Below are 60,948 nucleotides of genomic sequence, written 5' to 3'. Positions count from 1 at the left end.
ACGGAATTGACCATCTGTCTATTGTATTCACAATGTGTAACATTGTTGTGGCAGACAATTGACATCTGTAATTACGCAAGTGTTTGGAATAGAGCATTGGATTCATTCCAGTATCAATCAAATGTATTTTTAAAGCCCCTGGGACAGAGTAGCACATCTGGAGAACAGGTCATGCATGTCGCTGGCTGTAGGATTGGGTCGAGACCTGCCACCGTCCGGTCATTAGTGGATAACTGCCTTTGCATGCCTTCTCAGAGAGCAGTAGTGTGGTTTCTGAGGTGAGATGCTGAGACTAGGGCAAGGCAGCCAGGTGGTCTCTCTCTCTGGTGAGGCCTGATTGACAGACTGAGGCTTGTTTAGGAAGTTAGCGCTAGAAGGGTAGGTGGAGTCTTAAAAGGACAGAAGGTCTCAGAGGCTGCCTTTATGTAGGACCATCACCCATCGACTCTGGTTTTCTATGAAGAGACTACAGAAGAACGGGGGGGAGGGGGCTCTAGAGAGCCATCGTGTCCAAAGAACTAGCTAAATCTGTCTATCCAGCAGTCCGGCTCAGATTAGCTGTCCTGTGGCCCCTAGTGGTGCACAGTTACCTCATCATGCTAGCCTACTGTCTACAAGACAGAGTATGCATCCCAAATAAACATTTATTGTAGAACTGGGATTCCTGGGAGGCATTCTGATGAAGATCATCAAAGGAAAGTGAATATTTACACTGCTATTTCTGACTTCTGTTGACTCCACAACATGGAGGATATCTGTAGCTATGGTCTGAGCACTGTACTCAGATTATTGCATGTGTGCTTTTTCGGGAAAAGCTTTTTTGAAATCTTGCATTAAGGAGAAGTGGATCTAAAATTCCATGCATAACACTTGTATCTTTTAGCAATGTTCATTATGAGTATTTCTGTAAATTGATGTGGCTCTCTGCAAAATCTCAGGAGGTTTTGGAACTACTGAAAGTAATTCCCCAATGTAAACTGAGATTTTTGGATATAAATATGAACTTTATCAAACAAAACATACATGTATTGTGTAACATGAAGTCCTATGAGTGTCATCTGATGAAGATCATCAAAGGTTAGGGATTAATTTTATCTCTATTTCTGCTTTTTGTGACTCCTCTCTTTGGCTGGAAAAATGGCTGTGTTTTTCTGTGACTAGGTACTGACCTAACAATCGTTGGTGTGCTTTCGTTGTTAAGCCTTTTTGAAATCGGACACTGTGGCTGGATTTACAACAAGTTCATCTTTAAAATAGTGTGAAATACTTGTATGTTTGCGGAATTTTAATTATGGGATTACTGTTGTTTTGAATTTGGCACCCTGCACTTTCACTGGCTGTTGTTGTGGTACGCTTACCGTCCCCACATATCCCAGAGAGGTTAATGAACACTTCCTTTCAGCAAGCGACCCCCACTGACCCACCATCTAATGAAATTAGTAGCATTCTTATACAGGCAATGACCTATAATCCTGCTTGGCCCCAGCAGGGACCCTGCTTTTGTCCAACACGTCATTGTGTTTTCATCTAAACATGGCAGTTAACAATTATTGCTCAAAATGAAGACTTTCACTCAGTCACTTGATGGAGTTTCTTTATTGTCATTACAAAGTAGATTTGATGTTAGCCCATTTAAAGTTAAACTATCTGTAAATTAAAACTTCAAACTGCTTTAACACGGTTCTCTATAAAACACATCTCCAGACTACCTGTTGACTATCTGGACCGGTCTATTGGAAGGACATTGATCTCTAGACCCTAAACCAATGCATTAGTAGTTGTAGGCTGGAAGGTGTAAGACAAGTTAAGCAGTATGGATGTCCTTGGTTCATTCTATGGAACCCTTGAACCCCGTAAAGCCCATCCATAGTGAACCAGTCGACGTATGGCCTTACCTTAACAGCACAACTTAGACCTTCAGACCGGCTACTGCATTTGACTATACGGCTTTTACTGAACTATAAGACAGAATTAAAGCCAACATAATTATATAGTATTAGAATAACAATATGGAAGAATTGATAAACACTAGTTTTTATACTGTAGTAGTGGGGACATTTTCTGACAGTGGCTAAATCAATGGGGTAGAGATTTGGATGGGGCGAAAAGGAAAAGGATAGCCCAACTCATTTGGGAGGTGTGGGGGGGTGACCGTTACCCTTCCAACAGCAGTAGGGGTGGAGGAGGGCTCTGTCCTATCTAAGAGGGCTCTGTCTGGGGCCCACATGCTGTGAGAGGCTGCACCAAAGACTCCAATTATCCAAAAACTACCAACTTAACCCAATTAAGTACATATGGTTAAGCACATATCCTATCAGACTTAGTGTTAACGACCCAAACTGAAAAACCTATTAACTGTACCCGTGTGAAAAACACACAATAACTTAAAAGGTCATATCTGGGATTCTCGCTCTACAATATTGTGATGGTGACAGAAGAGAGTTCTGTCCAGCCGTTGCTAGGTAGACTTTGGGGGCATCTTTAATCCAGGAATATACCACATTATAAATACATCACTGTAAATACATCATTATAAACATGCCATTAACAAATCAATGTTTACACCGTGAAAACAAACAGAAACTCAAATGGAAACCCTTACTGTGTGGGGAGAATGTTATTTCTGTTTCTTATGACAGAGTGAGTCAGGTCCATAGACTTTCATACAGCACAAACACAAAGGGGAATTGAGTTCTGCCTGTAAACAGAACAGGGGAGAGGTGCTGTTCTAATCCTCATATTACAAGTGGTCATTGTGTAAGCTTACTCAGTGTTCCTCACTGGAACACGGGCTTTTCCTTACAAACTAAGCAGCTACAACATGAGGAGCCAAAACTAAAACACTGCCAACGTGTTGACTTGTCTGTAGTGATAACACTATTGTTTAGCAGCTACATGAGGAGCCAAAACTAAAACACTGCCAACGTGTTGACTTGTCTGTAGTGATAACACTATTGTTTAGCAGCTACAACATGAGGAGCCAAAACTAAAACACTGCCAACGTGTTGACTTGTCTGTAGTGATAACACTATTGTTTAGCAGCTACAACATGAGGAGCCAAAACTAAAACACTGCCAACGTGTTGACTTGTCTGTAGTGATAACACTATTGTTTAGCAGCTACAACATGAGGAGCCAAAACTAAAACACTGCCAACGTGTTGACTTGTCTGTAGTGATAACACTATTGTTTAGCAGCTACAACATGAGCCAAAACTAAAACACTGCCAACATGTTGACTTGTCTGTAGTGATAACACTATTGTTTAGCAGCTACAAAACAAAACACTGAGGAGCCAAAACTAAAACACTGCCAACGTGTTGACTTGTCTGTAGTGATAACACTATTGTTTAGCAGCTACATGAGGAGCCAAAACTAAAACACTGCCAACGTGTTGACTTGTCTGTAGTGATAACACTATTGTTTAGCAGCTACATGAGGAGCCAAAACTAAAACACTGCCAACGTGTTGACTTGTCTGTAGTGATAACACTATTGTTTAGCAGCTGCAACATGAGGAGCCAAAACTAAAACACTGCCAACGTGTTGACTTGTCTGTAGTGATAACACTATTGTTTAGCAGCTACAACATGAGGAGCCAAAACTAAAACACTGCCAACGTGTTGACTTGTCTGTAGTGATAACACTATTGTTTAGCAGCTACAACATGAGGAGCCAAAACTAAAACACTGCCAACGTGTTGACTTGTCTGTAGTGATAACACTATTGTTTAGCAGCTACAACATGAGGAGCCAAAACTAAAACACTGCCAACATGTTGACTTGTCTGTAGTGATAACACTATTGTTTAGCAGCTACAACATGAGGAGCCAAAACTAAAACACTGCCAACATGTTGACTTGTCTGTAGTGATAACACTATTGTTTAGCAGCTACAACATGAGCCAAAACTAAAACACTGCCAACGTGTTGACTTGTCTGTCGTGATAACACTATTGTTTAGCAGCTACAACATGAGGAGCCAAAACTAAAACACTGCCAACATGTTGACTTGTCTGTAGTGATAACACTATTGTTTAGCAGCTGCAACATGAGCCAAAACTAAAACACTGCCAACGTGTTGACTTGTCTGTAGTGATAACACTATTGTTTAGCAGCTGCAACATGAGCCAAAACTAAAACACTGCCAACATGTTGACTTGTCTGTAGTGATAACACTATTGTTTAGCAGCTGCAACATGAGCCAAAACTAAAACACTGCCAACATGTTGACTTGTCTGTAGTGATAACACTATTGTTTAGCAGCTGCAACATGAGCCAAAACTAAAACACTGCCAACATGTTGACCTGTCTGTAGTGATAACACTATTGTTTAGCAGCTACAACATGAGGAGCCAAAACTAAAACACTGCCAACGTGTTGACTTGTCTGTAGTGATAACACTATTGTTTAGCAGCTGCAACATGAGGAGCCAAAACTAAAACACTGCCAACGTGTTGACTTGTCTGTAGTGATAACACTATTGTTTAGCAGCTGCAACATGAGGAGCCAAAACTAAAACACTGCCAACGTGTTGACTTGTCTGTAGTGATAACACTATTGTTTAGCAGCTGCAAACAATCATGTGCATATTGAGTCCTTTATGACTGATGGTCAGAAACAGCAGCCTGACACACTGAACAGGAATAACTGAGTAATATTGACTTTAATATTTATAGTGGTTTTATGTGTGAGTCATAAGGACATTTGAAAAAGAAACCTGTTCTGGGTACATGAGTTACACTTTTGCTCAGCAAACTAGATTTGAGCGCTCACTCATATCCTTGTGTATAATGTCCATTCCAAATGCCCTCTTCTATAACATAACATAAAAAATAAACATTACATGAACAATTTTATTCCATTTTACGATCCTATTATTTTGTACATTCACATTACATACAAGTGAGAAACAAACATCCTGTGACATTTTATTTAAAAAAAATAGTAATACAAAAATAGTATAAATATTCCATATATTGTACATTTAAAAAGTCAAAGTCCTTCACAGTTTAGGGGTATTGTAGTAGTAGTGCATTGCTGATCAGGTACCGTGGCTACCTGCAGCTGCTCCCGCCGTTGCCCCGGCAACCGTGCAGCTCCATCACCAGGCTCCGGATCTCCTCCCTCTTCCTCCACACCTGTTGCCGTGGAAACCAGCGCTCCAAACGCAGGGGGAGGTCAAAGTGCACCACTGGGTTCTGGAGAAAGTCAGTGAGCCAACCAGAGGTTTGGAATAAGGTGTGATGTCATGCATTGAACAGGCAGTTATCATTTCAGATCAAATGTTTTAGACAGTGTAGTAGAGACAGAAAAGTGCCCATGAAATGGATGGTTGATGTCAGCTCTTTGTTAAGCGTGGGAGGTTACAGGGGGAGGGCCGTACCTGCAGAAAGCTCTCCACGTACTGCAGGAGGTAGAGGCCACAGTCGCTGCTGTTGTCCTGTAGAGGGACTGTACAGTGGGAAGCCTTCATACTGTCTACAGTGAAGTCTCTGCGTGTTCCTCTACGCACCTCCCACTCTACATGTAGGTAACTGGAGAGGACAGACGGGAGAGATTGAAACTAGTGTATACACACATATATGAACCACACACACACAAAACAATGCAAGCGTGACAGACACACACACAGAGAGTACTCACTCCCGCAAGAGCTTATAGATGCTCTCATGGTAAGAGATCTTCAGGGAGTCCATGATGAGAATGCAGGGTCTACAGAGAGAAGACAACCCTGTGATATTACACACACTGTTATAGATGGAGGAAGTACAGCCAATTCATTCACAGTTAATGCACTCACTTCTTAATGATGGTCTCCCTCTGACAACCATCTTGGGTACACGCCTTCAACATTGGGATAATGTCATTTAGAATGTTGCACACATGCTCAAACATCTGATATTTTTTGTATTTTTGTATTGATTTACAAAAGAGGGTGATATTTACTGGTGGGTTGTGGGGCTTCAATGTAGGTTTCCCACTGGCTCCCCCTGAAGTACGTACACACACACACACACACACACACACACACACCCTTTTTAAATCAGCAGCAAATGTTTAATTACTTTGATTTTGTTCTGTGGTGTTATGGCCAAATGTGCATGCTCTGTTTCTCAGTGTTTCTTGGCTGGGTATGGAGGACACGCTAGACCTGAACTACAGCCACCAGGCCAACCAAATAATTCCATCTGCAGTTGGGATTCAATTACGCACATGCATGAACATGCACACATAACACACATCACATCCAGGTATAACTAGAACACCCCCTAACCGTCAGTTTTTTTTAGAGAGACCTCATTTTCAGAGGTCTTCAGTTGTATACAACATAAGCACTAACATAGGGTTTTAAAGGGTAGTTAGGGACTGACATCGTAGCTTAAAAAGCCCACTAGCTGCCTTCCAACAATATTGAGGAAAAATAAAAACAATCTAACCCAATGTTAATTTGATCATTAAAGTGAAACGAAGCGTGTGAACGCAACCCGGGTTGATTAGAAACACTATTACAGGGCCCTGGTGAGAGAAGTGACATTCTGCCAAGGTAAATATCACAAACACACAATGCATCGGCGCTGTCCAACGCACCTGCTCCGTTCTGCAGTTTGGGTTTGTTGGCCTCTGGAGAAGGCCCAGTTGAAGCCTGGGGCTGGCATTTCCTCTTCCCCCCGTTGGCCTCCACTCCAGCTAGGCCAGACCACTCCTCATGCTGGGCCTGCTCCAGGCCAGGGAAACAGATCACCACAAGGTACCAGTGGGCTCTGGGGAATCAGACACAAGGGAATGTGCAATGTATCATGTATGTGCCTATATGAGGAGTGTTCAATGTGTATGATAAAGGTAATGTATACATTATGTACAGTGTGTAACGTACAGTGTCTATTTTGTATACAGCAGTACTGTGTGTCTAAGACAATCTGGGACATTACAGTTCATCGTATCCTATCCTAGGAGAGAAAGTGTAATGGACTGGGGATACAGAGATCTGTGTTACCGCATCTACATTCTCATCTAGACATATAGATGGATTTGATCATGGAAATACAGAGCAACAGGCAGCATGTGTTGTTTCAATGTGTAAAGAGAGAAACCAGTCAGTCTAGTGGAGTAAATGGCATCACAAGACACTATAGGGAACTGCTGTGTCCCCTGTCCTAGCCTGGCTGTGGCCCCTGTCCTAGCCTGGCTGTGGCCCCTGTCCTAGCATGGCTATGGCCCCTGTCCTAGCCTGGCTATGGCCCCTGTCCTAGCCTGGCTATGGCCCCTGTCCTAGCCTGGCTATGGCCCCTGTCCTAGCCTGGCTGTGGCCCCTGTCCTAGCCTGGCTGTGGCCCCTGTCCTAGCCTGGCTGTGGCCCCTGTCCTAGCCTGGCTGTGGCCCCTGTCCTAGCCTGGCTGTGGCCCCTGTCCTAGCCTGGCTGTGTCCCCTGTCCTAGCCTGGCTGTGTCCCCTGTCCTAGCCTGGCTGTGTCCCCTGTCCTAGCCTGGCTGTGTCCCTGTCCTAGCCTGGCTGTGACCCCTGTCCTAGCCTGGCTGTGTCCCCTGTCCTAGCCTGGCTGTGTCCCCTGTCCTAGCCTGGCTGTGTCCCCTGTCCTAGCCTGGCTGTGTCCCCTGTCCTAGCCTGGCTATGGCCCCTGTCCTAGCCTGGCTGTGGCCCCTGTCCTAGCCTGGCTATGGCCCCTGTCCTAGCCTGGCTGTGTCCCCTGTCCTAGCCTGGCTGTGTCCCCTGTCCTAGCCTGGCTGTGTCCCCTGTCCTAGCCTGGCTGTGTCCCCTGTCCTAGCCTGGCCTGATTCTCTTGTATAGGAACAAACTGAAACATACCGTGTCAGAATATAAATCTGTATCTGGAGCGTAGCCCATTTTCCAGCTACACGTCAGTCGGGAGGTATTGTCACTGATGCTTTTTTATTGAAAACCCATTAAGATATGTAAAATAGGTCTGCAGTTGTATATAATAATATATGCCATTTAGCAGACACTGATATCCAAAGTGACTTAGTGTCATGCCTGCAGACATTTTCCCTATGGGTGGAATTGAACCTATAGCACTTGGCATTGCAAGAGTCACGCTCCACGGACTGAGCCAGGGTTCTAAATCCTTGTGCCGGGGACAGAAGACCGTGTTGACAAAGGTACAGTATGTAGACTAAAACCCTTCTACTGTGGTCCTAAAGTGAAGTGGGGAGTCAAGAGAACAGGGAACGCTGTGCAGCGCTCCATCCAGACCGCCATCATTCCACAGACATATGAATGAAGGTACACACATCCGGCCCCGTCAGGCGTGACAGGCTGTTTCAACACCAGTGCAGCCTTGAGACTAGTACACACACCCACAGACAGACAGACAGAGACTACAGCTCAGGCCACATCCATTCATCTCCACTATGCTGGAGCCCTGCCCTGCCTGGACACTGCCTCCGCTACAGTTTAATGTCCCTGTTTTCATGTCTCCTTGTCAGAGCCATGACAGCTAGAGGGAAGGATGAAGAAAAGAGCACTGTTTTCCCCAATCAATGGAGTGTGGTGTCATGTCGTGACATGTAGTGTACAGCAGAGTAGTGTAGTGTAGTATAGAGTAGTGTACAGTAGAGTAGAGCAGTGTAGAGTAGTGTAGAGTAATGTAGTGTACAGCATAGTGTTGAGTAGTGTAAAGTAGCATAGTATAGGGCAGTGTAGTATAGTGGAGGGTAAAGCAGTGTAGGGCAGTGCTGTGTAGGGCAGTGCTGTGTAGGGCAGTGCAGTGTAGGGCAGTGCAGTGTAGGGCAGTGCTGTGTAGGGCAGTGCAGTGTAGGGCAGTGCAGTGTAGAGCAGTGCAGTGTAGGGCAGTGCAGTGTAGAGCAGTGCAGTGTAGGGCAGTGCAGTGTAGGGCAGTGCAGTGTAGGGCAGTGCTGTGTAGGGCAGTGCTGTGTAGGGTAAGGCAGTGTAGTGCAGGGCAGGGCAGTGTAGTGCAGGGCAGGGCAGTGTAGTATAGTGTAGGGTAAAGCAGTGTAGGGCAGTGCTGTGTAGGGCTGTGCAGTGTAGGGCAGGGTAAGGCAGTGTAGTGCAGGGCAGGGCAGTGTAGTATAGTGTAGGGTAGAGTATTCTGTAGAGTAGAAGTATTCTGTTCTGCTTTGCGAGGTCGACAGAAATGGTGTCGTTCTTAGTCCAAGTCTTGGTTCTACCCTCTCTCTCTCTCTGTGTGTGTGTGTGTCTATGATTCTCACTCACTTGTGATTGACCGGCACAAACAGGTAGTCCTTGTTGAAGATGTCAACATGGCGGGTCCACGTCCTCACCCTCTGGTGTCTCCTGTCCCTGGCCCTGAGAGGAAGGAGAGGGGACAAACTTCACAGCAACGCATACTACTCCTTCCATCACAATCCAGGAAGAACATCTCTTAACACGAGTAAAATGCTCCTTAACTTCTGTCAATACCATCATTAACATCGTTAGCATGTGACTAAGCCACCAGCCTACGTAGAGCGCGCCACCAGGAGCCTAAGGCCAAACATGAGCCCCCCGCATGGCGCCATGTGACGCGCGGCCGAGCCGCCCAATAAGCCATTAAAAGACGCTGAGTGCTGATCTCCTTACGGGATGGCAGCCTCCTCCTCCAGGGATGTGTCCCGGCGGGTCAGCTGCTTGTAGAAGAAGCTGCTGAAGACATGACATCTCTCTGCCAGGGGCCCCGGGGCCCGCTCCAGGAGAAGATACCTGAGGGGACAGGAAGATGCTGAGGTTTTGCTGGACTGTCACATGCTGTGTGGCTGAGCTAAACTAAGGGGACATGGCTGATTTCCATATATGTTAAATGAAGCTAATGTTAGGGTTTGGTTATGATAATGGTCAGTATTAGGTTTTGGCTGGTCAGCCTGTCAAAGGGATGCTGGTCAGAAAAGTGCCCTTAGTCCTGCTTCATTGTACTTAGTTGTGGTTTGAACCAATCAGCATTCAGGATTAGATCCACGCGTTGTATGATCACAGGTTACACGACATGACAGGAGAAAAACATTGGTCCACAGGCAGATCACTAGAACTCACTTAAGGTAGAAGTCGATGATGACATCATTGAGGAACTGGCCACTGTCCAGACAGTCTAGGTCCTCTGTTGTCACGGTGATTCCTCCTTTAGAAGGGAGTGGTGGGTACTGGATCAACCTGATGATGAAGAGATCCAATAGTTAATGTGTAAACAACAACTAATACTAACAGGTAGTATATTATACATTGAAAACCATCCATAACAATAAACTGGTGAGCAGCAAGATATACTGCCTTCACCTGGTGGGCAGCAAGATATACTGCCTTCACCTGGTGGGCAGCAAGATATACTGCCTTCACCTGGTGGGCAGCAAGATATACTGCCCTCACCTGGTGGGCAGCAAGATATACTGCCTTCACCTGGTGGGCAGCAAGATATATTGCCCTCACCTGGTGGGCAGCAAGATATACTGCCTTCACCTGGTGGGCAGCAAGATATACTGCCTTCACCTGGTGGGCAGCAAGATATACTGCCCTCACCTGGTGGGCAGCAAGATATACTGCCCTCACCTGGTGGGCAGCAAGATATATTGCCCTCACCTGGTGGGCAGCAAGATATACTGCCCTCACCTGGTGGGCAGCAAGATATACTGCCCTCACCTGGTGGGCAGCAAGATATACTGCCCTCACCTGGTGGGCAGCAAGATATACTGCCCTCACCTGGTGGGCAGCAAGATATACTGCCCTCACCTGGTGGGCAGCAAGATATACTGCCCTCACCTGGTGGGCAGCAAGATATACTGCCTTCACCTGGTGGGCAGCAAGATATACTGCCCTCACCTGGTGGGCAGCAAGATATACTGCCCTCACCTGGTGGGCAGCAAGATATACTGCCCTCACCTGGTGGGCAGCAAGATATACTGCCTTCACCCGGTGGGCAGCAAGATATACTGCCTCACCCGGTGGGCAGCAAGATATACCCGGTGGGCAGCCCCCTCACCTGGTGGGCAGCAAGATATACTGCCCTCACCTGGTGGGCAGCAAGATATACTGCCCTCACCTGGTGGGCAGCAAGATACCCGGTGGGCACTATACTGCCCTCACCTGGTGGGCAGCAAGATATACTCCCTCACCTGGTGGGCAGCAAGATATACTGCCCTCACCTGGTGGGCAGCAAGATATACTGCCCTCACCTGGTGGGCAGCAAGATATACTGCCCTCACCTGGTGGGCAGCAAGATATACTGCCTTCACCTGGTGGGCAGCAAGATATACTGCCCTCACCTGGTGGGCAGCAAGATACTGCCCTCACCTGGTGGGCAGCAAGATATACTGCCCTCACCTGGTGGGCAGCAAGATATACTGCCCTCACCTGGTGGGCAGCAGGCCCTTGAGTCTGGAGTAAGGCTCTCTGCTTCTGTGGTTCCCTCTGGTCCAACTGGGGCTCCCCTGATCGGAACAAGAACAGAACAGAAAAACATTACAGAATCACCCGTCAGAAGTCATCACCCCAGTCAAACACCTCAGAATCTACAGATTCATCTGACTGCATGGGGGATTGTCCTCCAATGTATTTTGGACAAGGGGAACAGGTGATCAAATTCAACGTTTTGGTGAGTGATGAGAATGAGGGGGATCGAGATGATAAAGTCAAGGTCTGCTCTGATGATGAATAGCAGAGAGGAAGAGGATGACGCCACTCACTGTGTGCGTGTTGGCCAGACATGCTGCAGACCTGCCAACCCTGTCCAACTTGTTAGAGTACCAGACGCGCACGGCAAATTGGAGATTCAACTCGCGCGCATAGCACGCGCAGAATTGGGGTTTTCTTTCACCCACATTCACTCTGTGTGTGAGTCTGATCGCAATTATAGAATTGTACCAAATCAAGTCTATAAAAAGGTTGGTATACTTTCTTCACAGCATTCCATTTACACATATGGTAAAAGTCACTAACAATATCTAATTAGAAAGAAAAGGGCCTTTATTCTTGGAGTGTTTTTATTTTATTAAACAAATAATAACACGTTATTTGTTTAGGTACAAAATGTACAAATGTCCTATCAACGATAAAACATTTGTATCTATAACGTTTTTCTTAGCACATGCGCCCAAGTTTAGTCGCTATAGTATAGGAACGCTTGTCACCTCTTAAACTGGGCCAATCACTAGGGCCAGCTCACAAATAGTGGCTTTTTAGACACGGTTCCTAATCAACACTAAAAGCAAAATCATTTTGAAAACATAAAAACAAAAACAAATGATCCCACCCAGATCCCTTCTTACTGCCTGTGTAATTCCTCCATCCTTCTAGGACCTGTGAGGGAGTAGAGACCAAGCTCACTTCTGCTGCTGGTTGGGTGTGATCCCAACCCCACCTAACTCTATCCAACAAGCCATCTCCACCCCTCAGTCTCCCAATCTCTACATCTCTACCCCTCAGTCTCCCAATCTCTACCCCTCAGTCTCCCAATCTCTACCCCTCAGTCTCCCAATCTCTACCCCTCAGTCTCCCAATCTCTACCCCTCAGTCTCCCAATCTCTACCCCTCAGTCTCCCAATCTCTACCCCTCAGTCTCCCAATCTCTACCCCTCAGTCTCCCAATCTCTACATCTCCACCCCTCAGTCTCCCAATCCCTCCAATTTCCCCATCTCTCCCCTCGCTGGACACTGCCACTTCATCAAAACTGAGTCAGGGGCCACTCACTGTGTGTGTGTGTGCGTGCGTGCGTGTGCGCGTGCTGACAGGGCCACTTCTTCTAGCTGGCGCTGCTAACTGGCCTTCATAGTACCTGCTGTTATATTGAGCACCCAGACCTCACAGTGGATTGAATAACACAGACATTATTATAACAGGTTTATCAATTTATACCTCTGAGGCTGAGCCTGCATCTTAAGGCAGAGGGATGGAGAGTTGGGAGGGAACAGGGGACGAAAGAGCACAGAGGTATATACACACTGTCAAGCATATAGACACACAGACAGAGACACGGACACAGTTCTGAGCTCCTGAGTGACTATACTGACCTTTGCTGTCCCCAGGCCGGGGTCTGCCACCAGGCTCTGCCCCAGCAGGGTGAGGAGGTGGGCGTCCTGGGGACAGCTGTGTATCAGTGCCAGGCCGTCTGCCCAGGACAGGGGACTCTTCAGGTCGTAGGAGCGGCCCTGACGGAAAGCCTCTACATCCAGCATGGAGGCTAGCAGAGCAGCCTGCAGATCACCCAGCTGTTCTCTTAGGACCAGGAGGAGGAATGGACAGGCCTGACCTATATATCCACAATAGGAGAGAACACACACATTAACACACGGACAGATGCACACACAGAGACACACACTGTTCCACACGTTGGCAGGTGATGACTTTTTCCTCTAGAAAGTGTGGTTGAGTCATGACGGTGTGCTGCGTTGTGATCCGCCCACTAATACTCAGTAACTGGCCCACATTAAGGACAACGTACCACTTCTACACTTCCTTGTCTTTCTTTAGGTTTTGGAGGCAGAATCTTGAGAAGTTTGTTTTCCTGTTGACCTTCACAGCTTGAACCTTTAACTCAATTAATCCACCTCTGGATCGGAAGGAACACCAGTCCCAATTTATCCCGCCTCATGCATCAAATTCTCTGCATCTGGTGAAAATATGTTGACCCACTATTCAAATTACTATAGATTTATTTATCCTCCATTTAACCAGGGAATTCACATTGAGATTGACATCTCTTTTTCAAGGCTGCTCTTTTAAAGCTAACATGGACTCTCAAGTCTCAACTAACATTGTAATGAATTTCTCTGTCTTCGTTCTCCCAGTTGGTAGAGTAGTCTTACCAGGCAGTGTAACGGGGTGGAGGGCTGAGAGCTCCGTCTGTACCAGGTTGGCCTGGGCCTCAGACACCCAGAGGAAGAGCAGGGAGGGGGCCGCTCGGCCGGGACAACCGTGGAAGAGACTCCCGTCTTGGGCTAGACCCCCGTCCCACACCGCGTATCCTCTGAGCTGGGATGCCACCAGGCTCACCGACACCCCCTCCTCCTCGGATGACACCCTGGAATCTGTTGGAGAAGTAATATTCTGTTTTAATTCTGTTTTGATCATACTGGATATCTGATGACAGGGAAGTATTTTTTGTTGGATTATTTCTATCATTTATTTAAAGGTCTTTTGGAGAAGGCAGAAAGACTGTCTAATACACTGACTATCGGGGTTAAACATCCAAGACCCTGGAGTTACTAGCACCATGCTCTCACTAACTGACCACCTCCTGCTCAACATAAGCGTCTTAGGACACTAGTAAGATCCACAGATGCACCCAGAGTCAAGTGGGGTGAAAAAGTTGTGCAGACCAGTATGGTCTACCGTCGCCAAACGTAAATAGAACCCTAAGCTGAGCTTCTTAACCCTAACCCAGTCCAGAGAAAAACAGGTACATGTGTAGAGGTGTGTGTGTGTTCAGGTGCAAGTGTGTGTATGGAGGCACGTGTGTGTGACCCTCACAGGGTCACAGACAGTTGACCAGGGTCGTTACATGCTCACCTACAGTAAACAACAGAGTAAGCCATGGGACAATAACAAGAGTAACCGTAATGAGATTTATATAAAGGATTAAAGATGGGTTATCTAAGAGAAAGTCAGGCTGGAATTAAATCATTACACATAATTAATATTACAAACTGGGTGGGTCGAGCCCTGAATGCTGATTGGCTGACAGCCGTGGTATATTTCACCATATACCACGGGTATAACAAAACATTTATTTTTACAGCTTTAATTACATTGGAACCAGTATATAATAGCAATAAGGCACCTCAGGGGGTTGTGGTATATGGCCGATATACCACGGCTAAGGGCTGTATACAGGCACTCCGCTTTGCGTCATGTTTAAGAACAGCACTTAGCCGGGGTATACAGTTGTTTTGGCCATATACCACACCCCCTCGGGCCTTATTGCTTAAATAAAATAGGCTGATCTGATCCTTCTACATGTATATAGTACCTGTAAATCGTTAACTACAGTTTTTTTGCATCATACTGGCCACCTACCTTTCAGTCCTGGACAATGGATTTCAGCACTACACTTTCAGAACAGAAGTGTGTTTGCCAGTCTGACTTCACAAGCCTGGTTCCAGATCTGATTGTGCTCTTGCCAACTCATTTGCTTATTGTCAAGCCAAACATATTTAGCATGACAATAAGGGCCAAGGAGTTGGCACAAACAGACTGCCACTCATCTGCCCGCTGCCCTCCTCATCTGAATACCTTGACCTAAGTCTTATCACAAAGACACTGAGGTCGCAATCTATGACGGCAGCAGGAAGAGGGTGGCTCAGGGAGGCTATGGAGCCCATCTGATCCCCCTGGGGAAGGGAAGGACCCTGCATGTGTTGCAGTAAAGACTAAAACACAAAGTGACTTTACCTTCCCCCATCTGATCATTAGGCTAGGTCATACTCCACCACACACACACACAGCTGCAATGTCAAGCTGTCAGTGATTACCTTTCAGCGGTAGTGTGATGCCATCATCTGTTACCTACAAAAAGAGGAGGGAGATGAAATATATTAGCAGGAGGAAAATGCTGACATGTTGTCATTACGGTATGTAATAAGAGGGAGGATGAATAAAATAGCTAATTAGAGAAGAGGTAAAGGAGGAGACGGTGGAGGGATATTATAAAGCATCCTGTTGGGTTTATATACTAAGGAGGGTAGACTGACCCCTGACCCTGATGCTCAGTCTTGACCAACCTTTAGAACCTTATTCCCCTAGCCCAGACCAGATGCACTTGTGTAGATCTGAAAGGATTGAATAGGTAGTCACATTGGACATATTTAGCATGGTTGCTATGGAAACAATACCAATCATAACAGAATAATACATATTCTGTTTAAAATGGTTGTCAATTAAAAAGACCTCGTTCAACAATGGAAGGAAAGTTTCCAGACATGACAAAAGCAGCTAAATAAATAAATAAATAAAATAGGCAATGGGGACTTCCCTGTTGTTTTGCTGACCTCACAGTGGAAAACAACAACAGTTTGACACAGTAATCTATTGACCACAAGGCAACTGCTCCGGACTCACTGACCACGGTTTAATTCACCCCGGGACTCTGTCATTAGCACCACACTATTTCTTAATTGCTTGTTAAAGGATTTTATGGCCCTTGAATGGATTTGATGGGAGTTTGGAGAACACCTGGTGATAAACTGCCGATGTTTTGCCAGTTATGGTCTTGAGTTGCTTATCATGTTATTGTTCCAGTAAGAGACTGGCATGTGGGTGTTTGAGACTGCCAGTGAAGGTTGTGTTCCAAGTGTTCAAAGTAGCGACACATATTTGATCTTCTATTTTATTACAGCTCTCTCCATCCGTCCCATCAGTGTAATATGTACGTTTTGTGAGGACTGGCCCATTAAGACGTTGGACAACACATGTCCTTTATTAAAATATAAACCAGGAACAAAAACTAGTGATGGGCCAATCACATTAAGGGGGAAGCTATCTGGAAGAGAGCATGGAAAAGAAAGAAAGAAGCTGGGCAAATATTGATGTGAAATCAGGACAGTGAGGAAAGAACCTGGTTGTTTCTGTCTTACATTCATAAAGGCTTCAACTGAGACACAAATTTGGAACGCACAGGTATTATGCTCAGCTAATTTTGAATGTGGAGCACAAGCACGCGCCTATGTGTACACAAAGATAGAGTGACCTACACACACACACCACTAGCCAAAGTGTCTTACCACCAGGTTTCCATTGGCCTGCGCTCGGACCACCCCAGCGTGCAGTGTAGAGAAGGACAGTTCCATGATAGGAGGCAGTGGCTGTGTGCTGCCAGGTTGGTGCTCCGATACGCTCTGTGACCCCGTGACCTTCTCTCCAGCCTGTCAATCACAACACAGAGGCACCGGCACACATTGAAATAATTCACAGCATTGCATAAAACACCTCATATCCACCTCAACTGCTTCAATAGATTTCTTCCCCGGCATGAAACAAAGGCCCTCTTGGAAACAAATGCTTTAAATCAAAGATTTCCTAGAATGTTTTCAATTGGTGATGTCTTGTCTTTTAGGTGCAACAAGTTACAGTGGGTGGAGTTTAAGGTGGAGGCCCTTAGCTAGGTCCCTCCAACTACAGTAAAAGAAGAGACACTGCACTGAGCAACACAGAAATCCTAGAACAGAGATGGGAAGCTCTATTCGAGATGCTCAACAACAGGGGTTACATCTGTTCCTCTACAGCATCTCGAAACACAATAACAAACATGTTGGATCTTAACCAGAGTTACCTGCTTCTTCTAAAACATCCACTGGGGAGGCTTTCTACTACTAATTATCTCACAGCACCAGACTGGTTTCTTTTATTACTTACACATTCCCAATCCCCACTGTCTGCTAGCTAGCTAAACCTCTACATGTGTTACAGACAGGCAGTTAGCTGACAAGAGCTGGCAAACCTCACCTCAGTCGTGATACAGGCTACAATGTTGTCTTCTCCAAGTCTGACCTCTCAATCCAAGTCTGAAATAGCTGGCTTCTCTGAGCACTGTCCTCTCTGAGTACTGCATATAAACATGTCCATCTTGATTTGTTTGCTTGATTTGATGCTCTCTGACTGTCAAATGCTCTAATATTATTCAAAACCAGACAATATGTTATTTGTCCAGGCAACCATGGAATTAGAACCATATCATTAGAATTCTACTCACTTAAAGTGAATAGGCCTATGACATGTGATGACGTACCATGATCATTAGAGACACATGCGCCCCCCCATCCCTCCTACCTGTTTGGGTACATGTTCTTCTGGGGTGGGTTGGCCTTGCCTGGGGCTCTGTTGTGGGGTCTTCAGCCTGGGGCACTCTTCTTCATCATCTATGTCCTCATCCTCACTGGAAAGCACAACTGACACACAGAGACACTCGACTTAGTATGGTGATTATACACTGTCGTTAAACAAACAAGGGGAGCTGATAATATTACAGGCCAGTGGTCTGTTGCAGCAGCTGGGTGTAAAAACATTGGGCTTAAATGATAAGTGGAAGATAGTTACACCCAGAATATACTAGCCTTCCTCTCAAAATGAGGGAAGAGAGAGAGGAGAGAGAGACAGAGAGAGACACCAGTCTGTAGGTGAGGGGATTGTACTGTATATAGTAAGGTGCCTACACACACTGAGGCCGGTCCATGCCAAAGCTGGGGTTGGTGGGCCCAAGGTAATAGGCTTGCCAGGGAGTAATCTGGAGTGTGACGCTCAGCGCTGAGCTAGCCAGAACTGGAGCAACTTGTCCTGCTGTACCACCCATAACTGTTGTATATCTATGGTGCCACCTACTGGGACTGGCACCTTGAAGTGACACTGACACCGTTAGTTAGTGTGTCAATGGGGTGGCTTCACAAAGGAGCTGCTGGCACACTGACTGTGCCTGAAGTTGAGAGCAGAAGCTCCTTCCGTGCTCTACCACCGACTGAGACTGTCACTTTCAAGTCAGTGTGTTAATGAGGGTGTCAGTTGCTGGCACACTAACAGTCATTGAAGGACTTAAGAGGATTGGAGTGGTATATATTTGTATTCAAAATGACTACTTTGATGAATGATTAGCTAATACACTGTAGGGAGGATGAGCGATTTTTAAAGCCCCCAAGCAGTCTTGGTAATTTTATTTTTAAATCACTGTATGTCTTATAAATCACTGTCTGTTAATTTAATGAAAATAACTCCAACATATATATGTTTTAATAATTTACACGGAGTATACCAAAAATCAGGAACTGAGTGCATTTCCCTGAGCCTCCTTTCGCCCTTCAAACACTCCGTCTGATTGTGTGGGAGTTAAGAAACAAATGTGGAGATATTTACATAGACAGCCCTGATTGGCTGATAGGATGGTCTAGAGCCCATCCCCTTACCCAGATGAACAGTCATTGGTCTATTATAATCAGATCACATTGTGATGTCATGCTGTGGGCCAAAGGTTCCATCCCATCAGAACAAGCTGAAATTCAAGGCATTGTTTTCTAACATCTCTTACACAAAAAGGGCATTATCATAATTATCATAATTTCAGTGATATTAAGACAGTGTGAAAATAGCATCATCTTTTTTTAAGAATAATCACATTTTTAAATGCACCTCCCCTTTTAATATACAGTGCCTTGCGAAAGTATTCGGCCCCCTTGAACTTTGCAACCTTTTGCCACATTTCAGGCTTCAAACATAAAGATATAAAACTGTATTTTTTTGTGAAGAATCAACAACAAGTGGGACACAATCATGAAGTGGAACGACATTTATTGGATATTTCAAACTTTTTTAACAAATCAAAAACGGAAAAATTGGGCGTGCAAAATTATTCAGCCCCTTTACTTTCAATGCAGCAAACTCTCTCCAGAAGTTCAGTGAGGATCTCTGAATGATCCAATGTTGACCTAAATGACTAATGATGATAAATACAATCCACCTGTGTGTAATCAAGTCTCCGTATAAATGCACCTGCACTTTGATAGTCTCAGAGGTCCGTTAAAAGCGCAGAGAGCATCATGAAGAACAAGGAACACACCAGGCAGGTCCGAGATACTGTTGTGAAGAAGTTTAAAGCCGGATTTGGATACAAAAAGATTTCCCAAGCTTTAAACATCCCAAGGAGCACTGTGCAAGCGATAATATTGAAATGGAAGCAGTATCAGACCACTGCAAATCTACCAAGACCTGGCCGTCCCTCTAAACTTTCAGCTCATACAAGGAGAAGACTGATCAGAGATGCAGCCAAGAGGCCCATGATCACTCTGGATGAACTGCAGAGATCTACAGCTGAGGTGGGAGACTCTGTCCATAGGACAACAATCAGTCGTATATTGCACAAATCTGGCCTTTATGGAAGAGTGGCAAGAAGAAAGCCATTTCTTAAAGATATCCATAAAAAGTGTTGTTTAAAGTTTGCCACAAGCCACCTGGGAGACACACCAAACATGTGGAAGAAGGTGCTCTGGTCAGATGAAACCAAAATGGAACTTTTTGGCAACAATGCAAAACGTTATGTTTGGCGTAAAAGCAACACAGCTCATCACCATGAATACACCATCCCCACTGTCAAACATGGTGGTGGCAGCATCATGGTTTGGGCCTGCTTTTCTTCAGCAGGGACAGGGAAGATGGTTAAAATTGATGGGAAGATGGATGGAGCCAAATACAGGACCATTCTGGAAGAAAACCTGATGGAGTCTGCAAAAGACCTGAGACTGGGACGGAGATTTGTCTTCCAACAAGACAATGATCCAAAACATAAAGCAAAATCTACAATGGAATGGTTCAAAAATAAACATATCCAGGTGTTAGAATGGCCAAGTCGAAGTCCAGACCTGAATCCAATCGAGAATCTGTGGAAAGAACTGAAAACTGCTGTTCACAAATGCTCTCCATCCAACCTCACTGAGCTCGAGCTGTTTTGCAAGGAGGAATGGGGAAAAAATGTCAGTCTCTCGATGTGCAAAACATATAGAGACATACCCCAAGCGACTTACAGCTGTAATCGCAGCAAAAGGTGGCACTACAAAGTATTAACTTAAGGGGGCTGAATAATTTTGCACGCCCAATTTTTCAGTTTTTGATTTGTTAAAAAAGTTTGAAATATCCAATAAATGTCATTCCACTTCATGATTGTGTCCCACTTGTTGTTGATTCTTCACAAAAAAATACAGTTTTATATCTTTATGTTTGAAGCCTGAAATGTGCAAAAGGTCGCAAAGTTCAAGGGGGCCGAATACTTTCGCAAGGCACTGTATCACATTGATTATGATGAAGTACGCAATATTAGCCTATATCCTGTTGTTCACCAATAGCTTTGGCATAAATACAGATTAGCCTACATTGTACAGGTCCTGACATAGGATCACTGACCTAGCTGGAGATGGCTGTTAGCTGCTCACAAAGTCAATGGGTTCATTTAAAGGGGGACTAGAAGCTCCTGGTAGCAGCGGAAGGACCCAGAGTTAGAGGGGGAAGTGGAGGGGGGAAGGGGATTGGGACAGTGTGGGTCAAGTGCCAGTAGACAGACACAGGACTAATGGGCTTTATAGGAAGCTTTGGCTAGCCACAGTAATCTGGGTGACTACTTGTCTCCCCCCCTCTTCCCCATAACCCTGGTGTTGCAGCACCTCTCTCTCTCTCTCTGCCTGCCTGCCTCCTCTCTCGCTCTCTCTCTCTCTCTCTCTCTCCCCTGCCTGCCTCCTCTCTCGCTCTCTCTCTCTCTCCCTGCCTGCCTCCTCTCTCGCTCTCTCTCTCTCTCTCCCTGCCTCCTCTCTCTCTCTCTCTCTCTCTCTGCCTGCCTCCTCTCTCGCTCTCTCTCTGCCTGCCTCCTCTCTCGCTCTCTCTCTATCTCTCCCTGCCTCCTCTCTCTCTCTCTCTCTCTCTCTGCCTGCCTCCTCTCTCGCTCTCTCCCCTGCCTGCCTCCTCTCTCGCCGGCCTCCTCTCTCTCTCTCCTCCCTGCCTGCCTCCTCTCTCGCTCTCTCTCTCCCTGCCTGCCTCCTCTCTCTCTCTCCTGCCTCCTCTCTCCCTGCCTGCCTCCTCTCTCGCTCTCTCTCTCTCCTGCCTGCCTGCCTCCTCTCTCCTGCTCTCTCTCTCTCCCCCTGCCTGCCTCCTCTCTCGCTCTCTCTCTCTCCCTGCCTGCCTCCTCTCTCGCTCGCTCTCTCTCTCTCCCTGCCTGCCTCCTCTCTCGCTCTCTCTCTCTCTCCCTGCCTGCCTCCTCTCTCGCTCTCTCTCTCTCTCCCTGCCTGCCTCCTCTCTCGCTCTCTCTCTCTCCCTGCCTGCCTCCTCTCTCGCTCTCTCTCTCTCCCTGCCTGCCTCCTCTCTCGCTCTCTCTCTCTCCCCCTGCCTGCCTCCTCTCTCGCTCCTCTCTCTCTCCCTGCCTCCTCCTCTCTCTCTCCCCTGCCTGCCTCCTCTCTCCTGCCTCCTCTCTCTCGCTCTCTCTCTCCCCCCTGCCTGCCTCCTCTCTCGCTCTCTCTCCCTGCCTGCCTCCTCTCTCGCTCTCTCTCTCCCTGCCTGCCTCCTCTCTCGCTCTCTCTCTCCCTGCCTGCCTCCTCTCTCGCTCTCTCCCTGCCTGCCTCCTCCACCATGCAAGGTACATTAACATGGAGGGACAAAGGGGACTGAGAATAACCAAGTCTTCTCTCGTTATCACTATGGTATTTTCCTAGTCAGCACTTTGAGTGCATGTGAAGACACACACATACACACACTTCAAAAAAAGTGAGCCACCCCTCTGCGGTGGAGCCAGGCATTAATCTCTCAGCACCGCTGACAGCTGATGGTTTCCCAGGCCCGCCTCTGGCTACACATCTCTGACCACAAAGAGCTTGTAAAGCTTTAACTAGGACCCATTAGGAGAAGAGAGAACAAATGCAGACCAGATGAGGATCCTCATCGGATGTTGTGTCCTCATCATTCCCCTGTTGATGCCCCAGCCCCATGTTGACAAAAATATATTTTAATGGCAAATATTGCCTGTACCGAAAATTATAAACCCAAGCTTGAGTTTCCTCTCTTTTCCAACCGCTTCTTGGCTCCTCATGTCGTCATCATTATGAAGGCTCCTGTACTCGTTACTACCTAATCACTGTGGATTTGAAGGGCCAAGACTCCGCTAGAGAGAGGAAGCCCATGGGTCTCTGCTAGAAGAGGTCCTCGCTAAGGATGCAGCTCACCACTGATCCAATCAGTGGCTATGGGCGTGGCTTAGCTGCATAGAAGTTAAGGTTAGTGTTGGTTATAGGGGTGGAGCTTAGGTCCTTCCAGAGGACCCATTCTAACTCCACGGTGGTGGTGCACCATGCCAACAGAGGGAGTTTCCCTGTAAATTGCTTACAGTGTGTCAGAATGTGCTCTGGGTCGTTCGTAAATTCAGAGTGTTTCGCTCTCGGGAGCGTTCAGAGTGTACGCTGGACACTCTGGCTGAGGAGAAAGGTTGATCCGAGCGTTCTGTAGCTGGCTAGCTACTTCCAGACATAAATGAGAGAACACCTCACTCTGACCATTTTACTCGCTCCAGCAGTGCTGATTAGGCTGTTTTCATGTTATCTAGAGCGTTGGTGACTAACTGTGATTCTGGCAACAATTTAGTTGTTTTTTTCCCAACGTTTACTGACACCGGTAATATTCAACAGGTGTTGAGCATTTGTAAATTCATCCGTTTTTAATCTGCTCTAGCCAGAGTGAATTTACCAACGCGCCCATAGTCTCCCTCGCCTCCAGTCTGGTTTGCATAGCCACAAAGTCAGATTCCACAGCCACATTCTGCCTTGCAAATGACCTCATTACTTTCTTAAAGAGACACCACACATTTTGATAAAAGATATTGCTTCTTCTTCTGCAAATGTTGATCAGTACAATAAAATAATATGTTCTAACAGTTGCCAATAAAATAAGTCCAAAAATGGAAAGGATTGCTTATCATCTGTAGCCCCATAATATCAGCTACAACAAGCTCAATGCACACAATCCTGTTGAATATTATGCATTCACCTGTATTGTGAATAGACCTAGGCTACATCTTGATTCACCCGGTTTATCAATGCAGATTTACCATTCAAATAAATTACCATTATGTTGTTTGGTACTTAGATGAGTAAAAACTAAGTCCAACTGATTGAACAGTAGCTGAGTTTATCTGTCTGGATCAAGTGCCATTCTGGGAATTTGTCTAATACGCCTTCTTTCTGTTGTTGTTGTGGTATTGTTTTAGTATCGAGTATCGTGATACTAGCCAGTCTGTTATGTAATGGCCCTGAACCCCACTAAGACATACAGCTGAAACCGCTTCCTCGCCTGTTCATCCATTGGTGTCGGATGATATTCTATACTGACGCCACTGGGTGAGGAGGGCATTTTGCTTCGTTTATAATGTTGGTTCAGCGTAACAACACTCATATTACAGAGTAGTATGTGACATCATACCGCCAGTCTATGCGTGATATGGTATGTTCTGATCAATATGCTATGAAGGGTTAAACAGTGGGTCAACTTACTAGGTTCTGTGGAAGTGGGCTTGGGCCGCCTCAGCCTGAGATGGAGGGAGAGACACTTGGTTGGAGGCCTCCTCTCTCTGTCTGTGAGGTTAGCCCGGAGGGGAGGCCTCCTCTCTCTGTCTGTGAGGTTAGCCCGGAGGGGAGGCCTGCTAAAGGAAAACTGCTTCTCCTGTGTGGCCTGGGTCACTGAAGCCACAGCGGAGAGGGGGTGTTTCGGGGACCCTGTGGATGCACCTCTGGCCCATGACATCAAGGGGCGGTCGGGAGGGTCGTCACTATCTGGGCTCTGGCTTTGGTGGCCTGCAGGGACAGGGACACTTCCCCTGGGGCCCGTCCCTGGTGAACCACTAGTCACCTTGATCTGGTTCTGCAGTGATCCTGAGCCTCCCTTCCCCTCCTTCTGAAAGCACACCAGGTAGGACTATTAGTCACAGGGGTTAACCTAACAGAAACTCCCCTAGAAATTATTACAATCAACTAGAAAAATAAAAAATAAATCCTAAACGAAAACGTATGAGCATGCAAATGCACCTACACCAACCAGTTAGTTCTCATATAGTTTGCTACAGTTTGTTTTCAACGGCCACACTTTACAAGACTCTATACTATTATATAGACCAAGCTACCCTGGGGTGTTATCCTGTTGCAAGATATGGAGCTACCAGCTCAGCTGAATCAGGACTATCTGTATAGGGTGGAAGTTAAGCAACTTGGTTGTTCACTGTTGTCATTTCACTGTGAGGAATAGACCTAGCAACACTGAGTTAGCCAACACTAACAATGCCTGAAAAAGCTAGCCAACGCTCAACCTAGCTAGCGAACAAGAATGGTTACGACCAATAACTGTATACCAGACTAGTAAGTATAAGCAATTGTTTTCCACTAGACATATATTTATGTGAATCCTGAGGCCAGTCAACTGTATGTGTCCCAAACGGCATCCTATTAACTATAGTGCCCGATCTAGGGAAGAGGGTCCCACTTGAGACACAGCTATAGTCCTACCTCTGTGTTTTGTGGAGGAGATCCATTCATCCCAGAGTCATGTTTCCTCCATGTTGAGTCTCCTGGGGAGACAGAGAGCCTGTCGTCCGTCTTTGAGGAACTGTCCACCTCTCTTTCTGGAGATGGTTCTGATGCAGAATCCTGCTCCGACTCCACTGGGCTGCATCTCACAGACATTTGGGAATCTCCTGAGGAAGATGTAAAACAGAAAAGGAATAATAAAATATATGCCGTTTAGCAGACACTTTTATCCAAAGTGACTTTGATAAACGTTTTCGTATGGGTGGCCCCAGCGGGAACCGAAACAACGAAACACAACAGTTCCATTTTGACCCTTGTTGAAGAGACAGTAGCCTGCTTGCCGACATGTATGACATGACAGCAATAGCCACAGGAGTTGTCTAAAGCACACAGCTAAATGTTGCGTCTCCTGAACGAGAAAGAGTTAAAAGAAAAGCAGTCTGAAGGCAAGAGATTGTTTACTGCAGGCATTTTTAACAAGGCCATAAAGTTAAGCATTTGTTTATCCAACCAGGAAAATGGTCAGGCTTGCCAACACAATATAGAAGAAGAGGGAAACGCAGGGGGAGTTTGTTAGACACAGCAACACCTGCTAAATGTTAACCCCACTGCTCATGCTTCAAGAGGGCCACCATTGTTCCTGTTCCCAAGAAAGCTAAGGTAACTGAGCTAAACAGCTATCGCCCTGTAGCACTCACTTCCGTCATCATGAAGTGCTTTGAGAGACTAGTGAAGGATCAGATCACCTCCACCCTACCTGACACCCTAGACCCACTCCAATTTGCTTACCGCCCCAACAGGTCCACAGACAACGCAATCACACTGCCCACTGCCCACTGCCCTAACCCATCTGGACAAGAGGAATACCTATGTAAGAATGCTGTTCATTGACTACAGCTCAGCATTTAACACCATAGTACCCTCCAAACTCGTCATTGAGCTTGAGACCCTGGGTCTCGACCCGGCCCTGTGCAAATGGGTCCTGGACTTTCTGATGGGCCGCCCCCAGGTGGTGAGGGTAGGAAACAGGTAGGAATCTCCACTCCGCTGATCTTCAACACTGGGGCCCCACAAGGGTGCGTTCTCAGCCCTCCCTGTTCACCCATGACTGCATGGCCATGCACGCATCCAACTCAATCATCAAGTTTGCAGACGACACAACAGTGGCAGGCTTGATTACCAACAACGACGAGACGGCCTACAGGGAGGAGGTGAGGGCCCTCGGAGTGTTGTGTCAGGAAAATAACCTCACACTCAACAAAACAAAGGAGATGATCGAGGACTTTAGGAAACAGCAGAGGGAGCAGCCCCCTATCCACATCAACAGGACAGTAGTGGAGAAGGTGGAAAGTTTTAAGTTCCTCGGCGTACACATCACGGACAAACTGAAATGGTCCACCCACTCAGACAGTGTGCCTCTTCAACCGCAGGAGGCTGAAGAAATTTGGCTTGTCACCAAAAACACTCAAACTTTTACAGATGCATAATCGAGAGCATCCTGTCGGGCTGTATCACCGCCTGGTATGGCAACTGCTCCGCCCACAACCATAAGGCTCTCCAGAGGGTAGTGAGGTCTGCACAACGCATCACCGGGGGCAAACTACCTGCCCTCCAGGACAACAACAACCCGAGCCACTGCCTGTTCACCCCGCTATCATCCAGAAGGTGAGGTCAGTACAGGTGCATCAAAGCTGGGACCGAGAGACTGAAAAACAGCTTCTATCTCAAGGCCATCAGACATTGAGTGACATTTGAGTGGCTGCTGCCAACATACTGACTCAAATCTCTAGCCACTTTAATAATTCAAAATTGGATGTAATAAATGTATCACCATTCACTTTAAACAATGCCACTTTATATAATGTTTACATGCCCTACATTACTCATTTCATATGTATATACTGTACTCTATGCCATCTACTGCATCTTGCATATGCCGTTCGGCCATCACTCATCCATATATTTATATGTACATATTCTTATTCATTCCTTTACACTTGTGTGTATAAGGTAGTTGTTGTGAAATTGTTAGATTACTTGTTAGATATTACTGCACTGTCGGAACTAGAAGCACAATCATTTCACTCACATTAACATCTGCTAACCATGTGTATGTGACCAATAAAATTTTATTTGAAACTCCAACAAAACACTTAACGAGGAAAAATCTTGATTACACAAGTATGTTTGACCCTTAATTGGTTAAGACAATGTAGATATAAGCGACCTCCAACTGCTGTGGATCTACAGCCTAGACTGAGCACCGAGATTTAAGACAAATGTTTTTAGACAAAAAATACATTTTTTACAAAAATAGCGTAGCATCCACAAGTGTAGATTTTCTTCATCAGGCCTCCCTAAGCTGAGCACATTGTCTAGGGATTGTTTTGGGCTGTGTGAGAAAGATTGAACGGTAAGCTAGAATTTCACCTCAATGAACTCTCTGTGTGTGTGTGTGTGTGTGTGTGTAAGACACTGACCACTGAACTCTGCACGGCGCGTCTTGAGCAGTGGCGACACACACCCAGTCTCTTGATTCTTGTCCCGACACAGTGTGTCTGATGCCCTCTTAGGGCGCCATCTAGTGGAGGACAACGGTACAATCAGTTCAAATGATTCCAAGCATAGATTTCTATGGTTGGTGTCACTTCTAGTTCTGACAGACTGACAGATACCAGAACAAGTGTGAACCCGAACAAGCAGAATCAGACGTCAATTCACATTTAAAAAATAAATCCTAGACTTAAAGTTATCAGTTTTTTAGTTATCAATCTATTATATTGTAATTTTATTTGACATTTATCCATATCGACTTACAGGAGCAATTAGGGTTAAGTGCCTTGCTCAAGGGCACATTGGCAGATTTTTCACATAGTCAGCTTTGGGATTCGAAACAGCAACCTTTCAGTTACTGGTCCAACGCTCTTAACCTCTAGGCTACATGCCGCCCTGATGACATACCCATTTTTGAAGCAGGGAGGAGAGGCTGCTGGGAGTCTTTGTTCAGCTTTGTGTGTTGATGATGTCACAGGGCTTGATTGGATGTGAGGTGGCTTCTTATGAGTCAGAGACTCCGTCTGCTTCCTAGGTGTTCCGTTGACTGCTAGCTGACAGCGAGCGGGTGATCTCCGCAGTGTGCTGGGCATGTGGGTCTCTCTCCATTTGCTGTGCTCTGGGGAATTCCCTCTCTGGCTGGCAACTGGATGGTGTTCTGGGGTCTGAGCTGGTCTCTGGAAGCCTGTTGACTGGCTGGAGGTCCATTTGTCTGATTGTCCAGGTCCAAGACGCGCTTCACAGACATCCCTCAGAACTAGCCGGTTAGGAGTGCTGCAAACAAGCAAACAATGATCAAAGTCTATCTAACATCTCAGGAACTACATCAATACCATATATAGTTGAAGTCGGAAGTTTACATGCACTTAGGTTGGAGTCATTAAAACTCGTTTTTCAACCACTCCACAAATATCTCTAGTTTTGGCAAGTCAGTAAGAACATCTACTTTGTCCATGACACAAGTCGTTTTTCCAACAATTGTTTACAGACAGATTGTTTAACTTATAATTCACCGAATCACAAATCCAGTGGGTCAGAAGTTTACATACATTTAGTTGACTGTGCCTTTAAACAGCTTGGAAAATTCCAGAAAATGATGTCATGGCTTTAGAAGCTTCTAATAGGCTAATTGACATAATTTGAGTCAATTGGGGGTGTACCTGTAGATGTATTTCAAGGCCTCCCTTCAAACTCAGTGCCTCTTTGCTTGACATCATGGGGAAATTAAAAGAAATCAGCGGAGACCTCAGAAAAAAGAAAAAAAAAGTGTAGACCTCCACAAGTCTGGTTGATCCTTGGGAGCAGTTACCAAACACCTGAAGGTACCACGTTCATCTGTACAAACAATAGTACGCAAGTATAAACACCATGGGACCACGCAGCTGTGACACCGCTCAGGAAGGAGGCGCGTTCTGTCTCCAAGAGATTAACGTAATTTTGTGCGAAATGTGCAAATCAATCCCAGAACAGCAGCAAAGGACCCTGTGAAGATGCTGGAGAAAACCGGTACAAAAGTATCTGTATCCACAGTAAAACAAGTCCTATATCGACATAACCTGAAAGGCCGCTTAGCAAGGAAGAAGCCACTGCTCCAAAACCGCCATTAAAAAAGCCAGACTACGGTTTGCAACTGCACATGGGGACAAAGACTGTACTTTTTGGAGAAATGTCCTCTGGTCTGATGAAACAAAAATAGAACTGTTTGGCCATAATGACCATCGTTATGTTTGGAGGAAAAAGGGGGAGGCTTGCAAGCCGAAGAATACCATCCCAAACGTGAAGCACGTGGGTGGCAGCATCATGTTTGGGGTGCTTTGCTGCACGAGGGACTGGTGCACTTCCCAAAATAGGTGTCATCACGAGGCAGGAAAATTATGTGGCTATATTGAAGCAACATCTCAAGTCATCAGTCAGGAAGTTAAAGCTTGGTCGCAAATGGGTCTTCCAAATGGACAATGACCCCAAGCATACTTTCAAAGTTGTGACAAAATGGCTTAAGGACAACAAAGTCAAGGTATTGGAGTGGTCATCACAAAGCCCTGACCTCAATCCAATAGAAAACTTGTGAGAAGAACTGAAAAAGCATGTGCGAGCATGGAGGCCTACAAACAGGACTCAGTTACACCAGCTCTGTCAGGAGGAATGGGACAAAATTCACCCAACTTATTGTGGGAAGCTTGTGGAAGGCTACCCAAAACGCTTGACCCAAGTTAAACCATTTAAAGCAATGCTACCAAATACTAATAGAGCATATGTAAACTTCTGACCCACTGGGAATGTGATGAAATAAATAAAAGCTGAAGTAAATCATTATCTCTGCTATTATTCTGATATATCACATTCTTAAAATAAAGTTTTGATCCTAACTGACCTAAGACAGGGAATTTTTACTAGGATTAAATGTCAGGAATTGTGAAAAACTGAGTTTAAATGTATTAGGCTAAGGTGTATGTAAACTTCCGACTTCAACTGTAACGGTAATATCATCTGTGTAATATAACCTGCACTTTTTTTGTCATCATGATTTCCACTGTACTAGACATTTTGACCAGGTACATTTAACTGGTTGAAGAGCACCATCTACTGAAAACAGTAAGCACTGCAGATATCCATGACCACTGCATCCTGGCAACAAAATAACCAACAAAAACCAGGCACGAGGCGAAAGCGCAGAAAAGTGGTGGGGAGTGTCATGGTTGACACGTTATGCTCCCAACGGGGTCAAGAGTCAAGTAAGTCATCTAGGAGAGATAATTGACATTCTTAATCCAGCAGCACTGTCCAAATAAGCTCTGGTCCAGTGTGTCACGTCACTTGTTGATGCTGTTCATTAATCTCAGCAGCATGAACGCTATGGACCAGAGCCATGTACAGATCATGTCTATACATACCTCTGTTTCCCTGCTCTGGGGATGTGTCCATTCAGAGAGCCAACATGTTCAGGCCTTTTTCCATTTGAAGAGCCATTGCACCAGCTTGTCTGAAATGACACACAGTGTTGTTTCAGCATAACTATTAACTCATAGGCTACATAGTACATTGGTCTACAGCTTTTAAAGTGTCTTGAGAGTGATTGGTTTAAATTAGAGAAGAGTCTTGGGTTGGGTCGCAAATGGCACCCTATTCCAGAGGAGGCTGGTAGGAGGCACTATGGGAGGATGGGCTCCTTGCAATGGCTGGAATGGAATTAATAGAACTGAGTCAAATGTGGTTTTCATATGTTTGATACCGTTCCATTAATTCCATTCCAGCCATTAAAATGAGCCCATCCTCCTATAGCTCCTCCCACCAGCCTCCTCTGCCATTGTCCCAGTTGTGCACTAGCCACCCTGTGGGTTTTGGTCAAAAGTAGTGCATTGATTATATAGGAAATAGGGTGCCATTTCAAAATCAAATCAAATTTTATTCGTCACATGCGCCGAATACAACAGGTGTAGGTAAACCTTACAGTGAAATGCTTACTTACAAGCACCTAACCAACAATGCAGTTTAAAAAATATGAATAAGAAATAAAAAGGAACAAGTAATTAAAGAGCAGCAATAAAATAACAATAGTGAGACTATATACATGGGGTACCGGTACAGAGTCAATGTCCGGGGGCACCGGTTAGTCAAGGTAATATGTACATTTTATTTGGGCAGCACTTTGGGAGGTTTCATTAGCATGACTTATATAATATTTTATTAGGAACACCTAATATTGAGTTGCACCCTCTTTTGCCCTCATAACAGCCTCAATTTGTTGAGGCATGGACTCTACAAGGTGTCAAAAGTGTTCCACGGGGATGCTGGCTAGAGGTCAACCGATTAATCGGAATGGCTGATTAATTAGGGCCGATTTCAAGTTTTCATAACTATCGGAAATCGGTATTTTTGGACACCAATTTTGCCAATTTTTTATATATTTTTTTACACCTTTATTTATTTAAGTCAGTTAAGAACACATTCTTATTTTCAATCCCGGCCTAGGAACGGTGGGTTAACTGCCTCGTTCAGGGGCAGAACGACAGATTTTCACCTCGTCAGCTCGGAGGATCCAATCTTGCAACCTTACAGTTAACTAGTCCAAAGCAATAACGACCGTTGCAATCCACAAGGAGACTGACTGCCTGTTATGCCAATGCAGTTAAGCCAAAGTAAATTGCTAGCTAGCATTAAACTTACCTTATAAAAAACAATCAATCAATCATATTCACTAGTTAACTACACCTGGTTGATGATATTACTAAATATTATCTAGCGTGTCCTGCGTTGCGTATAATCTGACTGAGCATACAAGTATCTGACTGAGCGGTGGTAGGCAGAAGCAGGCGCGTAAACATTTATTCAAAGCACTTTCATGCGTTTTGCCAGCAGCTCTTCATTGTGCGTCAAGCATTGCGCTGTTTATGACTTCAAGCCTATCAACTCCCGAGATGAGGCTGGTGTAACCGAAGTGAAAAGGCTGGCAAGTTAGCGGGCGCTAATAGTGTTTCAAACGTCACTCGCTCTGAGCCTTGGGGTGGTTGTTTCCCTTGCTCTGCATGGGTAACGCTGCTTCGAGAGTGGCTGTTGTCGTTGTGTTCCTGGTTCGAGCCCAGGAAGGAGGGAGGAGAGGGACGGAAGCTATACTGTTACACTGGCAATACTAAAGTGCATATAAGAACCTCCAATAGTCAAAGGTTAATGAAATACAAATGGTATAGAGGGAAATAGTCCTATAATTCCTATAATAACTACAACCTAAAACTTCCTACCTGGGAATATTGAAGACTCATGTTAAAAGGAACCACCAGCTTTCATATGTTCTCATGTTCTGAGCAAGGAACTTAAACTTTAGCTTTCTTACATTGCACATATTGCACTTTTACTTTCTTCTCCAACACTTTGTTTTTGTATTATTATTAATTTTTTTTTTTAAATTGTACCCCTTTTTTTCTCCCCAATTTCATGGTATCCAATTGTTAGTAGCTACTATCTTGTCTCATCGTTACAACTCCCGTACGGGCTCGGGAGAGACGTAAGTTGAAAGTCATGCGTCCTCCGATACACAACCCAACCAAGCCGCACTGCTTCTTAACACAGCGCGCATCCAACCCGGAAGCCAGCCGCACCAATGTGTTGGAGGAAACACCGTGCACCTGGCAACCTTGGTTAGCGTGCACTGTGCCCGGCCCACCACAGGAGTCGCTGGTGCGCGATGAGACAAGGATATCCCTACCGGCCAAACCCTCCCTAACCCGGACGACTCTAGGCCAATTGTGTGTTGCCCCACGGACCTCTCGGTCGCGGCCGGTTACGACAGAGCCTGGGTGCAAACCCAGAGTCTCGGGTGGCACAGCTGGCGCTGCAGTACAGCACCCTTAACCACTGTGCCACCCGGGAGGCCATTTTTGCATTATTTAAACCAAACTGAACATGTTTCATTATTTATTTGAGGCTAAATTGATTAAATTGATGTATTATATTAAGTTAAAATAAGTGTTCATTCAGTATTGTTGTAATTGTCATTATTACAAATAAAAAAATCAAATAACAATCGACCGATTCATCGATATCTGCTTTTTTTGGTCCTCCAATAATCTGTATCGGCATTGAAAAATCATAAATCGGTCGACCTCTAATGCTGGCCCATGTTGACTCCAATACTTTCCACAGCTGGGTCAAGTTGGCTGGATGTCCTTTGGGTGGTGGACCATTCTTGATACACACGGGAAACTGTTGAGCGTGAAAAACCCAGCAGCGGTACAGTTCGACACTCAAACCAGTGCGCCTGGCATCTACCACAATACCCCATTCAAAGGCACTTAAATATTCTGTCTTGCCCATTCACCCTCCGAATGGCACACACACAATCCATGTCATAATTGTCTCAAGGCTTAAAAATCCTTCTTTAACACGTCTCATCGCTTTCATCGACACTGAAGTGGATTTAACAAGTGACATCAATAAGGGATTATAGCTTTCAACTGGATTCACACAGTCAGTCTGTCATGGAAAGAGCAAGTGTTCCTAATGTTTTGTACACCCAGTGTATACCTTATAGCTATGCCGATCTCACTTATCACCATGAGAAAATATAAGCACAACATGTATTCACAAATAACGAGTCACCGTGTGAAAATGCAGTTCATTGGGGATATGTCCACTTCAAATGGAAATTATATGGGATACCTCGAATGGGCTGGAGGTATCCCGGAGACGTGAGAGAGGGGACTGCATGTGCATGTTGTCAGCTTCTGATGGCTGTTTTCTCTTGGGGATTTTGAAGGGGACTGCCATCTGAAATGAAGAATTACTGTATTACGGAGGTGCCATTTAACGCTGACCTGCTTGTAGCTAACTATGTTGTAGCTCTGGTCCAGGCCGTTAGTGTGCATCCGTCCACTAACGTTACTAGACCAGAACTAGCTATTTTCCAACACCTCCTAATCAAGTTAACAACAATGCACAGGTTATGTTCAGAAAGATGTGACAGTTAGCCAGTTATCCAGTCATATGAAAAGCCTTTGGTTAGCCAACATAGCTAGCTAAGTTAGCTAACAAGCCAACTTACTTAACTGTCAAGGGTGCTGAATCAGACGGAAAGATGGCTAACGAACGAAAACAAGAAGCATTGTAAAGACGCCATTACGTTGTCATTTGCAACCAATTAAATGTTATCATATTGGCTAGCAAACAATGGATGACTGCTTCTAGTAAAATGCTACATCAATCTAGCAGCAAGAAGCCATCAACAACAGAGGCGCCTCTAACGTTAACAGGAAATTGTTGAAAACATGTTTACGCGCAACATGTTTGCACTCTTAAAGCGCAGAACAGGTCTGGTCGGTTTATTACTAGACCTGAAATTGGTGTGTCAAGTTTAGGCAAAGGCAATTAAGCCACAAAATCATTATTTATGGATCCGCTCTGGTGATACATAAGAAGTTTATGAATTGCAAATGTGTACAATGCACAATCAAATACAGTAGTAGTGGGACGGCGTAATGCTACGGTTGCGCAGTGCAAGACTTCCGTATCTAGCTATCTACTGTAAATAACTTTACAACAAATAGCTTTCTATCACATGTAGTAACTACTAGACAATTTAGCACCTATAATGTGTTGTATACGAAAGGCTAAGAAGAAATTGATAACATTTGGATTTATTTGTGCGATGGACCGTTGGTGTTGAACTAACCACGTACCATTAGCTACCAGTTAAACAGACGCTGTTGCTAGCAGCTAGCTAGCTTTGTGTTAGATCTAGGCTAGCTAGCTAATTATCAAAAACATTAGGCCTGATTTTGTTTTAATCTGATATGGACTTGAGAAACTAGCTAACTTCATCAAATGAATATTGTTTTGCTTTCAAATAACTTCAAATATTCTTCTGAGATATATATATATATATATATATTCAAATATGTTAAAATATTGTTTGGTTTTCTGAGACCTGTATTTGAATATCAAAGAAAATCGTTTTTTTAAACTCTAACCTCAAGTGAAAAGTTTGTATTTTCACATGAATTACAAATACAACTATTTCCTGCCCAGGTCTGGACAGAATGCGAGCTTCCCCTTATCCCACTTTATCCCTCTTCCTACTTATGTAAATAATACCAATGGTAAAAACGTTTTTCAACATTTTCTTTATAGATTTTATAGTTTTTTAATCATGGTTTACAGCCTGCTGTATCCTGTGCATATGACAAATAATATTTGATTTGATTGGATTTGACACTCCAACCTGTGACATGTCCCTGAAAAATAAACCAAAAGGAGCACCCTGTGCCTGCATAGATGTTTAGAAGAAGTGCAATATCATTCCTTGAGCAATACATATGTAGCAGACATGAGTCTGGCTCAAGTTCTGGTGATGTGAGAGCCCTCCTCTTGGTCTAATGGTCAAGATGTTGGAGACCAGGGTTCAGATCCCTCCTGCGACACATACACTGTATCATAGGAAGCAAGTAAACTACAGTACATGCATGTGAAAATGGCATTGTTCCATTGTTAACGCATTTGTTGGTGCCACACTTTTTGAACTCCCACCTTCGTTCTTTATTGTTTCATATAAGTATTTAGCACTAGAGCTCTGGCGTTGCATTCCTTCATTCTCCATGCACCCCCAGGTCACACCAGTGTCAATCAGACACACACATTACACATCCATAATCAGTGGTTAGATCATGTGGTTAGCACTTGCACAGTGTGTTCATTCAGACGTCTGCCTTAGGAGGAAGTCAGTTCTGTCTCAAAGTTCACAGCTCTGAGGAAATTACATATTGTTGCCAGTGTGTTCTGTAAGATCATTACTATTTATGTGAATTGACTTGTTCATTTAACATATTAAATGAAGTGTTTCATGGATTCTTCTGTTCTTAGGTGTCTTAAAACTGTTGGAGCTGAGGCTTTGACAGACACACTGGTGGAACTTGGACACATTGTGACTATAAATTGTACTTTTCCACCCACTAGTGCAGAAAATACATACTGGTACATACAGCTGCAACCACAGCCTCCACTGGCCATATTCTGTGTGAGTTCTCATGGTACTTATTTCCATGATACATTATGTTAAAACCGACAGAATCTATAGTGGTCATACAGAATGTAACAGAAGACAATTGTGGAGAGTTCTACTGTGCAATGAAAGAAAATGAACAGTTCCTGTTCAGCAATGGCAACAGACTCATCACCATTAGTAAGCACACAGTATTCAATGATAATATTTTTAATAGGCCCTTTTTCATGTTTATAATGCACACAAACCAGCAAGGACTGCAGTCAGAGTGCAGTATAACTGCAGTATGCTGCAAATACTGCATGCAAAATAACTGTTTTTTTACTGCAGTAGTTTTGCAGTGTAACTGCAGTTAGAGTGCATTATATTCTGCAATGCCTGTGTCTGAAATACCACAGTGGACGGCAGTTACTGCAGTATCAAAAGTGCAATCTTTTTTTGTAAGGGTTGATGATGCGGCGACATAAATGTTATAACACATTGAAATTGTAGTGACAAGAAATTGTATACATTTAGAAAAACGTGTACACTATAGTAGGGACAGGTGGTTTTCACCCATTTCCATGCAGCCGAAGTGAGTAAGACATTTAAACGTGTTAACCCTCGCAAGGCTGCAGGCCCAGACGGCATCCCCAGCCGCGCCCTCAGAGCATGCGCAGACCAGCTGGCCGGTGTGTTTACGGACATATTCAATCAATCCCTATACCAGTCTGCTGTTCCCACATGCTTCAAGAGGGCCACCATTGTTCCTGTTCCCAAGAAAGCTAAGGTAACTGAGCTAAACGACTACCGCCCGTAGCACTCACATCCGTCATCATGAAGTGCTTTGAGAGACTAGTCAAGGACCATATCACCTCCACCCTACCTGACACCCTTGACCCACTCCAATTTGCTTACCGCCCAAATAGGTCCACAGACGATGCAATCTCAACCACACTGCACACTGCCCTAACCCATCTGGACAAGAGGAATACCTATGTGAGAATGCTGTTCATCGACTACAGCTCGGCATTCAACACCATAGTACCCTCCAAGCTCGTCATCAAGCTCGAGACCCTGGGTCTCGACCCCGCCCTGTGCAACTGGGTACTGGACTTCCTGACGGGCCGCCCCAGGTGGTGAGGGTAGGCAACAACATCTCCTCCCCGCTGATCCTCAACACTGGGGCCCCACAAGGGTGCGTTCTGAGCCCTCTCCTGTACTCCCTGTTCACCCACGACTGCGTGGCCATGCACGCCTCCAACTCAATCATCAAGTTTGCGGACGACACAACAGTGGTAGGCTTGATTACCAACAACGACGAGACGGCCTACAGGGAGGAGGTGAGGGCCCTCGGAGTGTGGTGTCAGGAAAATAACCTCACACTCAACGTCAACAAAACTAAGGAGATGATTGTGGACTTCAGGAAACAGCAGAGGGAACACCCCACCATCCACATCGATGGAACAGTAGTGGAGAGGGTAGCAAGTTTTAAGTTCCTCGGCATACACATCACAGACAAACTGAATTGGTCCACTCACACAGACAGCATCGTGAGGAAGGCGCAGCAGCGCCTCTTCAACCTCAGGAGGCTGAAGAAATTCGGCTTGTCACCAAAAGCACTCACAAACTTCTACAGATGCACAATCGAGAGCATCCTGGCGGGCTGTATCACCGCCTGGTATGGCAACTGCACCGCCCTCAACCGTAAGGCTCTCCAGAGGGTAGTGAGGTCTGCACAACGCATCACCGGGGGCAAACTACCTGCCCTCCAGGACACCTACACCACCCGATGCTACAGGAAGGCCATAAAGATCATCAAGGACATCTACCACCCGAGCCACTGCCTGTTCACCCCGCTGCCATCCAGAAGGCGAGGTCAGTACAGGTGCATCAAAGCTGGGACCGAGAGACTGAAAAACAGCTTCTATCTCAAGGCCATCAGACTGTTAAACAGCCACCACTAACATTGAGTGGCTACTGCCAACACACTGTCAATGACACTGACTCTACTCCAGCCACTTTAATCATGGGAATTGATGGGAAATTATGTAAATATATCACTAGCCACTTTAAACAATGCTACCTTATATAATGTTACTTACCCTACATTGTTCATCTCATATGCATACGTTGATACTGTACTCTATATCATCGACTGCATCCTTATGTAATACATGTATCACTAGCCACTTTAACTATGCCACTTGGTTTACATACTTATCTCATATGTATATACTGTACTCGATATCATCTACTGTATCCTGCCTATGCTGCTCTGTACCATCACTCATTCATATATCCTTATGTACATATTCTTTATCCCCTTACACTGTGTATGACAGTAGTTTTTTTTGGGAATTGTTAGTTAGATTACTTGCTCGTTATTACTGCATTGTCGGAACTAGAAGCACAAGCATTTCGCTACACTCGCATTAACATCTGCTAACCATGTGTATGTGACAAATAAAATTTGATTTGATTTGATTTATTGTTTTTCAGTATGGCGTGACACAGCTGGTACCCCCACCAAGAGGACCAAGGCCCGACTGCATAGCCTCAACTATTTACTCCGGAGTCCAGTTTTCAAATCCTGAACTCACAACTACTGCTTAATAAGGTGCCACATCTGTATCTACCCTTCCTCTTCAAATCATACCTGGGCTAATGCTAGTCTGGGTCCCAGTCTCTTTAGCTATCATTCTACTCCTTGCCTGGGTACCAGTCTCTTTAGCTATCATTCTACTCCTTGCCCGGGTACCAGTCTCTTTAGCTATCATTCTACTCCTTGCCTGGGCAACAGTCTCTTTAGCTATCATTCTACTCCTTGCCCGGGTACCAGTCTCTTTAGCTATCATTCTACTCCTTGCCTGGGTACCAGTCTCTTTAGCTATCATTCTACTCCTTGCCTGGGCAACAGTCTCTTTAGCTATCATTCTACTCCTTGCCCGGGTACCAGTCTCTTTAGCTATCATTCTACTCCTTGCCTACCAGTCTCTTTAGCTATCATTCTACTCCTTGCCTGGGCAACAGTCTCTTTAGCTATCATTCTACTCCTTGCCCGGGTACCAGTCTCTTTAGCTATCATTCTACTCCTTGCCTGGGCAACAGTCTCTTTAGCTATCATTCTACTCCTTGCCCGGGTACCAGTCTCTTTAGCTATCATTCTACTCCTTGCCCGGGTACCAGTCTCTTTAGCCCGGGTCTCTCTTTAGCTATCATTCTACTCCTTGCCTGGGTCCCAGTCTCTTTAGCTATCATTCTACTCCTTGCCTGGGTCCCAGTCTCTTTAGCTATCATTCTACTCCTTGCCTGGGTACCAGTCTCTTTAGCTATCATTCTACTCCTTGCCTGGGTCCCAGTCTCTTTAGCTATCATTCTACTCCTTGCCTGGGTCCCAGTCTCTTTAGCTATCATTCTACTCCTTGCCTGGGTCCCAGTCTCTTTAGCTATCATTCTACTCCTTGCCTGGGTCCCAGTCTCTTTAGCTATCATTCTACTCCTTGCCTGGGTACCAGTCTCTTTAGCTATCATTCTACTCCTTGCCTGGGTCCCAGTCTCTTTAGCTATCATTCTACTCCTTGCCTGGGTCCCAGTCTCTTTAGCTATCATTCTACTCCTTGCCTGGGTCCCAGTCTCTTTAGCTATCATTCTACTCCTTGCCTGGGTCCCAGTCTCTTTAGCTATCATTCTACTCCTTGCCTGGGTCCATTAGTGTAACGATCTTCTAGTAAAATGTCATGATTACAGTAATCAGCTGCTTAACTTCCTTTTTGTTCTAAAGCTGTGACTTCTGTGGAAATGTTCAAGGAAATTGCAATGAAGATCACAGGAACAAAAGAAAGGTATGACTCATGACTCACTCAGTTGAAGGTAAAGTAGAGCAGCAGTTGGCAGAAAGATATTACACAGTGGAAAGTAACACACCACACCACCACACAAACAGCTCATGTAATGGTCACAGGCTGTGGATTTATAACAGTATTTGTTCCAGTGATGTTTGTGAAAGAATTAGTCTGGCAAGAGGTTGTCTGTTGCAATACACTTTTATAATGAATTCCTTCATAGGACTTGTTACCCTGCCTTAATAAAGTTGTCTTTAAAAAAAAAGATATATATATTTTAGATAAGGTATAGCCTACACATGTCCAGTAAATCATGTATAATGATTTTGCCATAGCTTCTGGACCAATGATGCAATAATCACAAAACTCTTCAGAGTGTCTGTCCTTGATGACACTTCATTTTCCCTGTTGTGGCAGGGCAAGGTGTGTGTTATGACAGGGTACGGGTGTTAGTTGAGGCAGGTTGCATGGCCTGGTGCTATGGGTTCTACATATCAGGGAAATGACTCTGCCTACAGAGACTACTGGGCTTCCAAATACCCCCTGTGACAACATCCTCTCAGGCTGGTTAGGTGTGCTGCAAACAAACAAACTGTAGTCAGGGATTTGAGGTGAGGCAGTGTACACAAACATCTCAGCAAAGTCTCTGACATCTCAAGGTTCACATCAATATAATATCATGGTAATATCATCTGTATAATATAACCTGCACTTTCTAGTCCTTATGTGTCATCATAGTTTTCAATGACACACACAGTCCTACACATTGTGAGCAGCTACATTTTCACTGGTTGAACAGCACTATCTGCTGAAAGTGGTAAGCACTGCAGGTGTTCCCACATTTGATCCTGACAACCCAATAAAATAACCAACAGAAACCTGGCAAGAGGCAAAAGCCCTAGCACAGAAAAGAGGTGGACACATTATACTCACAAGGGAGTCAAGAGGTAAATCATCTAGGAGAGATAATTGACGTTCTTAATCCAGCAGCACATTGTCTTTGAACACTGTCCAAATAAGCTCTGGTCCAGTACATCGCGTCACTTGCTGATTCTGTTTGTTAAATTCAGCAGCATGAACGCTATGGACCAGAGCCATGTACAGATCATGTCTATACATATATCTGTTTCCCTGCTCTGGGGATGTGTCCATTCAGAGAGCCAACATGTTCAGGCCTTTTTCCATTTGAAGAGCCATTGCACCAGCTTGTCTGAAATGACACACAGTGTTGTTTCAGCATAACTATTAACCCATAGGATACAGCTTTTAAAGTGTCTTGAGAGTGATAGGTTTAAATTAGAGAAGAGTCTGGGAATGAGTCCCAAATGGCACCCAATTCCCCTTAGTGTCCTGCTTTTGACCAGAGCCCTATGGGTACACTGATTATAGGCAATAGTGTTCCATTTGGGACACACTTGTGGAGAGTGTGTGACCGATAATGTCCAACTCAAAAGGTTTCATTCGCATGATGGTGGGACTTGGAAAGTATTTTAGTTACAGTGGACACTTGCCAGCTATGCCTATGGGTAAACCATTTGAATTCAATATTTTTTTGACAGCACCACTTTTGATTTGAATGAAACCTTATCTTCATCACTGGAAAAGATAAATGGTTGAGATAGAAATAATTTAAAAGCTTAGAAACAGGGTTGTCAAACTCTTCTATAATAAAACTTTTTTTTAAATAAAAATGTAATATGTTAACCTTTAATGTAAATGAACTCTGATTCTTTTCATGTTCGCATTCACATATGTTGTAGTTTACACCGCATTTGACATCATCTAAAGTTTTGGTGTTGTGCCTGCCATCGGCTCTTGAATACAGGGTGGGTGTCATGTTTTGGCTGATAAATCTACTAAAATATAAATAGAATGGAACCACAAAGATGGTTGGAGGTCCACACATCAAAGAACGGTGACTTGAATGGGAATATCTGTTGTTTTAAATTATACTGTCAAGCCTCCATAGGAAACCTATTGAAATCATAGAAATATAGATAGAATATACATTAGCATTTAAGTTGATATTGAATAGTGGATGGACCGGCGGTCATCTTTGTGATAGTAATTAGAAGTTTCAATTCAATTTACATTTCAAAACAATGATGTTTTATTCTCAATACACTGGATAGGTGAAGTGAAATGTGTTGATTTACAGGTTCAGCCATAGTAGAACAGTGCTCCTTGGAGCAAGTTAGGGTTAAGTACCTTGCTCAAGAACACATCTACAGATTTTAAGTTGTTGGTTCAGGTATTCAACCCAGCGCCCTTTCCGTTGCAGGCCAAATGCTTTATCCGCTAGGCTACCTAACAACCAAATGAAATAGCACCCACCCTGTATTCAAGAGCATGTTGTGTCTGAACCGATGACAGGCACAACACAAACTCAGATGATGTGGAATAGGGTGTAAGGTACAACATCTGCAAATATGTATATATTTTTGAACATGTTTTTAGATAATTGACGTTAAAGTTTAAGAGTGGTAGAGGAAGAATCCTGAGAGGATTCATGTGAGTAGGTAGAGACATCATCAGAGAGTGATTGGAAGAATATGTGCTTCAGTAAAGTGGGATCTTTAGCATTTATAACCATGGTTACTAATTGTACTGTAGAAATGGATTGAAAGTCAAAGAACATTGAGTTTGTGGTGGAAGCTGCAGGGGCGTGTTGAGTGGTATGTCCTCTAAGGCCGTTGGTCTGGAGTAGGACTAGATAGGGTTAAATAGTGCAATGGGTGGTGGATTTTTAGGACGAATGGGTGATAGGGCAATTTACTTTTCCCCAATGTTGTATTATTGTATCAAAGAATATAATGTAGGTAGGCCGTGAAAGGCCTCACACACCAGTACAGTAGGTGACGGTGTATGCACCTAAAAGTTGGATGCGATCCGCCAACGAAATCCCAAAGAAGAAGAAGAAGAAGAAGAAGAAGAAGAAGACGAAAACATGACCCACTCCAGTGGTAACGGGAAATTGGTGAACGCGTGTTCACGCCCAATCTGTTTGCGCTCTTAGTGCGAAAAAAAGGTCTGGTATATTTATAGGCCTACAAGTGGCGTGTAGAGTAGGCAAAGCCAATTAACCATAAAACAGCTCTGGTGTTTGGTGATATAGAAGTGGATAATGAATTGCAAACGTGTACACTGGACAACCAAAGAGAATACGTTCAATAGAATGACGTACGTTATGCGATTGCGCTGTGCAAGACTTCCGTTTCTGACTATAGCCTAATTCAATAGCTATCACAATTAGTAACTGCTAGCTAGCTAGTTTAGCACATATATCGTGTTGTATACATAAGGTTAAGAAGACATGGATAGAAGGTAGATGTATTTGTACGATTGGTGTTGTGAACTAACAACGTAGGTAGCTAGCTAGCTAGCTAACGTCACCTACCAGTTAAACATATGCTGTTGCTAGATAACGTTATAACGCGTTGGCTACAAGACAAATAGCTTTGCAGATGTGTTCGATCTAGGCTAGCTAACAACTTATCAAAATCATTAGTCCTGCTTTTATTTGAAATATGTCAATTAGCTACTTGAGCAAATAACAGTAAGTTAGCATTGGCTAACTATGTTAACTGGCCAGCTGATCTTATCTATAAGAACATAACTATGTCGAATTATATTGCCAGGAGCTAACTAGCTGAAGTAGCCTAAACGTGGCCAATTATCTAGCTAGCTACTAGTTCATATGGCTGTGAGAAGCCTGACCTTGGCCTGTTAAGGCAGAGATGGATCATAGCTAACCAAAGATTAATCATTAGCTAGCTTGCCAACCCAACAAAGGCACATGCGTTGTGTTGTCCCTCCCACGACGTTAGTCCACTCAACAAATGTAGCCTAATGTTCAACATGTAGCAAGTAGACCTATCTAGGTAGTAAGGAAAGTCCCTGTTATCTCAAATAAGGTGGATAGACCTGTACTACAGAGACCTCTTACTGTTCGTTACCTGTACTCACAAGTTAGTCTATAAAACACACTTCACTGCTTCTTTTGTTTTGGCTAGTTAGTACATTGACTACATTGTTGATTTACACATACCTTTACATATGGATACAGTCTAGTCTGAAGGCATTTCAAGTACAGTAAAGTAACAGTTCCTTAGGCAGATTAAGAACTAGGCCTAAGGAAAATACTCAATGGGGAGGAACATCACATCTGTTGCAACATGTCCTTTAGGTTGACTACCCCTTTGGAATGCATCCACATGTCAGTGCCAATATGGCAATAGCAGTATTATGATTGGTTGCTCAGCTTTTCTTTCATGTTCAGCCAGGCCACTATGTTTATAACCCTGCTAGTCTCGTTCCCAACCATAACATGCTCTATCACTACTCCACAGGTCCTGGTTGCCGGTTTGTGTGATCCTGTTGCTGGCACTCCAAGGTAGTAATATCAGTCATGCTTTATATTGTTTGTTCTTATTCTACATGTGCAAAATTCCATATTGGTTTCAGATGGATTCATTGGAGGCTAATTTTGTCTGTTTTGTAGACTCTTCGCAGGAGAGAGTTGAAGGTTTTACAAGAGGGAAGGTTATTTTAACATGTAGGTACAATGCAATGCCTACTGAAGAGGTCACCATATTTTGGCGATACAAGGATGACCGTAATGTCTACAATATTGTCAGTGGAAAATCAGACTTGACAGACCAACACCGTCAGTTCAGAGACAGAACCAGGATTTTCCCAGAAGAATGGGCAAAAGGCAACTTCTCTCTCCTACTGACTGATCTCAAGGACTCTGATAGTGGGAGTTATTCATGTTTCATACCAAGAATGAACATTCGGCATCAAGTGGAACTTTCTGTTCAAGGTTTGCATTACAACCAAGTGTAACAGCCTCTTATCTATACAGTATTGTTATTTCCATTAACAGTTTTAAGAAGTTGATGATACAGTATGATAACACTATAAAAATGTCCTTCTGTATTTTACAGAGAAACCAACTCCTGAAGTTGGTTCAAAGAGCAGCAGCATGAGCATCAAAGGACAGAACCTCATCCTCTTCCTGGTTCTCCTCCTCAGTCCAGATCTCCATTTCCTTTGATGTACATCACATAAATTGGTCATTGTACTGCTTATGAGACTGTTGACAAGTTCTGAGTGGTTAAACTGCTGAAATACTTTTTTATTTTTTAATGTATGTAATAAGTGACTGCAAATATATATCTTGCTTGAACCACCTTCCTAGAGGTGAGTAAAATAGTTATTCCAAATTGCATGAAGCCAAAGTGTTTACTGATAGGACCACTGCAACACCTAATGGGGATCCTAGTAAAATACCAAACATTTTAGCTTTGCTTTTGTGAACTAAATGTAATGCACTTTTAATACAATATTTGTTCTGATTTAAAGGCATAATGTTTTTAAAAACCAGGGCCATCTGTTAAATCAAATTGGAAATAGATTTGAGTCAATGTGTCCCTTCTGTCAACAAGATGCAGCTTTACTTACTAAGATATTGAAGTATTTCCAGATCAGTTATTAATATTGTACTACCAAATGACATATGTTTTGTTGATATCGAACATGTGCTCCACAGTAAAAAGCTTATTAGTTCAGTCAACCTTTCAATTAGAAAGTATTTTACTTTGACCACACAGTGTTTTTAAAGGAAACATATTCACTTCCTCAATGCTCTATATTAAAGAGTGTTTCTTTTAGCTTTTTGTAAACTATGGTTTGATCATGTTGTTGCATTGTGTGTTCAGACAGATGTCTGTTAGAAGGAGGAAGTCAGTTCAGTCTCAAATATTTATCACAGCTCTGAGGATGTCGAGGATTGTTGCCTGTCTGCTCTGTAAGACTATTATTCTTATGTTATTTATTTTACATTAATTTTACAATAAATGAAGTGTCTCATGGATTCTTCTGTTCTTAGGTGTCTTAAAACTGTGTTGGAACTGAGGCTTTGACAGAGACACTGGTAGAACTTGGACACAATGCAACACTGAACTGTTCAGTTCTGATAAATGGCATATTATTATATTTTTTATCGTACTAAAACTTTTCTTTAGACTGGATACCAGGCTACCCTTTCCTGCCTTTACAAGCAATGTTAGGACTATCTGTTACTGTACTTTTGACTGCATGGAGACCCAATACACACTGTAAGATGTTACTCAGTGAAGTGTGATCACAATAGTCTATACTAATTCCATCTGTATGGGTTATCTTAGCCATTTCAGTGCTGTGGAAGAGAGCTGCTTGCCAGAAGAACCATGACTCTCCTCCAACCCCTGAACCACCTGAAAGGACAGACAGTCTAGAGGTCAGTATCTGTAGTGGGAATATGGATATATATTTACAGTATATGAATATTACATCATATTTATCTTTATGAGGGATGTTTTCACTCATATCCACATTGTTTTTCAGTATGACGTGATACAGCTGGTACTCACACCAAGAGGACCAAGGCCCGACCACGTTGCCTCAACTATTTACTCCAGAGTTCAGTTTCCAGTATTTCTGAGGAGTATTTCTGTCTGTAATAAAGCCCTTTTGTGTGAAGAACTCATTCTGATTGACTGGGACTGGCTCCCCTGTGGGTGGACCTGGCTTCCAAGTGGGTGGGCCTAAGACCTCCCAGGCCTACCCATGGCTGTGAAATTCATAGGTTAGGGCCTAGTTAATGTATTTAAATTGACTGATTTCCTTCAATGAACTGTAACTTGTTACGTTTATGTTTTTGTTCAGTATATAAAAGTTTTAAAAATGTATGTAGCGACTAAGGATTCTAGCTTTAATACCAGGGATATTTTTGAAAATCACTTTTTCAATAGAATTTCCTGCCCTGTATATATTTTTTTAACGTTTGACCTTCTGCATAATGACAAATGGTCACTAAGAAAGAGATGAATTGACACTCACCACTTCCTCTTTGCACAGACTGCGCTCATCACTTTTTGAAGTTTTGACTTCATTACTTCAGTTAGGTTTTCCACTAGTAATGTAAGCTGAAAGCTTTGCTATGAGACTCAAAATTGAACTCAGGTCCATCCTGTTTCCATTGATCATCCTTGAGACATTTCTACAACTTGATTGGAGTCCACCTGTGGTAAATTCCATTGATTGGACATGATTTGGAAAGGCACACAACTGTCTATATAAGGTCCCACAGCTGACAGTGCATGTCAGAGCAAAAAACAAGCCAAACAAGGTCAATGGAAAAAAAACAGACAACCCCCCCAATTGAATACATTTTAGAATAAGGCTGTAACGTAATAAAATGTCAAGGGGTCTAAATACTTTCTGAATGCACTGTACAAACTGGGCTGTGCAGTAAATCTGTTTTGTTTACCCCAGAGATTTATACTGACTAAATCAGACCTGCAACTGCAGGTCATCATGGGAGAACTGTCTTCTGTTCATTTACAGTGTTCTGAATGTTATTCTGATGGTTATAATCCTGGGTGAGTGAATGGAAATACTAGATATCAAAATGTAAACATTTTAAATAGTTTAACATTTTAATGTTGTATGCTGAGAATGTTGCTTGTCTAATATTGATATTTCAGTACATATCATGACTTTGGCATGTCAGAACAGAAGCTGCTTTTAAAAACTAATACCACCTCAAGATGCAGACCAGAGGTAAGATACTTTTTGTTTGGTGCCTAAACAGTTGCAGCATTCTCACACACCAATTGATTAAACTTAAACACTATCAAATACTGAAACTCATACAACATATTAACTTAACTAATAACTTTGGACTGTAGGTATGGTCTTTTTAAAATATGAATTGCATTGTTTGTTTTTTCAAAGTCATGTGACAATGATAAAGTGAACATATGACTAAAATACTGTTAGGATACAGGCATATTCACATCACCCCTTTCTACCGCTAGTCAGTAATTAATAAATACATGTGTTTCTTCATTTCCCCCTACTTTGACATTTATTTGTACTTTACTCAAATGCATGTATGATGTAGTCCCAGTGAGTTATTGGATACATGAATGGTCAATCCATTAGTGTAACTATCTTCTAGTAAAATGTCATGATTACAGTAATCAGCTGCTTAACTTCCTTTTTGTTCTAAATCTGTGACTTCTGTGCAAATGGCCAATGAAATTGCAGTAAGGATCACAGGAACAAAATACTTGTATGACTCATGACCCAATCAGTTGAAGTAGAGCCTTTTAGTTACGAGAAAGCTCTTACACAGTAGAAAATACCACACACCACAACACGCAAAAATAGCACCATGTAAATGGTGATTGTTTCCAGTATTCTAACAGTAGTTGTTTATGTGATGCTTGTGCAATAGTTTGTCTGGCAGAAGGTGGTCTGTTGCAATACACATCATAATGAATGGTTTCACGGGAACTATTACCCTGTCCTAACAAAGTTGTCTTTAACCAGAACACAATAAGATGTGTTTCCTGTGTAGAGTAAGTCATGCACAATGATTTAGCCATAGTTTTTGGACAATTAATACAAAAGAAAAATAACAACAAAAAACATGGCGCTGACAGAGATGGTCACCTCGCTTCAGGTCCTTAGGAAACTATGCAGTAATATATTTTTTTACGTATTATTTCTTACATTGTTAGCTCTGAAAATCTCAAGTGTTATTACATATATCCGGGAAGAACTATTGGATATAAAAGCGACGTCAACTTACCAACATTACGACCAGGAATACAACTTTCCCGAAGAAGACTGGTCAGACTTAGAAGGCGAGCACACCATCCACCGCTTCTGAGCATATTACTCGCTAATGTCCAATCTCTAGATAACAAGGTGGACGAAATTAGGGCACGAGTTGCCTTCCAGAGAGACATCAGAGATTGTAACATTCTCTTTTTCACGGAAACATGGCTCACTCTGGATATATTGTCAGAGTCGGTACAGCCACCGGGTTTCTTCATGCATCACGCCGACAGAAACAAACAACAATCTGGTAAGAAGAAGGGCAGGTGTGTATGCCTTATGATTAACCACTCATGGTGTGATCATAACAACATACGAGAACTTAAGTCCTTTTGTTCACCTGACCTAGAATTCCTAGAATATACCCCCTCCCCCAAGCAAATACCTCGACGACCCTGAACTTCACTGGACTCTATGTAAACTGGAAACCATATATCCTGAGGCTGCATTTATTGTAGCTGGGGATTGCAGCATTCTAATCAGAGAACAAGGCTTCGTAAATTCTAACAGCATATCGAAAGCGTGACACGGGCTGGTAGCATTCTGGACCATTGCTACTCTAACTTCCGCAATGCATACAAAGCACTCCCCTGCCCTCCCTTCGGAAATCTGACCATGACTTCATTTTATTGCTCCCAGCATTTGACAGAAAATAAAACAGGAAATGCCCATGCTCAGGTCTATCCAAAGCTGGTCTGACCAATCGGATTACAAGCTTCAAGAGTGCTTCGATAATGTGAACTGGGATATGTTCCGGATAACCTCAGGCAATAACATTGACGTATACGCTGACTCTGTGAGCGAGTTAATTAGCAACTGCATCAGTGATGTTGTACCCACTGTGACTATTAAAACCTTCCCTAACCAGAAACCGTGAATTGCTGGCAGCATTCGAGCAAAACTGAAAGCTTTTAATCATGGCAAGACGACTGGAAACATGACCGAATACAAACAGTGTAGCTATTCCCTACGCAAGGCAAGTAAAGCGTCAGTATAGAGACAAAGTAGAGTCGCAATTCAACAGCTCAAACAAGAGACGCCTGTGGCAGGGTCTACAGTCAATCACGGATTACAAAAAGAAAACCATCCCCATCGCGGACATCGACGTCTTGCTCCCAGACAAATTAAACAACTTCTTTGCTCACTTTGAGGAAAATACAGTGCCACTGACACGGCCCGCTACCAAAACCTGCGGGCTCTCTTTCACCGTGGCCAATGTGAGTAAAACATTTAAATGTGTTAACCCTCGCAAGGCTGCTGGTCCAGATGGCATCCCTAGACGTGTCCTCAGAGCATGTGCAGACCAGCTGGCTGGTGTGTTTACGGACATATTCAATCAATCCCTATCCCAGTCTGCTGTGCCCACATGCTTCAAGATGGCCACCATTGTTCCTGTTCCCAAGAAAGCTAAGGTAACTGAACTAAATGACTACCGCCCTATAGCACTCACTTCTGTCATCATGAAGTGCTTTGAGAGACTAGTGAAGGATCATATCATCTCCAACCTACCTGATACCCTAGACCCACTACAATTTGCTTACCGCCCCAATAGATCCACAGACGACGCAATCGCCATCACACTGCACACTGCCCTATCCCATCTGGACAAGAGGAATACCTATGTAAGAATGCTGTTCATTGACTACAGCTCAGCATTTAACACCATAGTACCCTCCAAACTCGTCATTGAGCTTGAGACCCTGGGTCTCGACCCGGCCCTGTGAAAATGGGTCCTGGACTTTCTGATGGGCCGCCCCCAGGTGGTGAGGGTAGGAAACAACATCTCCACTCCGCTGATCCTCAACACTGTGGCCCCACAAGGTTGCGTTCTCAGCCCTCTCCTGTACTCCCTGTTCACCCATGACTGCGTGGCCATGCACGCCTCCAACTCAATTATCAAGTTTGCAGAGGACACTGGTGTGGTAGGCTTGATTACCAACAAGGACAACAACCACCCGAGCCACTGCCTGTTCACCCCGTTATCATCCAGAAGTTGAGGTCAGTACAGGTTCATCAAAACTGGGACTGAGAGACTGAAAAACAGCTTCTATCTCAAGGCCATCAGAATGTTAAACAGCCATCACTAACATAGAGGTTGCTGCCAACATACAGACTCAAATCTCTGGCCACTTTAATAAATGGACTTAAAAGGTTTCACTAGTTACTTTAAATTACGCCACTTTAATAATGTCTACATATCCTACATTACTCATCTCATATGTATAGTTGAAGTCAGAAGTTTACATACACCGTAGCCAAATACATTTAACTCAGTTTTTCACAATTCCTGAAATTTAATCCTAGTAAGAATTCCCTGTCTTACACCAGTTAGGATCACCACTTTATTTGAAAAATGTGAAATGTCAGAATAATAGCAGAGAGAATGATTTATTTCAGCTTTTATTTCTTTCATCACATTCCCAGTGGGTCAGAAGTTTACATACGCTCAATTAGTATTTGGTAGCATTGCCTTAAAATTGTTTAACTTGGGTCAAACATTTCGGGTAGCCTTCCACAAGATTCTCACAATAAGTTGGGTGAATTTTGGCCCATTCCTCCTGACAGAGCTGGTGTAACTGAGTCCTGTTTGTAGGCCTCCTTGCTCACACGCTTTTTCAGTTCTGCCCACAAATTTTCTATAGGATTGAGGTTAAGACTTGTGATGGCTACTCCAATACCTTGATGCTGTTGTCCTTAAGCCATTTTGCCACAACTTTGGAAGTATGCTTGGGGTCATTATCCATTTGGAAGACCTATTTGAGACCAAGCTTTAACCTCCTGACTGATGTCTTGAGATGTTGCTTCAATATATCCTCATCATTTTCCTGCCTCATGATACCACCTATTTTGTGAAGTGCACCAGTCCCTCCTGCAGCAAAGCACCACCACAACAGGATGCTGCCACCCCCGTGCTTCACGGTTGGGAAAGTGTTCTTCGGCTTGCAAGCCTCCCCCTTTTTCCTCCAAACATAACGATGGTCATTATGGCCAAACAGTTCTATTTTTGTTTCATCAGACCAGAGGACATTTCTCCTAAACGTACTATCTTTGTCCCAATGTGCAGTTGCAAACTGTAGTCTGGATTTTTTTTATGGCGGTTTTGGAGCAGTGGCTTCTTCCTTGCTGAGCGGCCTTTCAGGTTATGTTGATATCGGACTTGTTTTACTATGGATATAGATAATTTTGTACCGGTTTCCTCCAGCATCTTCACAGGGTCCTTTGCTGTTGTTCTGGGATTTATTAGCACTTTTCGCACCAAAGTATGTTAATCTCTTGGAGACAGAACGTATCTCCTTCCTGAGCGGTATGATGGCTGCGTGGTCCCATGGTGTTTATACTACCGTACTATTGTTTGTACAGATGAACGTGGTACCTTCAAGCCAAACTTGTAGAGGTCTACACTTTTTTTCTGAGGTCTTGGCTGATTTCTTTTGATTTTCCCATGGTGTCAAGCATTGAGGCACTGCTTTTGAAGGTAGGCCTTGAAATATATCCACAGGTACACCTCCAATTGACTCAAATGATGTCAATTAGCCTATCAGAAGCTTCTAAAGCCATGACATCATTTTCTGGAATTTTCCAAGCCACAGTCAACTTAGTGTATGTAAACGTCTGACCCACTGGAATTGTGATACAGTGAATTATAAGTGAAATAATCTGTCTGTAAACAATTGTTGTAAAAATTAAGTGTCGTGCACAAAGTAGATGTCCTAACCGACTTGCCAAAACGATAGTTTGTTAAAAATAAATTTGTGGAGTGGTTGAAAATGTTGTTTTAATGACTCCAACCTAAGTGTATGTAAATCTCTGACTTCAACTGTATATACTGTACTCTATACCATCTACTACATCTTGCCTATGCAGCACAGCCATCACTCATCAACATATTTACATGTACATATTCTTATTCATCCCTTTACATTTGTGTGTATAAGGTAGTTGTTGTGAATTTGTCAGATTACTTGTTAAATACTACTGCACTGTCGGAACTAGAAGCACAAGCATTTCACTACACTCGCATTAACATCTGCTAACCATCTGTATGTGACCAATAAAATTTGATTTGATATTAACTAAACTCCTCAAATGGTCTGTCCTTGATGGCACTTCAGTTACCCAGTGTTATGGCAGGGTAAGGTGTGACACTGCCTGGTGTTATGGGTCTACATAGTCTTGAAAACTGACTCTATGCAACACAGTGACTAAGGTCTGGTTTCAACGATGGACTCTTTTGGCATAGAGGAACTACCTCACTGCCATAACTATCTTCACTTTAAGGTTGTTGTATTTGGTGCATGTGACAAATACAATTTGATTTGACTAGGGTCTACATATCAGGGAAATGGCTCCATCTACAGGGACTCTACTGGGCTTCTAAATACCCCATGTGACATCCTCCTCTCAGGCCCTCATACACAGTCTTAGAGTAGGAGTGCTGACCTAGGATCAGGTCCCCCCTGTCCATGTGATCCTGTCCATTATGATCTAAAGCTTACAACTGATCCTAGATCAGCACCCCTACTGAGATGCTTTATGAATATGGGCCCAGCTAGGGCCCTTGTACCAGTCCAGAGACTGACTCTGTTACTCCACAACAAATACATTAATAGGCTTACATTACTATGTAACAAAATGTTATTTATATAGAACATTTCTTACAAAAATGCAGTTCAAAGTGCTTCAAAACAATGCTTTCAAAATGGAGTGCTTTGCTGTTTAGTGAATATAATCATGCAATGTAAACTCAGAAAGAAAGAAAACGTCCCTTTTTCAGGACCCTGTCTTTCAAAGATAATTCGTAAAAATCCAAATAACTTCACAGATCTTCACTGTAAAGGGGTTAAACACTGTTTCCCATGCCTGTTCAAGGACCTGTTGGATCGGAGGGTGAGGGCTAGGGCCATTCCCCGCAGAAATGTCCGGGAACTTGCAGGTGCCTTGGTGGAAGATTGGGGTAACATCTCACAGCAAGAACAGGCAAATCTGGTGCAGTCCATGAGGAGGAGATGCACTGCAGTACTTAATGCAGTTGGTGGCCACACCAGGTACTGACTGTTACTTTTGATTTTGACCCCCGCCCCCCTTTGTTCAGGGACACATTATTCCATTTCTGTTAGTCACATGTCTATAGAACTTCTTCAGTTTATGTCTCACTTGTTGAATCTTATGTTCATACAAATATTTACACATGTTAAGTTTGCTGAAAATAAAAGCAGTTGACAGTGAGAAGACATTTTTTTCTATATCATACATATACAAGTAAATTGTAGTTAAACAATATTCCTTTAATATAAGTGATAAGGGTACAAAATGACACAATATACTATTCAAAATAATATTTTGGTTATCCAGCAAGAGTTCTCTCTTGGTTTATTAACATTCTTGAAAGGCTGTCACCCCTACAGAACCCAGACATTCTGTTTCTTCTAGAACGTCTTCTAGAACCACCTGGTTCTGTTCTAGGTCCTCAAACTGAGCCATGAGTTCCTTGTGGACGATGGGGATTGTTTTGTAGCTGAACAACGGTGCAGGTCAACATCCACTAGTTGTAGTTGATCTTCAGGATGTCTTTAACGGGGGAGTTCTTCTTCTGATGCTTGGTAGTGTTTGAATTTGGTCATCAGGACCTGTTGTGACCGGTAGCTGTCGTGGTCGATAAGGAAAGCAAAGGTCCTGTTGCCTGATCCTTGACAGGACCTCAGTTTGATGTCAATGTCCACCTAGGGTACAGAGACACACAGAGTAAACAGAGGCACCCTATTCCCTAGATAGTACACTAGTTTTGACGAGGGCCACCTATGCACATCATTTTGGATGCAGCCAGAAGTTATTGTCTGAAAGATGCAGAAAATACATCCAAAATGCCACCCTATTCACTAAATAGAGCACTACTTTTGACCAGGGACCTAAAAAAACAGTAGGTTGCTAAACTGAGCAACAGCACTGTAAAAAACAGTGACTAACCCAGGGGATGTGTCTGAAATGTTGATCTGGCCATAGCCTACTGTATTTGTAATCATTTCTGTAATTCAAATCAAATCAAATCAAATCAAATGTATTTATATAGCCCTTCGTACATCAGCTGATATCTCAAAGTGCTGTACAGAAACCCAGCCTAAAACCCCAAACAGCAAGCAATGCAGGTGTAGAAGCACGGTGGCTAGGAAAAACTCCCTAGAAAGGCCAAAACCTAGGAAGAAACCTAGAGAGGAACCAGGCTATGTGGGGTGGCCAGTCCTCTTCTGGCTGTGCCGGGTGGAGATTATAACAGAACATGGTCAAGATGTTCAAATGTTCATAAATGACCAGCATGGTCAAATAATAATAAGGCAGAACAGTTGAAACTGGAGCAGCAGCACAGTCAGGTGGAAGTTGAAACTGGAGCAGCAGCATGGCCAGGTGGACTGGGGACAGCAAGGAGTCATCATGTAATTGACAGATGATAGACGGATCGCATGATAGCGCACTCGTAATTGGAAAAATGTATGTTTTAAAATGCTTAAATAGAGGTTGGCAATACCTAGGTTAATAATCTCCCTGCACGTTAATATAAACCAAGGAAGCAGCAGATCAGGATCAGTGTGTGTGTTTTCATTATTTTTTCCTACCCTCTCTCCAATTGTTAAGTATTAGGCACATTGATAGCCTGCTATCAAACATCCATGGCAGCTGATTTATAATACAAAATCAAATCAAATGTTATTTGTCACATACACATGGTTAGCAGATGTTAATGCGAGTGTAGCGAAATGCTTGTGCTTCTAGTTTTCGACAATGCAGTAATAACCAACAAGTAATCTAACTAACAATTCCAAAACTACTACCTTATACACACAAGTGTAAAGGGATAAAGAATATGTACATAAAGATATATGAATGAGTGATGGTACAGAGCGGCATAGGCAAGATACAGTAGATGGTATCGAGTACAGTATATACATATGAGATGAGTATGTAATCAAAGTGGCATAGTTAAAGTGGCTAGTGATACATGTATTACATAAGGATGCAGTAGATGATATAGAGTATAGTATATACATATACATATGAGATGAATAATGTAGGGTATGTAAACATTATATTAGGTAGCATTGTTTAAAGTGGCTAGTGATATATTTTACATCATTTCCCATCACTAATACTGTAGTAGCAGCAGACAATACAGATGTAGGATCTTAATTTGATCATGCTTTTGTTGCTAAAGTTTGTAATTTCCACTTTAAAATGTTAGACTTGATTTGCCCTGAAGAAAAATGTATCAAGCCCTACAAAAATGTCCATTAGCTATAATCCACATAATATTTTCACATTTCCTGTTGCTTCAAGATTTTTTTCCTGCTGTAGCAAACTAAATCAAATTAAGATCCTACATCTGTATCTAAATCAGGAATGCTCAATGTCTTTCCTGGAGGGAAAAACCACTACTAATTCAGACCTGGGACACTAGGTGAGTGCAATTAACAGCTCTCCTCTAAATGGTTGGACTATTGGAGCAAAACATGGGCGGAGAAGAGAACGGTGAGAATCAAGCAAACAGAGTGTAATAGCTACCCAAGTGGGCATCATCCAAAACCCGGGACATGTTTTCACTGAGCCGTAAGCAAGCATGACTAGGTCTTCAGGTGGTATTACATGTTTCATACCCCTTACCCATTTCAGATATAAAGAAAAGACGGAATAAAGAAGATGGTGGGGTAAAGAACACAGGGTTTATTTGTATATCAAATGAAATGGCTCTTTATTCCCTGTATAGTGCACTTTTGTTGTAGTGCGCCCCTATTGGCTCTGGTCAGAAGTAGTGCACCATCTAGGGAATAAGGTGCGATTTTGGACAGGGACAGACATCAATGTCCACCTGAATTACAGAGAGACAGGAGAGTAAACAGATAGTATTTGACCAAAGCTTACAGTTTAACATTGAAGTAAACACTAAAGGGCCTTGACTGGTGGGATGAGGTTGGGCAAGATCATGTTTAGTCAAAGTTTGGTGTTGCAAAGTTTTACTCCCCAGTTTTTGTTTTTTTTTTAAGAAATGTTTTGTTACATTTGATTTAACTTCTTATGGCTGCAGGGGCAGTATTGAGTAGCTTGGATGAAAGGTGCCCAGAGGTGCCCAGAGTAAACGGCCTGCTCCTCAGTCCCAGTTGCTAATATATGCATATTATTATTAGTATTGGATAGAGAACACTCTGAACTTTCTAAAACTGTTTGAATGATGCCTGTGAGTATAACAGAACTCATATGGCAGGCAAAAACCTGAGAAGAAATCCAAACAGGAAGTGGGAAATCTGAGGTTGGTCGATTTTCAACCCAGCCCCCATTGAAAACACAGTGGGATATTGGTTATGTTGCACTTCCTAAGGCTTCCACTAGATGTCAACCGTCTTTAGACTTGAATGAGGCTTCTACTGTGATATGGGGCCGGATGGGAGCTGTTTGATTCAGTGGTCTGGCAGAGAGCCAGGTCCTGGTCACGAGCATTTCACATGATAGCGACCTGCGTTCCATGGCTTTTCTACAGACAATGGAATTCTCCGGTTGGAACGTTATTGAAGATGTATCATAAAAACATCCTAAAGATTGATTCTATACTTAGTTTGACAAGTTTCTTCGACCTGTAATATCACCTTTTGAACTTTTCGTCCGACGTTCGGCTGGACCTGCATGAGCCTTTGGATTTATGTACTAAACACGCTAACAAAAGTAGCTACTTGGACATTATCGAACAAAACAAACGTTTATCGTGGAACTAGGATTCCTGGGAGTGCATTCTGATGAAGATCATCAAAGGTAAGGGAATATTTATAATGTTATTTCTGATTTCTGTTGACTCCAACGTGGCGGATATTTTTTTTCTTCTTCTGAGCGCCATCTCAGATTGTTGCATGGTTTGCTTTTTCCGTAAAGTTGTTTTGAAATCTGACACCGTGGTTGCATTAAGGAGAGGTATATCTATATTTCCATGTCTAACAATTGTATTTATCGACATTTATAATGAGTAATTCTGTAAAATGATGTGGCTCTCTGCAATATCACCGGATGTTTTTGGAACTAGTGAACGTAACGCGCCAATGTATACTGAGATTTTTTCATATAAATATGAACTTTTATCAAGCAAAACATACATGTATTGTGTAACATGATGTCCTATGAGTGTCATCTGATGAAGATCGTCAAAGGCTAGTGATTAATTTTATCTCTATTTGTGCTTTTTGTGTCTCTCTCTTTGGCTGGAAAAATGGCTGAATTTTTCTGTGAGTTGGTGGTGACCTAACATAATCGTTTGTGGTGCTTTCGCTGTAAAGCCTATTTGAAATCGGACACTGTGGTGGGATTAAAAACAAGATTACCTTTAAAACGGTATGAAATACATGTATGTTGGATGAAAGGTGAAAGGTTTTTTTTCTCCAAGATGGCATAGCAGTCAGACATCCTTTGTCCTCATCTTGTCCCGCATAAATATATATATATATATATATATACTTACATCTTTCTTCGCATATCTTTTATATATTTTCTTTTCCAAAAATTCAACTTCAAAACACTCTCCTGCAACCTGCCTCGCCAATTAAAAAAAATATATTATTTACCTCAAATCTGAAATCCACAATAGAAGCTAGCCAGAAGCTAGCCAGAAGCTAACCAGAAGCTAACCAGAAGCTAGCCAGATGCTAACCAGAAGCTAGCCAGATGCTAACCAGAAGCTAGCCAGTTTACTGGCCAACGTTAGTATTCAGCTAACCACGGTTGATGGTCATCAGCTATCCTTTAGCTCGAAAAGCTATCGCCAGTTTTGTACAATGCGACTCAGACTAGAACATTCCGGACCTATTTTTCTCTCCATATCCCCGGATTTCAACTGAAAGCTCTGGATTAGTGGGTGTAGCAGCTAGCTAGCTGCTATCAGTGTGACTATTGGCTTACGTCAATCCCGGAGCAAACATCAATTATTCCGGAGCTAGCTAAAGAGTTCCATCAGCCACTCCTGGGCTACAATCACCTATCCGGACACGTTTTACTGCCGAAGCAGAGCCCCATCGGGCCTTCACGACTGGACTACCGACGTTATCTGCCCGAGGGTGTTATCCAACTGTTCCCTCCGTCGCGACGTTACCCGAATGCCCATCTGAAGCCCACTAATCGTTAGCTTTCTTATCGGCTGCTATCTGAATAGATCTATCGGACCATTTTTCTTGGGTCACTATAACTATATCTATTTTGCCAATTGGAATGATCCCCTCTACCACATGTAACCCCACTAATCTACCGACGGAAACGCAAGAGGTGGCTAAAAACAGACCTCCATCCTATTCTAGCTTGTTACTGATGGCCCGGCTAGCTGTCTGAATCGCCGTGACCCCAACCAACCTCACTACTCACTGGACCCTTATGATCACTCGACTAAGCATGCCTCTCCTTAATGTAAATATGCCTTGTCCATTTACTGTTCTGGTTAGTGTTTATTAGCTTATTTCACTGTAGAGCCTTCAGCCCTGCTCATTATACCTTATCCAACCTTTCAGTTCCACCACCCACACATGAGATGACATCACCTGGTTTCAATGATGTTTCTAGAGACAATATCACTCTCATCATCACTCAAAACCTAGGTTTACCTCCACTGTATTCACATCCTACCATACCTTTGTCTGTACATTATACCTTGAAGCTATTTTATCGCCCTCAGAAACCTCCTTTTACTCTCTGTTCCGGATGTTCTAGACGACCAATTCTCATAGCTTTTAGCCGTACCCTTATCCTACTCCTCCTCTGTTCCTCTGGTTATGTAGAGGTGAATCCAGGCCCTACAGTGCCTAGCTCTACTCCTATTCCCCAGGCACTCTCTTTTGATGACTTCTGTAACCATAATAGCCTTGGTTTCATGCATGTTAACATTAGAAGCCTCCTCCCTAAGTTGGTTCTATTCACTGCTTTAGCACACTCTGCCAACCTGGATGTTCTAGCCGTGTCTGAATCCTGGCTTAGGAAGACCACCAAAAATTCTGAAATCTTCATCCCTAACTACAACATTTTCAGACAAGATAGAACGGCCAAAGGGGGCGGTGTTGCAATCTACTGCAGAGATAGCCTGCAGAGTTCTGTCCTACTATCCAGGTCTGTACCCAAACAATTTGAACTTCTACTTTTAAAAATCCACCTCTAAAATCAAGTCTCTCACCGTTGCTGCCTGCTATAGACCACCCTCTGTCCCCAGCTGTGCTCTGGACACCATATGTGAACTGATTGCCCCCCATCTATCTTCAGAGCTCGTGTTGCTAGGCGACCTAAACTGGAACATACTTAACACCCCAGCCATCCTACAATCTAAGCTTTATGCCCTCAATCTCACACAAATTATCAATGAACCTACCAGGTACCACCCCAAAGCCGTAAACACGGGCACCCTCATAGATATCATCCTAACCAACTTGCCCTCTAAATTCACCTCTGCTGTTTTCAACCAAGATCTCAGCGATCACTGCCTCATTGCCTGCATCTGTAATGGGTCAGCGGTCAAACGACCTCCACTCATCACTATCAAACGCTTCCTGAAACACTTCAGCGAGCAGGCCTTTCTAATCAACCTGGCCGGGGTATCCTGGAAGGATATTGATCTCATCCCGACAGTAGAGGATGCCTGTTTTTTTTTTAAATGCCTTCCTCACCATCTTAAATAAGCATGCCCCATTCAATAAATTTAGAACCAGGAACAGATATAGCCCTTGGTTCTCTCCAGACCTGACTGCCCTTAACCAACACAAAAACATCCTATGGTGTTCTGCATTAGCATCGAACAGCCTCCGTGATATACAACTTTTCAGGGAAGCTAGAAACCATTATACACAGGCAGTTAGAAAAGCCAAGGCTAGCTTTTTCAAGCAGAAATTTGCTTCCTGCAACACAAACTCAAAAAAGTTATGGGACACTGTAAAGTCCATGGAGAAAAAGAACACCTCCTCCCAGCTGCCCACTGCACTGAGGATAGGAAACACTGGCACCACCGATAACTCCACTATAATTGAGAATTTCAATAAGCATTTTTCTACGGCTGGCCATGCTTTCCACCCGGCTACCCCTACCTCGGTCAACAGCACCACAGCAACTCCCCCAAGCCTTCCTCATTCCTCCTTCTCCCAAATCCAGTCAGCTGATGTTCTGAAAGAGTTGCAAAATCTGGACCCCTACAAATCAGCCGGGCTAGACAATCTGGACCCTTTCTTTCTAAAATGATCTGCCGAAATTGTTGCAACCCCTATTACTAGCCTGTTCAACCTCTCTTTCGTGTCGTCTGAGATTCCCAAAGATTGGAAAGCAGCTGCGGTCATCCTCCTCTTCAAAGGGGGGGACACTCTTGACCCAAACTGCTACAGACCTATATCTATCCTACCCTGCCGTTCTAAGGTCTTCGAAAGCCAAG

At 43.6% G+C, this 60,948-nt stretch overlaps 1 protein-coding gene and 1 long non-coding RNA gene across 6 annotated transcripts; one reads left to right on the top strand and one right to left on the bottom strand.

Moving 5' to 3' along the window:
- Window positions 1-3,960: 3,960 nt before the first annotated feature.
- LOC112237475 (sentrin-specific protease 7-like) lies at window positions 3,961-34,455 on the bottom strand. 3 transcript variants are annotated; one of them, XM_042319454.1, is made up of 22 exons: window positions 34,084-34,455; window positions 33,702-33,809; window positions 30,440-30,528; window positions 27,957-28,322; window positions 27,476-27,576; window positions 24,975-25,162; window positions 23,970-24,369; window positions 17,737-17,855; window positions 16,692-16,832; window positions 15,444-15,477; window positions 13,779-14,000; window positions 12,984-13,222; window positions 11,328-11,404; window positions 10,017-10,133; window positions 9,570-9,689; window positions 9,204-9,296; window positions 6,587-6,759; window positions 5,945-5,988; window positions 5,799-5,842; window positions 5,642-5,710; window positions 5,382-5,532; window positions 3,961-5,196 (listed from the first exon to the last, which is right to left on the bottom strand). In XM_042319454.1, the coding sequence occupies exons 2-22, from the start codon at window positions 33,807-33,809 to the stop codon at window positions 5,053-5,055; spliced, it is 3,039 nt and encodes a 1,012-aa protein (XP_042175388.1). In that variant the 5' UTR covers window positions 34,084-34,455; the 3' UTR covers window positions 3,961-5,052. The 3 variants fall into 3 exon arrangements, with proteins under 3 accessions (XP_042175388.1, XP_042175390.1, XP_042175391.1); XM_042319456.1 differs by having other exon boundaries at window positions 23,970-24,366; XM_042319457.1 differs by lacking the exon at window positions 30,440-30,528 and having other exon boundaries at window positions 34,084-34,094.
- An 8,591-nt stretch (window positions 34,456-43,046) lies between these two features.
- On the top strand, window positions 43,047-46,385 carry LOC112230476. Of its 3 annotated transcripts, none has more exons than XR_002950349.2 (6): window positions 43,047-43,184; window positions 44,210-44,253; window positions 44,362-44,682; window positions 44,807-45,669; window positions 46,049-46,140; window positions 46,248-46,385. It is a non-coding gene; the product is annotated as an uncharacterized LOC112230476 (long non-coding RNA). The 3 variants fall into 3 exon arrangements; XR_002950348.2 differs by having other exon boundaries at window positions 45,751-46,140; XR_002950342.2 differs by having other exon boundaries at window positions 44,807-46,140.
- Window positions 46,386-60,948: the final 14,563 nt, after the last annotated feature.

This window comes from Oncorhynchus tshawytscha, unplaced genomic scaffold (assembly GCF_018296145.1).
Source record: "Oncorhynchus tshawytscha isolate Ot180627B unplaced genomic scaffold, Otsh_v2.0 Un_scaffold_4246_pilon_pilon, whole genome shotgun sequence".
NCBI lineage: Eukaryota > Metazoa > Chordata > Actinopteri > Salmoniformes > Salmonidae > Oncorhynchus > Oncorhynchus tshawytscha.
This window is presented reverse-complemented; position numbering and strand designations above follow the sequence as displayed.

Bases quoted from the DNA above. Each gene is read 5' to 3' on its own strand.
- LOC112237475 (XM_042319454.1), bottom strand. From the start codon at position 33,809: ATGGCAGTCCCCTTCAAAATCCCCAAGAGAAAACAGCCATCAGAAGCT. The intron at 10,134-11,327 runs GTGAGGGCAGTA...CTTCATCATCAG, and splicing joins AAGGGCCTGCTGCCCACCAG to GTTGATCCAGTACCCACCAC. The intron at 5,533-5,641 runs GTGAGTACTCTC...TGTCCTCTCCAG, and splicing joins ATCTATAAGCTCTTGCGGGA to TTACCTACATGTAGAGTGGG.